This window comes from Hypomesus nipponensis, chromosome 15 (assembly GCF_054491055.1).
Source record: "Hypomesus nipponensis isolate SF chromosome 15, ASM5449105v1, whole genome shotgun sequence".
NCBI lineage: Eukaryota > Metazoa > Chordata > Actinopteri > Osmeriformes > Osmeridae > Hypomesus > Hypomesus nipponensis.
Window position 1 is genome coordinate 5,973,454 of NC_140375.1, and position 70,710 is coordinate 6,044,163.

General features: G+C 47.5%; 4 protein-coding genes across 5 annotated transcripts; 3 read left to right on the plus strand and 1 right to left on the minus strand.

Moving 5' to 3' along the window:
* Positions 1 to 34,842: 34,842 nt before the first annotated feature.
* On the minus strand, positions 34,843 to 36,277 carry bloc1s3 (biogenesis of lysosomal organelles complex-1, subunit 3). Its single transcript, XM_084674347.1, has 2 exons — positions 36,173 to 36,277; positions 34,843 to 35,794 (listed from the first exon to the last, which is right to left on the minus strand). Exons 1-2 carry the CDS (start codon positions 36,244 to 36,246, stop codon positions 35,188 to 35,190), a joined length of 681 nt encoding a protein of 226 aa, XP_084530473.1. The 5' UTR covers positions 36,247 to 36,277; the 3' UTR covers positions 34,843 to 35,187.
* LOC146257176 (uncharacterized) lies at positions 35,541 to 39,198 on the plus strand. The gene is made up of 4 exons (XM_084674346.1): positions 35,541 to 36,377; positions 36,867 to 37,494; positions 37,577 to 37,909; positions 38,148 to 39,198. Exons 2-4 carry the CDS (start codon positions 37,068 to 37,070, stop codon positions 38,771 to 38,773), a joined length of 1,386 nt encoding a protein of 461 aa, XP_084530472.1. The 5' UTR covers positions 35,541 to 36,377; positions 36,867 to 37,067; the 3' UTR covers positions 38,774 to 39,198.
* Positions 39,199 to 39,263: 65 nt separating this feature from the next.
* On the plus strand, positions 39,264 to 41,723 carry trappc6bl (trafficking protein particle complex subunit 6B, like). Its single transcript, XM_084674348.1, has 7 exons — positions 39,264 to 39,351; positions 39,607 to 39,689; positions 39,786 to 39,856; positions 40,145 to 40,262; positions 40,363 to 40,446; positions 40,733 to 40,826; positions 41,261 to 41,723. The coding sequence occupies exons 2-7, from the start codon at positions 39,609 to 39,611 to the stop codon at positions 41,290 to 41,292; spliced, it is 480 nt and encodes a 159-aa protein (XP_084530474.1). The 5' UTR covers positions 39,264 to 39,351; positions 39,607 to 39,608; the 3' UTR covers positions 41,293 to 41,723.
* An 11,726-nt stretch (positions 41,724 to 53,449) lies between these two features.
* LOC146257178 (mRNA decay activator protein ZFP36L1) lies at positions 53,450 to 57,236 on the plus strand. Of its 2 annotated transcripts, none has more exons than XM_084673399.1 (2): positions 53,450 to 53,679; positions 54,976 to 57,236. In XM_084673399.1, the coding sequence occupies exons 1-2, from the start codon at positions 53,626 to 53,628 to the stop codon at positions 56,083 to 56,085; spliced, it is 1,164 nt and encodes a 387-aa protein (XP_084529525.1). In that variant the 5' UTR covers positions 53,450 to 53,625; the 3' UTR covers positions 56,086 to 57,236. The 2 variants fall into 2 exon arrangements, with proteins under 2 accessions (XP_084529525.1, XP_084529526.1); XM_084673400.1 differs by having other exon boundaries at positions 54,979 to 57,236.
* The last annotated feature ends 13,474 nt before the right edge of the window (positions 57,237 to 70,710 follow it).

Sequence of the window (70,710 nt, forward strand, 5' to 3'; positions counted from 1 at the left end):
AGGGAGAGAGACAAAAATAGAGGGGGAAAGAGAGAGAGAGAGAGGGAGAGTCTTGACAGTGGTAAATAAAGGTAGAAAGATAAAGGTCACTTTAATTATTACCACTCTTGGGCTGCCCTAAGTAGTGTGCGTGGGTGTGTGTGTTTGTGTGTGTGTGTGTGTGTATGAAATGAGAGAGGAGAGGAAGAGAGGAGGAAGGATAGAGAGGAAGGGCCGGGGACAAGATGAAGGAGTAGGGGGTCTGATGAAAGTATTATACTTGACAGGGCTTCCTGCTGTGGCAGGGAGAAGCAAAAGCAGGTCAGACGACTGGAGACCTAAACCTCTGCCCACCCTGGTCCTTCATCTACTATCCTTTCATCAATCTCTCTCCCTCCCCTTTTACCTGAATCGTCCCACTCGTAACCCGAGGTCTACCCCCCATAGAGTGGTAAAATGGTTACCGGACTGACATAAGCAGCATCAGCACAAAATGTTGGGACTAGCTCGATTAACATCACAGAGGAAGCTGTGCAAGCTTGATGAACATTTTACAGGTCGCAGTGCTAGGTTGATTAGCATTATAGAGTTAGCTGTGCTAAAATTATTAGCATCACAGAGTTAGCCATGGTAGCTTGGTTAGCATAATATATTTAGCAGTGCTAGCTGGGTTAGCATACTCGAGGGAGCAGTGTTGGCTACTTGGGCTTGCAGGAAACACAGGTCAGATGCACTGAAGTTAGCAGCAGTTATGCCCGCTAATATGCTAGCTGTGGACTGTGATTTAGAAGGAACAGCTACATTGTGTGCTATGCGATTACTAATTAAGCTGTGAGGTTTTGTAGGAAGCCGAGTTACTAAATGAGGGGTGACAGTTAAAGTAGCTCTTGGGGGGTAGCCGCCTCAAGCAAAAAAAAAAAAAAAAACATAATATCCATTGTTCCCTCCACCCCGCCTCCACCAGCACCTAAGGGAAAATTATCTTGCATTTTAGGTCTTTGTGTCCCTTAAGTCAGACATATCCTGTTTTATCCCTTCATAATGAATTAATTTTGTTTAAATGGTATTTCTGCAGAACGGGGTGTTTGTGTGTACCCTGACCAGTGCAGGGCTGGGGGTGAACATCTCAAACAGTGGTCCACAGAAACCCACTTTCTAAGATGGGTCACAGCCCATCAGGTGTGTCTGCATAGCAACCTCTCAGAGGTCCGTCCACACTTCAATCCCACAACAACATTACTCGAAACTTGGATAAGCTGCCTCCTGGGCTGGTTTATATTCATATGAAAAGGAGATGGGTTTTCTTCCCCATGACCAAATTTGTTGTTTACCTTCAACGGCAGAGGTTCCAAGAGTCTGTGTTTCCCCCTGAGGTTATGGTGATTTATTCTAGTCTCTGTGTGAGTGTCTCTTCGTGTCTGTCTTTTCGTCTCTCTCTATCTCTCCCTCTCCCCCCCTCTCTCTCTCTCTCTCTCTCTCTCTCTCTCTCTCTCTCTTTCTCTGCTTGGTCTGTCTCATCCCGGCAGATGGCTCTTCAGTGGGTCTCCATCTTAGATCCAGCTGCTATGATTAGCAGCACCCAGTCTTCCCCAGCGGTCTGTCAGTTTTATCACGGACTAACAAGTCTCTTCTTCTCACTTTTCCATCTCCCTCTTTTTTCATGTTCCCCTTCCCTCATTATCCTCATCCCTTTCTCCCTCTCCTCCTCCTCTTTCTTCTTCTCCCTGGGGTAGTTATTCAGCCACGTCATGATACCAGGAGTAATCCCTCTCTTTCTTTTTCTCTCCCCTGACCTCTCTCTCTCTCTCTCTCTCTCTCTCTCTCTCTCTCTCTCTCTCTCTCTCTCTCTCTCTCTCTCTCCAACTCTCTCTCTCTCTCTCTCTCTCTCTCTCTCTCTCTCTCTCTCTCTCTCTCTCTCTCTCTCTCTCTCTCTCTCTCTCTCTCTCTCTCTGTGTTCCCTCCATGGTGGTCAAAGGACCACAGAACACATCACATGTGGTGATGACAACCAAAACTAGTCTGGCAGAAGATAATAATTTCCCTTTCTTATCTGCAACACTGGATCAACAGCGAAATTGACACCACAGCTGGCAAAACTAAGATGTCTAAACATTGTGATTTACCATTGTAGTTTGTAACTTGACAAGTGACACCTAAACCGTAGATCAACTGGTCAGGATGTAAAACCTGGAATAATTACGTAACTAGGAGTCATTATGAACAATATTAAGTGTTTTACCTTGTGCACATAGCCTTTAACATTTAACATTAGGACAGAGTACTCTGTTAGGCTATTACGTAATATTAAAGCGTCTAATGTGATCAATTCAGGTGCCCAAGAAAATGGAGATTGATTTCTAAGCTTCCTGTTTTTCATAGCAGTGAATTGAGTTTAGCCTGAAACAAAAAATGTCGCATCTAGGTATTGAAGTTTGATTAAAGTTCTTGTTCTGCAACTATCTGGAGTCAATGTCATTTTAAAGCCCAATATTGAAAACCAGTAGCCAAATAAATTAACTTCAGTCTGACTTCTGGAAGAGTTGCTCCTAAAACCTGTCTTGAAATCAAGAGAGAGAAAGTGGGGGTTAGGAGGAAGAGAGAGTGGAGAAGAGAGAGAAGGGAATGAAAGGGAGAGGGAGAGAAACAAGCATAAAGAAAAGGGAAAGAGAGGATGGAGAACAGAGAGAAAGGGTTGAAGCGAGACAGAGGATGTGTGTGTGTGTGTTTGTATAAAGAGAGAGTCTTGACAGTGATTACACCCAGCCAGGAGATAATTGATTCCTCAGGTCTGGGTGAATGTAGGATCCATAAGGAAGGCACATCACCAGTATCATGTCAGCTAGATCACTTAATTAATTCTTAAGGCTAGGATATGGCACACATAGTAACACACTCCCTTGCACACACATACTCCACACTAACATACAAACATGAACACACATGTTGTGATGGCCTGTTGGAAATATATGATGTAACATCAACACTTAATGCCTTGAAGTGTTTTTGACATGCACTGATGTAATTATGCTTATAGTTGATTAAATATGACAAACTATAATTATCAATTTTTAACATGCAACATTTGTTTGCAGGGTAACAAAGATCCCCCTAGTATCAATCGTTGCAGGGGTGGATGCATGAGCTAGACATAGCTGTAAAGCCATGTCTAGCTCAAGCCAACCAATGTTCACTGATGGACTACAGCTTTCACATGGTTATAAAAAAGACCTGACTAGATAAATACAAGGCCTCTCTCTTTTCTCTCGCTTCTCTTTTTATTCTGTCTCTTGTCTATTGCCTTTCCTCTCTATCGCCTCCCTACCTCTCCCTCCTTTCTCTCCCACCTCTCTGCTATATACATCTCTTTTCATTCTTTTCTATCTCAATTCATAGTTTTCAATTCAGTATTTCTCTCTCTCCTTTCCCTCCTCATTCTTGACTCTCTCTAGTTTACTTTTCTCTCACTCTCATCTTTCTCCTTCTCTCTCTTTCGCTTCCCTCTCATTTTGTCGCTGTCTCATTTCTCTCTCTCCTCTTTGTTCTGCTTGTGTTCCTTTCAAGGTCCCAATCCTGGGTTGACCTTAATAAGCATCTGAACCAGTCCCACACTGCGCTCCAAAGAAACACAACCTGGGAGAAAAACAGAAAAAATGAGAGAGAGAGAGAGAGAGAGAGAGAGAGAGAGAGAGAGAGAGAGAGAGAGAGAGAGAGAGAGAGAGAGAGAGAGAGAGAGAGAGAGAGAGAGAGAGAGAGGAGAGTGAGAAAGAAGCGTGAAGAGAAAGGGCGCAAGAAAGAGAGAGTGCGAAACAAAGATTGAATAGAAAGAATAACTTTGTCTGGAGTTATTTGTCGAGGGTCACACCATGACTAGTATGGCTTATACATATAAAAATATAGATAACACAGTATAACAGCTTTATATGACCTCCGTTGCCTGAGGAAAGCACTTCTTGTTCGTAGGTGGTATAAAACGCTGGGGGCTATTCAGCTGTCTGGGTCGCCATAAGTATAGGAGAGGAAGAACATGCTGTGTCACTGCTTAGTCCCTTCAAAGCTTCCCCTCCTTCTCTTTTCCTCTGTTCATCCCTCTCTTTCCTGATGCTCATCCCCCTTTTCCCTGACCTGTCATGTACTGTGGTGGAAATATAGCAGAAATGTAGAACACAACAGTCAAAAGGGGAGGGGGGGGTGGAAGGTTATATGGAAAACATCTGGTGACCTCAAAGCCACAGGTATCCCCCCCCCCACCACCACAAACACACACGTACACACACACCCTTAGCCCCCTTTCACACTCACTTAAATATGAGCACTCCTGTCCACATACAGTACCTCTGCACTGAGCAATGACTATGCCAAGACTTTAATGAATGATGGATGAGTTCCAGGCTGGATGGGGCCGGGAGGCTCTCTGCAGTGTGGGTGCCCAGACAGGGGCTCCTGGGAGAGGGGCTGGGCTTGTCAGAGTCCTGCTTCAGCAAGCTTGCTTTGTTTCGCCTGTCTGGACTCTGCCTGGTAACTATCACTCAAAGTTTACTCACAACAGACGTTTACTGTAATAAGTTCTATGTCTGGTTAGTCTCATTGTTATTTATACAATTATCTAGGTGAATATTCGATTCTGATTGGCTGCAGGGTGTCCATTATTTTCTGATAATGAACACCTAGTAAGTAGTTCCAGAGAAACTGTCTGTTCACCATTCTAAATGAATGCGCCTGCTACTATCAGCCTGTATCTAAAATGAGTAACCATAGCAACTGGGATGCAGCAAAGCCTCCATTAAAGTTATTGCAACACGTTAACAAGTTAACATCTAATTACAAAAATAAGTGACTTCAACGTTTATTTTAACCTATTTGGAGAATATTCATTTTCTGAACTTACTATGTCAGTGTCACATAAGCAATCATCTCACATCCCTTTCGCTATTTAACTCGCTCCAGAAGGGCCGACTGCAGGATGCTAGAGAAGGACCTACTGCAGGATGCTAGAGAAGGACCTACTGCAGGATGCTAGAGAAGGACCTACTGCAGGATGCTAGAGAAGGACCTACTGCAGGCTGCTAGAGAAGGACCTACTGCAGGATGCTAGAGAAGGACCTACTGCAGGATGCTAGAGAAGGACCTACTGCAGGATGCTAGAGAAGGACCTACTGCAGGCTGCTAGAGAAGGACCTACTGCAGGATGCTAGAGAAGGACCTACTGCAGGATGCTAGAGAAGGACCTACTGCAGGATGCTAGAGAAGGACCTACTGCAGGCTGCTAGAGAAGGACCTACTGCAGGATGCTAGAGAAGGACCTACTGCAGGATGCTAGAGAAGGACCTACTGCAGGCTGCTTTAGACAGTAGCTACACATGGCCGATAATTTGTTGGTGAAACTCTGAATGTTGATTTGGGTACAATGACATGGCTGAATAGATAGTGAGTACAAAAACTGTCAAATGTTATTACTGTTTGTCAACCATATTCAATGTTATTGCCTAATAATTTTGCTAGCATAATGTTAGCTTTCTGGCTCATAGCTGAGCCAAAGGAAAGGGGTAGCAAAAATAGAGTTGACTAAAGTTGACCCAGACTGAAAGATGACATGATGATGTTGTGTGTTTTGTGTGGTGTGTGTTGTGTGTAATGTTTGCTGTGTGTGGTCCGTTGGGTGTTGTGTGTGTTGCCGCCATGGTGAGTTACTAACATAAGCCTGACCTTGTTTGTCGGCAACTCTGACTTTGAACTGATCTCCACTGACAGTTGGGTTGTGCTGGAGACTATAAAGATGAAAACCTGACTAAAAGAACAACCGCTTCCTCTATTGGGCATTTTCTCATCATCAGTCCCAGCCTCAGACCAAACCCCAGCCTAAACCCCAGCTCCAGCCCAGCCTCTACCCCTGCCCCAAACCCAACCCCAGCCCCAGCCCCAACCCCAGCAGCATCCCCAACATCAACCCCCAAAACTGCAAACTTCAGCCTGAGTGACCCTCAAATCAATCTGTCCTCCTCTATCCAACCCAGACTGAGTTAGAAGTGTAGAAACACACCTACTGTACCCGCACACATACTCTCACACACACATTTCTCCAGCCCTCCAGCGCTTCCCACGATTTCGCTTCCAGCCTCTCAGCCAGTTCCATTCCCTCAGCCAAACTAGCCCCATTAATGCAAACGCTACGCAGCGTGTCCCAATAGGCTGTCTGGTCGCTCCTGACACAGTCGTCTCAGACAGACAACCAACACAAAGATACACAGAGTTTGTGCTGTCTCTGATGCCCATGGAGAAGACAAAAAACCAACCACTTGCCGTCTCCCTTAGGATTTAAGAGTGGCAGAGAGGAAGGAATATTTTGAAAATTGCTGGCTTTAATATTCCAAGGAGTTCATTTATGTATTCGGGGGACCGCACAGTTCAGTGCGATGCTCCCCCAACTTTTAACTGCTGAATCTACACTTGTATGACGTGACCAGACTGCCAGACTCTCTGCTGTCGCTGTGAATCTTAATGATCCACGCTGCTGGTCAGCCTTTACTGCAGCCCCGCATCTATAAAAGGGCCCTCTCCAGGGATTAGACCCATCCCATTCTGATACCCCAACCATAGGTAATAGCCTTCCTCAGGGATTAGACCTAGCCCGTACTGAAAGCCTCTCATTCACAGTACATTCCACTCTCTGGGTTTACACCAAGCCTGGCCGGAGAGCATGTCCTGCATGTGTAACATACCTGTCCAGGGTTTGGGCCGGATGTTTAACTCTCCTCCCTGACAGGAGACAACTCAATAAACACGGAGACCTGACTCTTCCTCTCTGACTTCCCTCACATTCCAGGTGAATCTTTGGGTATGTTTGGTTCATTTACACTCCCCTCCCCCCTGTTATAGCCCCTCTGCAATGTTGACAGGGGTGCTGGATGGTATGGATGGTTCATGGAGGTTACAGGGCTGTGTGTTGGCGTCTGGGAGTCCTGTGATGCTGGCCCTGGGACTGTGACCTTGCTGTGGCAGTAACATGGAAACTGATTGATTGGAAACTAAGTAAAGAGGACTGCAGAGCTGAACCGACTCCTGTTCTCTGCAGGAGAGAGAGACATACACACACTTAAAAACACACACACACATGCACTGGCACATGGACATACACGCACACACAGACACACAGATTACTCAAGGCACATGTGTGCAAACTCACACACACACGCATGGTCACACAGACACACACACACACACACACTCAAACAGATTAAGGCATGCACGTGCAAACAGCAAAGCCACGCAGGCACATACACGTGAGCCCCTAGACATCACACACTCAAAGACACACACACACACACACACATGCAAAGGTTGGCAGACCCTCAGATACACTCCACAGACAGTCTGTCTGATGGTGCTAAGCTTGTCTGGGGGATGTTTGATGTATGTGACATGGAGTGTGAAGGTAATATCAGCATTGATCTCCAGACACACTGAAACAACTGCAAGCTCGCCACGGGTCCAGCCCCCTGATTGGTCCGCCATCTTCAGCAGAGCCACACGACTCGTGAAGTGACCGAAAGTGACAGGTGACAAAGGCGAAGAAGCCTTCTGTCGCTAACTGTTATTACAGTGTGTTTAAAGTGTGTGAGTGTGTTTGGCACAGACACCCTGCAGACTGTAACTTCTTTCCTCTCCTATTGAGATGTCATCATAAGTCATCAGAATCTCAATTTCATCATCAGACCATGGGTGTCTCACCCACACACATACACACACACATACACACACACTCTGACACTCACATATACACACACCCTGACATATGCACACACAAACACACACAACCCAGCCATTCTGATTGCCCGTTGGCGACTTGGTAATGCAGTAGAGGCCATTATTCTGGGCCTTCACTGCGAGTGAACAGAAATGGAGTTACTGTTGTTCTATATCAGCTACATATTCATGTGTTTGGGCTCTGGAGGATTCCAGAAAGGAACACATTTAAATATTTATCAGATTGTATCAGGGTCATCTGCTTTCCACATACATTTGTCCTGTGGAATGTATCATTGTGTGAGCGAATTCATGATTGTGTCCGCACATATGACAAAGCACTTCTCCGCTGGGCTGAGACAACTGCATTACTCCCAGTGGAAGTACAGAACAGAAGAAGAAGTGAAGAGAGGAAGGGGAAAGGGAGTGTTTGGGTGTTGTTCCAGGAGAGGCAGCGTTGCGCAGGCTTCATAAAGTTCACATGAGTTCACTTAAAACCTTAAGAGGCAGCAGGACTGAACTGGTGAGATCAAACACAGGGCTTACCGTAAGGCAGACAGCAAGCTAGGGGGTTACACCCCCACCCTCCATCCATCTTTACTCTCTCAACCCTACCCCTACCCCCCTCTCATACTGACAGAAACCCCCCCCCCCCACACACACACACACACACACACAAACACAAACACACACATTCTTCTTCAGCTCCACCCTGCTCCAGCCTCTCCACCTCCACAGTGCTCTGGTGGTTTTCTCTGCCAGAAAGTAATCAAGCTCTGACACATTTAACACCTTGACTAAGCTCAGCTAGCATGATTATTTCATTGAGAGGGAGAGGGAGAGAGAAACGGAGAGAGAGAGAGAGAGAGAGAGGAGCGCATTTAGTCGACAGCGAGAGAGAAAGAGGAGAGAGAGAAAACGGGGGAAGGAGGAGAGAGAGAAATCTTCATTCTGCTTCAACACCCGCAGGTTAGTCAGTCAAAAATAGCAGCAGGCATAGCATGCAGACACTCCAGACCGAGTGTGAATGGCGGTTTGTTACATCACAGCTCTGCTTGTTTCACTCACACGGGGGTTAGGTAATCAGTTTTTCAAGGGCAGGCACAGGAAGGAGTATTTAGGCACATCGGTGAGACAAAGTGTGTTTTACTTAACGCATTAATTTCTATTTTGATGCAACGTTATCTTTCACAACAGGAAACATACACTCCTGAGAGAAGGGAGGAGAGAAAGAAGAAAGGGTGTTGCTAAAACTAGAAAGTACTAATTGACTGTTAAAATGTAACTCGTCAGTCCTTTTCTCTGTACATACAAACCCCCCTCCCCAAAACTCACACGCATACACATACACGCACACAGACACAGACCTCCAATGATTGAGTAAAACAAAGCATGGCCTTCAGTTTTAGTCATCTTCGGGTTTTCTTCACAACCTGGAGGGGTGTGTCCATCCTACAGCTGGGCTGTTGTCCAGATAAAGAACATCAATATTTCATGAACCCAAAGTCAGCCCTGCACTGGACAGATTTCTTGCTGAAAAACTTGTTCAATAATGGATTGTGTTCAGTCGTTGTTTTCGATCTCTGGCAGGCTGTGCTGTGGTGTGCAGCGCTTGCCCTCATTGTTGTGATGTCCTGTTTTGTATTCTTTTTTAAACAGTTTTCCCCTGCTGGGCCAGGATTTTGTTGTACTGTGTTTTAATGTGTGGTGATGTTTCATTGTGCTGTGCTGTGTTGTGTTGTTGCTTTGCTGCTGTGGGTTCTGAGGGGTCTAAAATCATTAAACACACTCTTCATTAAATGCTTCATTAACACCATCCTTAGTGAAGCACAGCTGTGTCCCTGTACCCAGTCCAGTTGGGGGAGCATAGGGGAGAGAGAGAGAGAGAGAGAGAGAGAGAGAGAGAGAGAGAGAGAGAGAGAGAGAGAGAGAGAGAGAGAGAGAGAGAGAGAGAAAGACAGAGAAAAAGAGAGAAAAGAGAAAAAGAGAGAGAGAGAAAGAGAGAGAGAGAAAGAGAGAGAGAAAGAGAGAGAGAGAAACAGACATACAGACATACAGTGAGTAAGAAATAAAGAGATTTATGGATCAGAAAGAGGGTGAGAGGAGAGAAGGCAATAGGGAGAGACAGACAGATATAAATATATAGGGATCAGGGAGAGAAAGAGAGAGAAAGAGAGAGAGTGAACGATAAAGCAAGAGGGAGTGAGAGAATGATGGTCCACAGACGACCACATCCATCAGTGCAGGGTCATATTTCAAGGTTTCGGTTGGTTTCCAATGTTTTGACAGCAGCTTATCCCAGGCAGGACTCCTGTCCTGAGTGGAGCAGAGGGCCTGAGGTCCCTGGAGAGGCCCCTTAGAGGGGCAACGCCCCTGGTAACCATGCCTCAATAAAACATCTGAGGTATCAGAGAGGGCTTCAATAATGCAAGTCAGGATGAGAGTCAGGTACTCTTTCTAGCGGGGCCCTGTATTTACACTGCAGTAGCTTCCCTGCACACAAACACACACACACCCTCCTGGTCGGCCTCCTCCCTCCCTCTTCCCTCCCTCGCTCTGGCCCTCCCTCACCCCACATCCCCCTCCCTCCTTCCCCACACCAAACCTCCTCCTTCCTCCCTGTCAGCCTCTCCCCTCTCCCTTCTTCCTTCCCCCTTTATCCCACACCTGCTTCCTCCCTTATTTCCCCTCCCACCCATGACAAACCAACACACCTCTATCTGAGGACAAGCAACATAAATCATTAACCTGGGAGGGAGAGAGAGGGCGACAGAGAGAGAGACAGAGAGAGAGAGAGAGAGAGAGATACAGAGAGAGAGGAGAGAGAGAATGGAAGAACACTAGAGAAAGGGAGACACACACAGGAACAGGCCCGGTAGTGTTTGTCAGCAGAGAGAAAGTTCTGGAATTAATTCTTCTCCAGGGCTTCCAGTCTTCCGCAACAATCCTCAGGGTGTCCTCTTCCCTCCTTCCCTCCTTCCTCCCAACTCTCTACCTTTCACAGCAGGGAAGGATTCACCGAGAACACAAACTCACCCAGACATGCACTGCCTGATCGGTAAACAAGGGGAAATAAAAACAGAAACTGTGGTCTCCATTACAGAAGTGATGAAGGTCATCCTCTTGACCTGAGGTAGAAAAAGACAAATGAATCCCAGATGAAAGAGCAACGAGAGACATAAATAACGTATTTATTTGTGGATTGTATACACATCTCTATATGCACTTGAGAATTATATATTGTACATATCTCTTCATGATATATTCCTTTAGCAAGATGCTTCTATCCAAACCGACACCGAAGGGGAGATTTAAATATAGAATATCTGGATCTGAAGTCAAATCATCCACCACTGACTGTAACTCCATCTATATACACGTTTGGAATACAAACACAATTGCTTACTTATTTGTGTCATAAACAGTACTCCATACACACTTGCAGATTACATGAATGAACGCTTAGAGGGATTGGAGGGTCGTTGACAGCTAAGGTAATAGCTGTCAACGACGTAGGTAATAGTAGCTGCAACTTGCCTTCTGATTTGCTGGTTGGAACGGAGCACATCTTGTCTCCAGTCCTGTCTTTAGACTTAAGAGTACCGGGGATCTTGGGTAAAATACTGAGGATTCTGGGTAAATGTCAGGAGGGTATGGGGTTTGGTTGAGAGTTTCTGGAGTCTTGGCTCTGCAGAGAAGAGAGCTCTCAGGTTGTTGTCACGGTGTGAAAAGCTTTTTGTTGTTATTGAGAACTCAAACAGAGACTTTGTGTGCTGGAGCAGCTGAGATGTGCCCTCTGAGTGGCTGGTTTGGGTATGTTTGTTTTGCAATAAAAGCTGCAACAGTGGCTCAGGGTACTCAGCGTATCTGGGGCTCTTTTCAGTCGTTTTTTTCCAGGCCCTTATGTGCCACCGAGGGCTGAAACCGAACCTAACCACTCACTGCAAGCGAGGATTATAGCAATCAGGTTCCGAAAAAGTGAAATATTTTGTTTCCTTTTTATTGCCTCCTGCGGGTAACCTAAAGTGCAGGGTGCATAAGTGTCTGTGTGGATGTGCGTGTGAGTGGGAATGAATGTATTTGCGTGTACAGGGGAGTGTGTGTGCATATGTGTATGTGCCTGTGTGAGTCTGTGCCTGTGTGTGTGTGGCAGGCCTGGGCTCAGGGCGGAGCAGTGTCAGAGGGGAGGAGAGCAGCAGTGACAGCTGAGCCTGGGAGCTCGCGGGCTGATGAATGTGTGGCCTTGCTTTCTGGCACTCTGTGACTTTGGCTGAGGGTGGAGACTTGACGCGCCTGAGGACACACGCCTGCCCGTCCTCCCTCCCCTCTGCTCTCCTCTGCTCATCTCTCCCACTCATCTTCACCCTCCTCTCCCCACCTCTACTCACCTCTCTTCTCCTCTCGTCATCCACCTCCCGACTTTTCCCTCCTCCTCCACCTCCTCCTTCCTCTTCCTCCTGTTATTCCTCCTCCACCTCCTTCCTCCTCCTCTGTGATATGTTAGTCTCCTAGTTAGATTATCTGGTTAGTCTCTCCATTCTCCAACCAGCCAGCCCACATATGTTCTCCTTGGTCCAGAAACCCTCTGAGACCATGTGGTGTTTAACCACAGATTTACACCCAAAGGCCTCTGATGGAGACCATCTACCACGTGTGGATTTACTAGGGAGAGTGTTTGAAGGCAGCTTCAAATGCCTACCCTCTTCCTGCCTCTTCTGGATAACCCGGCATCGTGTTTGAGGATGACAAGCAATCATTCCTTTGCGGCACAGACTAGACAAACAACACAACGTCCGGGGATAAGAGGCTGCTATAGAGTTGTTATTGCAACTTATGACAAACATCACACATTGTCTCAATGAAAGGGCCGTGTGTTTTTGATGATGGGATAGACCTTGTGTTTCAGGTGAGTTTGAAGCGGGATTTGAACCCAACACCTTTGTGGTAGAAAACTCATATATCCTGATATGTAAATCGTTGACATATAGCGAGGTTGCAGGTTTCGAGGTGCCCTCTCTCCTGTACTCCAAGTAAGGATTCTGGGAGAGGCAGGAGGTGGTCCTAGCAGGACGATCCCCTCTTAGCTTCCCTAATTTCCCGCGAGAATAGGCCAAACCCAAGCAAACAGTGGAGACTTCATTAAAGTCGGTGTCCCTGCTGGTTGTGGTACCGTAATATACAGCTCCACCTGAGTCCATAAGATGGAGCTTCCTGCTTGGTGTCTTTACTTGTGTGTGTGTGTGTGTGTGTGTGTGTGTGTGTGTGTGCGTGCGTGAGTGAGTGTGTGCATGCGTGTATGTGTAATGCGAAATGATGGTGCTGAGTCTTCCTGAGGTTCACACATGCACGCACAGACACACGTACCCACGCACACACAGACAGATGGAGAAGAAGCTCATGTGAGTTAGAGAAGGTGATTATGTGCCTCATCAGCCGCAGAGTATTCATGACATGCAGGGAGGATAGGGAAGGGAGAGAGGGATGATTGTGGGGATGGAGGAGGGAGGGAGGGAGGGAGGGAGGGAGGGAGGGAGGGAGGGAGGGAGGGAGGGAGGGAGGGAGGGAGGGAGGGAGGGAGGGAGGGAGGGAGGGAGGGAGGGAGGGAGGGAGGGAGGGAGGGAGAGAGAGAGAGAGAGAGAGAGAGAGAGAGAGAGAGAGAGAGAGAGAGAGAGAGAGAGAGAGAGAGAGAGAGAGAGAGAGAGACGAAAAGACAGACACGAGAGAGGGAGAGGGAGAGGGAGAGGGAGAGTAGTGGGGATGAAGGAGAGGGAGAAAGAGGGTGAAGGAGACAAGCTGATAGTAAATACTGTGGAGATGGAAGATGGGGAAGGAGAGAGGGATGGTTGTGAAGATTGGAGGTAGAAAGGGAGGATACTGGGGATTGAGGAGAGGGTTTGGAGAAGTGGAAGAAGGGAGGAAAGATTGTGAGGATAGGAGAGAGTGAGGGAGAGACTCAGATATGTGAAGAGATGATTGTGGGAGTACAAGACAGAGGGGTGGAGAGTTGGAGGTAAGCCGCGGAGAAGAAGAGAGAAAGTCTTGGTGCCATTGTGCCAGCCTATATACCGAGGCTCTGGAAGCTCGTGTCACTGAGAGAACGGGTGGCAGGCTCCCAGCTGACAGCGCCCAGCACACCTCCTCGTAGAGTCACACACCAGCACCGCGCATGCTAATTCTCATCCTCCAGAGACGGTTTGTCAAACAGGCCGAATAAGAACCATCTATTCACATGTACAACAGTTTTATTGGGTATCGGTATGCAAACTGACTTGCATATTTATCTGATAAGGATTAGGAGGAAGTCGATTGTTTTTGTAGGCTTTCCTTATTATGATTTTCCTCCAAAAACCTTAATAACTCCTTCACACACTTGTAACTTTTTTTTGTCAATGTGGCACACTGAAACTATAGACCATTTATAACCTTTCCAGAGCCCCTGGGCAATTTTGCCCCTTGGTGGCGCTATAGGCACCATCCCACATTTTCTCTCCGCCCCACAAATCCAAAATGCTAGAAAATGGACATACATGCCTCATTTCTCATGGTGAACAATGAAATCCTTGGACCCATAACATCAGTCTTATGCATTTTCCTGTTTAATGAAAATGTGGAAAACCCTACAAAACTCTTCTCCTCCTGAACTGTAGATCCAATTGACATGAATCCGGGTGCTACGTGTGTAGGTGTCTATGTATCTAGGATACTGGTGCTCTCTCTAACTGGTGCGATGAATCTCCCCCCAGCTCCCTCTACCCCCCTGACCAGGCATCTCTCACAAACACCCTCCACCCCTCCACCTCCCTCCACCCCTCCACCTCCCTCCACCCCTCCACCTCCCTCTTATTCCCTCTACCCAATAACTGGGCACCTTTCCCCATCACGCCTACCTACAGGTCTAGCTGTGGAGCCAACTGTCTCACTTTCATTGTCCATTGCTTTTAACTCTTTTTAATGTGTCTTTATTCATCTGTGTGTAGCTCTATGTGGAACTGAATGAGCTCACCTATAAAAGGGGCCTCACGTTTCCCCGGTCCTCTCAGTCTCCCAAGTCCTTCAGCTGAATTGTTTTGAGGGTCGATCTCAGTACGCCGGGCTCTGCATGTTAATTCTTGTTCTCAGAAAGTCATTACAGTCAACCTACGGTCCAGTAATTAAGACCCACCGTGTAATCTGTAGCGTGACTGGGACCCACACACACACACGCGCAGTCTTGCACACACATACACACACAGTCTCACGCACACACACACACACACACACACATGCACACAAACACACACATATACAGCCACAAATGCATGCACACACACACACACACCTGCATGCGCAAACGTACACACAAACACACACACAAACACACACACACACACTCCCTTGAGCAGCTGCACAATGTTTCCATTGGTAATGTGTTTATTGCCACGGAGACAGACAGGGATGTGTGGGAGGCCATAGAGGTCAGCTGTAATTATCATTCTTGGAGAGAAATTGGAATTGATTAGTGGTGAAATTACAATCAAATGCACAGGGCACCTGAGCATGTCCTCTTCTTCTGCTCCCTGGACACTGCAGAGGGCAGGTACACTTGACAGACAGCAGTGAGTAAGTGCTGCATATTTGATTGTATTGAGTACAAAATCATTGTTCAGCATCATGAAACGATCCATATACATCCACGACTTGATCAACCTGTTAACTGATTAATTGACAGATTAAATCATTAATCAATAACATCACCAAACAAAGGTATGCTTGCGATAGAAAACAGCATGATGGCAATAAATGAGTTCCTCAACTTGGCAAGTTAATCCAGACCGTTTGTTGACTCTGACGTCCAAGACACTGTTTAAACTACGCACTTCTGATCTCTGATCTTCCGCTGTGCATATACATTTGTAAAGTGTCTGCTAAATGAACCAAACTGTCAAATGTCATTAAATGACTTTGAGCCTCATGGAGTGTCACCTGTGTGGGTTCCAGTCTGTGACCGGTGGATGAAGTAGAACGTTCTGGGGAGATGACGCAGTGACGAGGAGGGGACACCTTCAGCAGCATGACAGGAACAGATGCCAGGCTCCCTCTCCTGTTGACTCAGTGCTAAATGTGCAGCGTCATGCCAGCCGGACGGGCAGCGGGGCCGAGTCAGGGAGCGAGACGGGCTTCTGGAACGAGGGTTGTGGAGAGGCAGTGTTGACAGTTAACTTTGTTGCTGAGTACCACACGTTATCACAAAGCAGACATCTTGTTAGGTTAGCGGGCCAAGATCACTCCTCTTCATCTTAAAGTGTGTGAGGAACTTGTCACCGACTATGGTCAGCGCCATCTATCTTTGTCACTGTCCGTCTCTGAAGGAGGGGATCTCTCACTGGGTTTGCTCCTTCCAAGGATTCCTCCATTTCCTTCTCTCAGTTTCCCCGGGAGGATTTCTTTGTCTTCTTTGAGGGCTTAGGTTGGTGTAGGTGCAGGTCTGTGGGCATATGTGAAGCTCTCTGTGACATTCCTTGTAAATATATACAAATATAGAAATCAAATGTTATTTGATATAATTTGACAAACAATGATATGCTTTTGGTGAGCTTGCAGGTTAGCATAGACTGCTGATTCCAATCACAATACAGTCATTTATCACACTCAGCCTGCTATTTCCGTTGAACCATAGAATACATTTCAAAGGGAGTTCAGCCTCAAGTTTTCTTTCTATTGGCAGAGACAGCGAGACTCTCTGGTGTGGCCGGCTCCTCCAGAGTTGAGAAACTGGCTAACATTCCTGCAGGCTTCCCTCTGGCTATGCAGAGACTGACAATCTCTCTCTCTCTTCCTCATCTTTGTCCTCCTCCTTTTTTCCTTCCTCCCTCCCATACTCCCCCTTTTCTCCCCTTCTTTCTCCCACTCCCTCCGCTCTGTCCTCCACTCTCCCCTCCTTTTTCTCTTCTCTCCTCCACTGCCTTGTTTGTTGCCTGCCGAGGAGCACATTCTAATGTTGGTCACGTGTCGGCCTCTCTCGTACTTCTTGATTGGTGGAGACATCCTGCTTTGATGTAGGAGGTGAAAGCAGCATGAACTGCAGGCTTGGCCTTCACACTAACAGCCGGGCTAATTTCCTCGTCCTGCCTGCATCTGCCTAACTCTGCCCACTCCGTCAAAAGTCGTTTACTCACTTTCCCCTGCCCTGCCTGGGAGGGATGGAGGGAGGGAGGGAGGGAGGGAGGGAGGGAGGGAGGGAGGGAGGGAGGGAGGGAGGGGGGGAGGGAGGGAGGGAGGGAGGGAGGGAGGGAGGGAGGGAGGGAGGGAGGGAGGGAGGGAGGGAGGGAGGGAGGGAGGGAGGGAGGGAGGGAGGGGGGGGGAGGGAGGGAGGGAGGGAGGGAGATAGAGAGAGGGAGGGAGAGAGAGGGATGGAGATAGAGAGAGGGAGAGAGAGGGATGGAGATAGAGGGATGGAGATAGACAGAGGGAGAGAGAGGGGGGGTGATAGAGGGGAACATCGAGGTGAGAAAAGGAGAGGCGGATAGTGAGAAGAGGAAGGGTTGGAAAGATAGATTCCAGTTGAGAGAGAGAGAAAGGGGGAAATACAGGCAACAAAAAAGAGCGCAAAAAAAATGATAAGGAGAGAGGGAGAGAAACAGAGAGTTTTGCAGGGGCCGTCTCCACAGCTTACTCTAATGGGGTTGATCGCCCAGCGCCAGCCTCCACACTCCAATCAGTATTCATTGGATGAGGACCCCCATCACTGCGACCATCGCGCAGAGCAGATGGGGTCACCAGGTCCCCGTGTTTTAACGGCTTGGTGACGGAGCGTAGATTGGGGACGGAGCGTGTGCCGGCCTGCGGTGATTGTTTGGAATCGCCGGGGACATTTTCAACAGTGCTTTGATACCGTCTGAGGATGACCCTTGCTTATTCACCGACTGCGGGCGACTGCCGCCGTCACCATGAACGGCTCATGCCCAGCTGAGATGAACCCCTCACTTGTCCTGGCCATGCCTCAGTTAGCAGTGCAGCAAGTGGGAAACGGTAACCTGGAGGTGACCTCTTATGGAAGGTTACGACAGGTTAAAGCAAACTGGTGGTTAACGGATCATGGAGAACGCTCACCAGCGGTCGGGACGCCGATGTGTCTGACTAGAGCCCCCATCACATGTCTGCTCAGGTCTCTAACCCCTGACGCCCCCCCCCCCCCCCCCCAGCACACACACACCTCCTGTCGCCTCATTACCTGTTAGACCTATTACATCCCCTGGATGGAGGGGAGAAGTGGAGGAGGAGAGAAAGAGAAAGAGAGAGAGAGAGAGAGAGAGAGAGAGAGAGAGAGAGAGAGAGAGAGAGAGAGAGAGAGGGCCGGGAGCATCATGGGCTAAATGAGAGAGAATCTTCCTACAGGAGCGCGTATAATCCCCGGACCTCTGTCCTATATCTGACACTCCATTAAACTCTGATGCAGCAACACCGTCCCTGCGCCCAGCCCAAGCCCTCTGTCCAGGGTCGACGTGATCCAGCCAGCCAGCACTAAGTACTGTCCTGATTGCCAGGTAGGGAACTTTAATAGATTTTCTTAGAGAACGAGGCATGATCCTCTCCCTCACAGGTCCTCAAATGATCATTGCTATCATCACAAGTGGAGAGCTGGGTTATTAGGCCAGACTTGTCTGTTAGGCTGGTCTTAATGACCTTTTTCTGGCAGATCTGTCCTTTTGTTCTAGACTTGTTCTGTTACTCACGGCCCTCTCTGTTATTCAAAAGCTTCTGCTTTTCTTTCTTTGCAGGATTTGTAAGGATCAAAAAGAATAAAATGTTACATAAATGAATTGACAAGCTGTGTCAAGCCTGTCTGGTCATTCTACCCTTCTGTCAGATGAGTCTTTTATGACCTGTTCTGTTAGTCTGGTTCCTTTAGTCTGGTTCTGTCAGACACATTCTGTCAGTCTCGTTCTGTAAACCCACCAGATGATGTCAGATGCAGATGACAATCAAAAGATTTTGTCTTTCTGTCGTGAGTGTGACCTGTGTGAGTCACCCCGCAACCAGCGATGAATTATGCAGGCGACGTTGCCAAACATCCTTCTCAGCTTTCCCCGGATTGTTCTCGAAATGCTTTTGCTTGTGAAACGGAATCGACAGCATTGCGTCAGAATCTCTCTTAAACGATCAGCGCACGACGAGCGGAAGAAAGCCCTGTTGACAAGATGACATCATGTGACCCTCTGATGTGGAACCGAGGCAGAGGAAGTCACATGGGGTGGTTCCTGCTCATGAATTATTCACAGGCGTTGTTCTACCACTCTAACCCTGGGGGAGCTGGGGGAATACTCAACTGCCAATCACAATACTGCTCCAGGTGATGTAAAGTACCAGCTGTAAAGTATGTTTATGAGCACTTAGACTGCTCCCTGTCTGCCGTCCTCTGAAACAGCCGTGGCACACACACTCGCACACACACTCGCACACACACTCGCACATACATACTCGTACACAATCAAAGGCTCACACACACATACATACACACACTTACACAAACAATCATAAGTACACATGCATCTCCATAAATCCCTATTCCAGATGAGGAGAGAGGGCAGGCCCAGTCTCACCAGACAGGTACAGACACTGCCTGGGGCAATGTTACCTGTAGCAACTCATGAGGACCAGTGGAACAATTTGTACAGCTACAAACTAAAAGAAAAACATCCTGACAGTTTCACTGCACCGCCCTGACCTCTACTGTACATGCTGATGTTATCCTTCTGGATTCCCTGTCAGTAAAGGATAAAGTTTGAGTTTATTGTCATGTGCACATTAACAGTTATTGGCTTGATTGCCCGTGTTTCCCCAACTGTGGAGATAAAGACGGATGATTTAGAAATCCCAGTGAACGATCTTTCAATGATTTGTCATTCTTATTTCCCTGTTACAACATCGCTATATTGTTGAAGCTTTTGCTTGGACAGGAATTTTTTATCTACAATACAAGTGATAATCGTTCTCAACATTTTTATAGATACAAGGAAAATACTATATTATATCAAGTTGTGGTTTTCAATGTTTTTCTGTTCGTTTTCTGACAGGTGACACCGTCTTGTTTCAGGTGTTTCCGAATAATGTCCTTGTTACCCTTAATACAGGACTCTGTCCCCTGGCTAATCAAATAGGGCTTCACTGAACAATGTGACTGGGTTTGTTCAGTCACCGTTGGGTGTTTTCTGCTGAGGCAGCAGTTGAATGTTGGGCTTAAGGAGACTTCCAGTTGTACAGGCGTATAATGAGACGATCTGAAGTCTCTGCAGGTATCCCGAACTTGATTAGCATTTTGTGAAGCAAGGCATTCTTAAACCCGTCCCCGAGAGACTGTTCGGTATTTATGGGGCAAACCTCATCTAACCAAGTCAAGTTTTTATTTAGGCTATTTATTTATTTTTTACGATTCTTGATGAGCAAGCGCACCGTTATCTTCGGGGGGTGCATCCGTCATCCAATTCCCCTCCCAGCCCTGACAGACCAGTGTGTCAATCACCTTGGTTCTTATTCAGAGTTATTGATCCCCGGCCTGACCCATAGACCCTGAGGGGATTCATGGACGAATATATGGGCCCTGGGGGGGTCACGAGTAACCAAGCAAATCTGATGTCGTAGATCAATGGACAACGTCGGATTTCAATGTTTAGATTTTTTCTGATCGTAAGTGGTTTTCTCGGTTACGGTTGTAGGTCTAAGGTACATAATGTAAATCAGCGATCCTGAAAAAAAGCCCTCACTGAATGTTAACTTCCAAACTTGATTTGCGTAAGCCTACTCGCGTGATTTATCTCAGCAAGAACAATTATGAATGCTTGACTGTGTTTTTGCTTCCGGTGTCTAGAATGCTTCTCATTTAAATGTCACGTAAAGTTTTTCCTTGACAAACATCCCAGTGTGACGGTGGTTTATTTATAGATTCCAAAGTTAAAGAGTTCGATAGGGTATGTTTTTTGTGTCTCCCATCTATCTCCAGAACATAAGTCCCAGCGCCAATGAAAAATATTGTTTATGACTTGTGATAAATGAACAGAGCATCTGGTTGGGCCATCTGCTAGTGAATTTAGGAAGCATAAAAACAAAATGTTACAACTATGTGAAAGGTACTCCAAACTCATACTTTTCAATTGGTTTCTCTGGGTGTGACTGTAATGTGGTTTCACAGCAAGCAGGGTCAATTTCAAAGGATCCATTTTTCATGAAAGCGTTCGAAGATAATTGAGGTGTATTTGATTTGTTTGAAAGATGCCACTTCAAGTGTTGGGTAACGTTACTTTTTAAAGTAACTAATTACAGTTACTAGTTACATTCCTTGTAAAGTAGCTAGTTACGTTACTTAGGTACCTGCTGTAGAGAGTAAGGCGTTAAGTTACTTTTGCGTTACATAAAAAAAAAGTATTTTATTTCTAAGACAATTCACCTTGGTCACTCTTATGCCCAGAAGGCACATTTAATGGGTTGACCTCAGCAATAGCACATATTGTACTGAATATTCTGTGTCACTCGCATATAACATGATCAATCCTCACTATACAGCAGGACGGATCAAGGTAATAATCCACTATAATGAAAAGCAATATTTGCATGACGTTCTTCAATCAAGAAACTCTTTAATCAATAAATAATGTTGTAAAATGTCAGGCAGGAGTCTAGTAGTTAGCTAGCTCTACAAGGGCTAGGTTTGAATCCAGGAGCAAAACGAAGCTAAGCTATAGCTAGGTATATGGTAGCAAAATGGTTGCACTTATGTACAGAACCAGACTATTTTACTTACTGTAATATAATCCTAAACCGAAACCATTGCACGATACAGCAACACATCAAACAAGCTTGAGTTCAATACATTATTTAATGTGACATTACGTAGGCCTGTACATGCAAGTCTTAAATAATTATTTAGCTGGTCGGCTCCATGACGCCGGGTAAATTGGGCTCATGAGACTGCTCACCAAAAGAACGAATGGGAGCCCACCTGTCTAGCAGATTAAGATGTTTTCGTACGTACCTAGCAAAAAATATCCTCAACTTTCCTAGAATTTTAGCTACATGCTGAGTGCTCTCAACCAAAAGACTCAATTAAGTAACGCGTTACTTGTTTAAACAAGGAACTAGTAACGGATTCATTCAATGAAATAAGTAAAGTGTAAGTTACTCATTACCTAACAAAAGTAGTCTGACTACTGTAACGTTACATTGTAACGCGTTACACCCATCACTGGCCACTTGTGAAACTGACCTATTTCAAGTAGCCTAGTCAGTGAGAGTCAAGTGTGTGTGAAGGCTATGCAATAAACACTTGACCCGAGTGTTTGGATGCGACCATGTTTACATGTTTACAAACCCAGGTTGTGACACTAGGTCTGATAACTGTCATCCTTCACTCAGATGTTGACAGTGGAAGCTTCTGATCACACTCTCAATTGGTAAACCATTGATTGCATTACAGCTTTCAACAGTCTGGTCATTTGTATCGAAATTGATTAAACCGTAATGGCCTCTTTACTCACTCTGAGTGTTTAATGTTTGTTCATTCCTTTATGACCGTACGCTCAGCGATACTTTATTAAATAATCCTGGCCAATTGGGCTTTCTGTTTGGCGTGGATAAACATTTTTTATTACAGCTATAACATTCCGAGCTTTGGTAACTGCTGAATCGATGGTTATTAGCATCATTCTGCCATAATATTTATAAAGAGAACAGATTTAACAGCATCCATAACTACAGGTTGTATTTCACAACACGAAACCTCGTGTGACCAGATTATTTTCTAAAACTAATCTGAGCTGGAATCAATCTGACAGACGTCAACAGCACAACTACCTCTAAACAAACTGATATGTTGTTAGCTTTGAGAAGACAGCTATGACTGAGAGGAGGTGCATTATGTGTGTGTGTGTGTAATTGTTGGGGTACTAACTGTATTTGATAGGGCTGACTGTCCATCATGCTGCTGGGACAGCTGATCCAGGACATGTGTGTTCGAGGGGTAACCTATATTCTGGAACATCACTTTCTACATCAAGCTGTCAGCCAGCAGGATAACACTGTACTCTGCAATCTCTCTCTCTCTCTCTCTCTCTCTCTCTCTCTCTCTCTCTCTCTCTCTCTCTCTCTCTCTCTCTCTCTCTCTCTTGCACAAACAGTCACACACACACCACACACACACACACACAGAGCCGGATATGGGTGGCTCTGGTCCAGAGCTCGTCATTTGGTTCATGTGCCCCAGTCTGACTACACTACTGGAGCTAGTGCCTCCAGCACAATGTCTTCATCAGAGTGGAACATCTCCCCTCTGGCCCTGTTGACCCAATGGAACCCCCCCCCAACAACCCTACAATCCCCATCACCCGCCCCCCTCTCCCCCTCAGCCCTCCCCTCCAGGAAAGTGAGGGATGATTAATACCGGAGAGATCTGGGTCCGCCATGGGAGGGAATGAGGGAACAAGGGAGGAAGTGAGAAAGAGAGGAGGGAGGTCTGTAGGGAGCCATGGAGGAAGCCTGAGGAAGACCTGGGATGATGGAGGGAGAAACTCAGAGAAGCGAAGGTCTGAGGGGGGAGATACCGAGGAAGGAGAGAGGGATGGGAAAGATGGAGGTTGAGTCTGGAGGGCGTGTGAGTGGGCCCTCCCAGTTAAAGTGCTGATTAGAGATCTGTTCAAAACTCGTCCTAATTCTCTTCTTCTTAGAGTTACCTACCCTGGCTCTCCTCTCGCTCGTCTCTACGGCGACCCTCTGTTGCCTGGCAGCACCGTTCTCTTCAAAGGGTTGCCGCCGCACGCCAGGCGCCGGCTGATGATAAGAATGGCTCACACACACACAAAGTAGTCTCAACCAGACAGCTCACAGTATCTCTTCAGTGGATGACAGGTAGCTGACCTAATTAAGACAGACCCCTGCTACTTAGCTTTCATCACCAGCCTCCTTTCCCTCCTCCTCTGCATCCCTCCATCCCTCTCTGGCTGTCATTCCCACAAGGGTGCTCCACTCAGCTCAAACAATACAAGTTCAGGAGCGTCTCCCTCAGCTCCAGAACACCAGAGCACCCTTCTGAAGCAGTGTCTGCACCAGGGTGTCAATAAAGTTTAGTTGGAGCAGGAAGTAGATGACAGACGGTGTGGGGATTTGGCAGCTGACACCCACCCCACCCCCCCCCCCCACTGGGTGCCCCCCCCCCACACACACACAATCACATACACACACAATCACACACACACACACACACACCCTAGAGGACTCACTGCTGCACTCTCCTGCAGAGCTGATAGGAAACACGCTGGGTGTTGAAACACACACACACACAGTCGCAGACGCACACACACTGTCACACACACACATACATACACACAGTCTCAGACACACACACCCTGTCACACACACATGCATACACACAGTCGCAGACACACACACACATTGTCACACACACACACACGTTCAAAGTTGCAGTCACACGCACACAGTCATAGTCACAAAGACACACTCTCCCCTGGTGGGCTGGTAGACATTATACAGATCTGAAACACAGGCAACTGAATATTTGAATGTAGGCAGCTCCATCAGAGATGAATACTGCGCCTTCTACAGGCTCCTGTGACAATACATCATTTGTCCATTGTGACAATTACAGTCAATTCACTTCACTGTAAAACCAAAGGACGTTCACTGTCTCAGCGTTGTTGCAATTTAATTTATATTTACTTTCACTAGCCACTTTCCAACATTTACCAATCTGTGTGAGTACATTTGTGTGTGTGTGTGTGTGTGTGTTTATATGCATGTCTGTACGCATGCATCTCTGTGTGTACATGCTTGTCCATGTGGGTGCTTTATGTGTGTTTTCAAAGCCTCTGCATTGCTCAAGGCAACTGCTGTACATGTGTGGTAGGTCAAACATGCCCTCTGTCTGCCATGAGCCTCTGTTTTCCTGGAGCATCGTCGCTGTTGTTCATGAATGATGGCCGCAAACGTGACCTTTAACATTCCACAGACACAAGCATATTTCTGAGGCGATGTTGTGAATGTTGTGAAGTTTATCCCCGTTGACACGACATAGACCTCACCTCTATGCAGGTTTGGTACGGTTCATTCTTCTTCGCTTGAAGTTTCCATCCAAGACTGTCGTAAAAGGCTGGACTATGTCATTCAGTTCTTTCCAAGTTCTGCATCACAATACAAGCGGATGCTGTCCCTCCCTCTATATGTAGTCAACACCCCCCCTTCCCCCTCACACACACACACATGGACGCTCTCTCAAACACACTCACACATCTGACACTCAGAAAACACACATACACTTGCTCTCACATACACACACGCTTACTCACACACAAACACACTATCTAACACACACACGCACACATCGACCCACACACGATGTGCCGCAGTTAATTAAAACAGCCCCAGCTTAGCATATGCAGCCGCACTGCAGCTTGAAGTGGAAGCAAATGACCAAATACAAGCATGGTAGGCACCCTCACTGTTTAGTCATGGCTAGACTCATTACCACAGATGTCTGGTCTGGTAGAAGAGAACGCACAGTGAAGGCCAACAAAAGTAATTAGAACAAGCAAACAAATCTGCAGACTCCAACACATGTTCTCTGTGACAGCACATCAGGCAACGGCACCTACAAAACAAAGACACTTACAATAAATGCATATGCCAGGAAGCCGTCAACGTGGAAACCCTGGTAATGAGTCATGTTATTCTGACAGGAGAACAGGAAAGGATGGCTGGCTGGGACAGGAAGTTGTGAAGGATTCACGTATCATATCCTGCCAGTCATCAAGGGATGAACAGGCTGGCTGGCTGGCACAGGAAGTTGTGATGCCTTCCCGTGTCAAATCCTGTCAGTCACAAAACATGCTATGCTGGAGGATCATGGGAGAGCACTTTTAGTTATCTTTGCCCAGCAGACATGTATCATGTTATCCTTAGAGCAACTGTCTGGTGTCACAACAACTAAAAACATACAATTTGACCACATTGACTTGAACACATTACTTCAAATGTTAAAACCACCAAAGGCCTATCTCCTAAACCAGTCCTTAACATACATCTGTGCCCCCCTTTTCCAATCTCAATCCCTTGTCCAACCTCCACCAGCCATCCTCCAATCCACCCAACCCTCCTTCCTGGCCTGCTAAGACAGCAGACACGGGTCAGGGTGTGGGAGGATGGACTGTGGATGGACCCAGGGCACCAGGTCAGCCACTTGAGACAGCACAGGCAGTCAGACACATCCAATAGCAGCCAGTCCCCCTGCCGCCTCTCTCCAAGCAGAGAGACCTTGACTGGGGTGCTCTTGGAAGGTCTGTGTGAAGGTGAGAGCAGCATTTCATCTGGAGTGTGGATTGTGTCTGTGTGTGTGTGTGTGTGTGTGTGCGTTGTATGTGTGTGAGCCTTTTTCTGTTTATGTGTGTGTCTGTGTGTATCTGCAAGCAAACATGTGTGTGAAGGTGACATCTCACCCCGGCAACGTCCTGTGTGTTCCAAGGTGTTATTGAGTACTTCAGGGTGAGGTTGACCCCTGCAGAGGCTTGTTAGAGAGGCCGGCCACAGGGTTAACTAGCTCATGCTCTCAGTAAAACAGTCCGGACAACCCATGTTCCAGCTTCCCATCCTGGTCTATTGATTTGACCTGGGGTTCATGTGGCGTGCTAAACAGTGATGAATGGTTGTTGTCTGTCCTCGTGAGACTTAGGATTTTGTATGTATGTCACCTCTTTCCTATGCAAATCTCACCATTTGAAACTTCTTCTGTAAAATGGTCGGTTTGGAAAAAAAGTTTTTTAAGGATATTGAAAATGGACCACGGTCGTAAATGCAGTGTTCCACGCTGTACAGGGAATGCTGACACTTTGCAAACAAGAGTAAACATCCCAGGGGGCATGGCTGATATCTATATAAGTTTAGTAGTCCAGTCGGCTAGTAGTCTATGAGAAGATCCCTGTGAAGTTCGACACTCAATTATTCATTTGCTCGAACCATTTCACCAAAGACAGTTTCGAAAACCTTGGACAATATAAAGCATGATTTGCTAAGCCCCTGTTGCTGAAAAGAGGTGCTGTTCCGACTGTATGCTCATCACAACCACAAGCTGTAAGTAGCCTATGATGTTGTTGCTAAGAGTTATTAGCAATGCTAACGCATAGGTAGAATGTGTGATGCCATTCTATAGGTGCGACACAGACCCTCCAGGTCATTGACAGCCTCCCGTGTGAGAGCAACCCTGGCAGGATGACAGAGAGTTCTCATCCAATCTTACAGCCCATCCACAGAGATGTCACATTGTGAAGAACAATGGGTGTTCTGAACTAGTTCCACAGGCTGTATGTCCACAATGACCCTGGGTTCTGTGGAACACTAGAATGTTCGGATCCACATCCACAGCCAATCCACAGAGACGACAGATTCAGTACTGTGCAGAACACTAGGATGTTCTGATCCAGTGTCACATCCAATCTACAGAGACGACAGATTCAGAACTGCAGAACATTGGAATGTTCCGATCCATTTCATTTTCACAGTGACATAAGACCTTGTAGAACAATACAAAGTTCTGGTCCAGTCTGTCAGGTCCAGATGGGAGCAGAAAAATGACCTCCTCGTTATGTCAAACTTCCTTGATCTGGGCTTTTTGCCCCCTGTCAAAATGTAAGGATGAAAGGATTTAGCATCAATAGTAATCTGCAGTTATTCTGTGTGACTGTGTTAGCAGCAAGCTCATTGACAGTGAAGGCCATGTTATACAGGCTCCAGGCCTCTTACTGTAGGAATATAACAGAGAGAGAGAGAGAGAGAGAGAGAGAGAGAGAGAGAGAGATGAACAAAAACTGGAAAAAATAACTTATATTTCTGCTTTTAGCAGTACTCCAGTGAGTGCTGAGGCTTGACATTTGCTAGGCCATTCGATACAAACCAACAAAACACCAGCAAACTATCTGTTTACAGCTGAGACGAACATGACTCATTTTAATGTGTTCTAATGTGTGTTAAATGTCAGAGTTATAATGGCAAAATCTAATCTGTATAGATGCCAGAGGCAGCCTCTCACCGTCCCCCAGCCCCCATCCCAGCCCCAGCCCCAGCCCCAGCCCCAGCCCCAGCCCCAGCCCCAGCCCCAGCCCCAGCCCCAGCCCCAGCCCCAGCCCCAGCCCCAGCCCCAGCCCCAGCCCCAGCCCCAGCCCCAGCCCCAGCCCCAGCCTCAGCCCCAGCCCCAGCCCCAGCCCCAGCCCCAGCCCCAGTCCCAGTCCCAGCCCTAGCCCCAATGTAATACAGATTTCTTCTCCCAGATTCTCCACGCTAACATCAGAAGGTCTGGGGCACAGGGATGCGCCTGGCTGTGTTTAATATTATCCTCCAAGTGGATCTCATCAAACCAACATTGGGGTGATCAATATCGAATGCGTTAGCTGGAGTGCAATGCTGTAGTGTACCAACAAATCAGTCACAGTTATCGGCTGAGCTTTCATTTTCCTCTGTGGTGGCCATGTTTTGTATCTAATACTAATAGGATCACAAATAAACTGAGGCTGCCCTTGCCCAGTGTTGACACACTCTATAACACAACACACACTCTACCAGAGGTACGTACGTTCCCGTTACCACGAGCACACACACCCTTTACCACACACATAAGCTCACCCTCACACACACACAAACATACATCCTTTCATTCTCTGCATAAAAGGGATATTTCCTAGGAGACCAATCTGTCTCTGATTCAGCATCCGAGCTTATTTAGAAGAGAACACAGCCGTGTGATTCCTGCATCAAGTGCCTGTGAACATGGAGCTGAGGGAGGCCTTACAGAGCATGTCAGGCCAGGGACAATAGAGAGACCAAGGACAATAGAGAGACCAAGGACAGTAGAGAGACAAAGAACAGTAGAGAGACCAGGGGCAGTAGAGAGACCAGGGGCAGTAAAGAGACCAGGGGTAGTAGAGAGACCAGGGGCAGTAAAGAGACCAGGGGAAGTAGAGAGACCAGGGGCAGGTGAGAGACCAAGGTCAATAGAGAGACCAGGGGCAGTAGAGAGACCAGGGCAGTAGAGACCAGGGGCAGTAGATCAGAGAGAGAGCAGGGGCGGTAGAGAGAGCAGGGGCAGTAGAGAGACCAGGGCAGTAGAGACCAGGGGCAGTAGATCAGAGAGAGAGCAGGGGTGGTAGAGAGAGCAGGGGCAGTAGAGAGAGCAGGGGCAGTAGATCAGAGAGAGAGCAGGGGCGGTAGAGAGAGCAGGGGCAGTAGAGAGACCAGGGGCATTAGAGAGACCAGGGACAGTAGAGAGAGCAGGGGCAGTAGAGAGAGCAGGGGCAGTAGAGAGAGCAGGGACAGTAGAGAGAGCAGGGACAGTAGAGAGAGCAGGGGCAGTAGAGAGACCAGGGGCAGTAGAGAAGCAAGGTCACGTTAACCCTGTTTTTCTGCAGTCACTCCAAGTTGCTCAGGTGATTTTTCCATCATCTCCCTGGATATCGGAGTTCTCTTTCACTTAACCTCTCTCCCTCCCTTCCCTCACCCCTCCCTCACCCCTCCCTCACCCCAAAAACAACCAACCCGCCGTGTTTGGATGAGACCACACGGAGATGAACATCCAGCACGAGAACTACAGCCGCGCTGACCCTCTGGACTACATTTCGCCAATGAGACAGGACTTTATCGGCCTCTCTGATAAGACGGTTTGGCTGCAAGCCAGGACAGTGCTGGGGGCACAGTTTTCAGATGGTACAGAGTCTTGCCGGGAGAGAGGGGCCAGAGAGATGGGCACAGACACAGCTGTACACACACAAAGACACTGCAATGGCATTGTGTGTGTGTGTGTGTGGGGGGGGGGGCGGGGGGGTTTGCTTGTAAGATAGTGTTTGGGTGCAGGAGTTTGTGTGGGAGGGTTTGGTGTTTGTAGGCCTACTTGGGGGGAGGGGAAAGCGTGTCTGTGTGTGTCTGGGTAGGTGGGGGGGGGGGGCTGTTTGTTGGGGTGGGGGTTAATAGTGTAAGAAAGGGTGTTTGGGGGTGTGTGGGGGTAGTTAGTGTTTGATTGTGTGGGTGTCATTATTGGGAGGGGGGTGCGTGTGTGTGGGTGTTGTGTGCTTGTGTGTGCATGAGAGAGAGCGGGATAGGGGGACAGGAAGATACTCTGAAGGACAGCGAACGTAGCGATTGGAGAGAGCAAAATAGACAAGTTAGAAGGGTGGAGATGGCGGGGTCACAGAGGTTGTGGCAAACCTCTTTGATGTCTGCAGTTAATTGGTTTTCTCCTCAGCCAGAGAGCGAGAGAGGAGGTCTTGTATCGAGAAGTGGAGAGTTTGTCTGAAGCGTTCTCATCCTGCAGTTTACTCCTCGTTACCTGACCTGTGCATCGGGGAAAAGTCCATTAACAAACCAGACTCATCTCCTTCAAACACTCCATAAGTAAATGTAAATACTGTGTCATCTGTTCACTTGATAGACTGTTACTCACTCAGGCAGTTATGTGGCATTTGTGGAAAAAAACAACTGGATATAAACTGGATAGAATGGGAATACTAGATAACTGATACGTTTGTTTGACACATTTTTACCACAATCTTTGGTATGACTTACAGTACATGCTGAGATCATTCTATTTAACACAAGTTTACCTTCACCAAAAATGCAAATGTCAAAGTCACTATAATAGTAAAGTTAGCCAGGGTGTTTTATTTTGATTGTGTTTTCCCTTTTCGCTATAAACAATGCAAACTAATGCGCCCGTACTTTGCGAGGGCAAATTCTAATGGGAGGTATAAAATATGGGACAGGGGCTGGGGGAAAACTCTGAAAGATACCCTTCTATGGAGGAAAACAAAAGTACATTTCTTCTTGATTTACTACTGTTGTTGCTCTAGGTGACACTAGTCTAATTGTATTGGTGTCGATTACCATAGCTAGGTTAAGTTGACCGCAGATGCCAAGGTGATTAAACCACTGCCTGTAGCTGCCTGGGTCGGTCTACCGCAGAACTCAAACTGCCATCATATGATCGGTCGCCAGGATTATGTTAACAAGGTTTTGCATCACACACATGCTCACCGAGTATGCTTCATCGCCAAGGTAACCCCCAGGCTGCTGTTGCTGCAGTCAGATCATCCATGTAGTCATGTCAAGATCACGTATGATCCAGCCGTGATCAGCGATCAACCGGGACAGCCCCCTCCTCCACAGCTACCTCCACCCCTCACCCCCAGGCTGGACTGATAGACATACACCCCATGCTGTCACTGCGGTGACGAGACACAGCCCAGGCTGGGGATGGAAACACGGCTCGAGTTACTGGAGGAGGGAGAGGAACATTTGTGTTGTGTCCTGAGTTGTGAGAGGGCTTTTCTGCAGCCATTTCTGGATGTGAAGCTTGTTTACCTTCATCAGTCTGCCATAGGACCACATTACAGAGGAGGGTAGACTACCTACAGATCTGGAATGTCCTATTACAAAAGACTGTGCATCTTTCACTCTGAAGGCCCCCCGTGGGTGGGTGAGTGTGTGTATGTGTTTGTGTGTGTTTGTGTGTGTGTGTGTGTGTGTGCGTGTGTGTGTTCAGATTGATTGTTTTTTGGTCTCCTCAGGGTCCCTGCATGCTAATTGTCCTGTCGGCACGGTAACAGGACCTGACCATTTCACCTAGTCATGGTTCAGTGCAGCATTTGCTGCCATAGCAACAGCTCAGTTGCAGAGCAAGAGAGACCCCTATCGGCCAGAAGATATAACAAACATGACTTTAAAAGAGTCTGGCTCAGTGAACACCTGAATACTTAATTAGGATTCCGCCAGTAGCATCTTGACAAACTTCTGTACTGTGTGTGTGTGTGCCATGTCCTTTTGTTTTGTAATGTTTATGTGTGTTGGTTAGCAACTAAATAAATGCTAATATGAAATGCATTCCAAGTTATTGGAAGACATCAGCAGTAATGAGAGAAAACTCGCACCATGCAAAGACTAATAACCACTCCTCTTGTGAGAAAAACTATACTACTGTATATGACATTAAATCTCCATGTCTCTGCATATGATGCCTTGGTTTACTGATTGTCCGGCATGCCTTGACAGTTGGTGGTACTAGTGATGTGAGGTTTCTCTCTGAGGCGTGTTGCTGGAGGCCTAAAGGCTCATTAGCAAGCCCGCTATTTGATTCTTCTGCTGGTCTCCCTCCCTGCAAAATGGTGCCTGTAATGGAATTTAAATGAGTTTTCCGGCTGAATTAATTTACCGGCTATGAATACACACTTGCGAAAGCAGGCTATGGCACAAGCAGGCGGAAGACACATTTGAGGAGATGGCATCATTGAGCATTGAGGGATGCTGTGTGTGTGTGTGTGTGTGTGTGTGTGTGGGGGGGGGGGGGGGGTGGCAGGGGGGTAAGTGAAAGTAATGAGACACAGGCACAAGGTAATACTCTCTCACTCTCTCTTATTATTTCAATGACAACAACTAATCTCCTAACATGTTTAAAGGACAGAAGCCTGAAAACAAATGTTTTACTTTAAAGTGGCTGTGTTATTCTGTGTGAACAAGTGGCCAAATTATATTCCCTATCCTTTTGCAATCCCTGAACCGCAATGATAGCATACTTGGTGTGTATTGATCTTTAACTTGTACCTCTGCTAAAGTTCATGAGGCAAAACTTTGAGACAGGAATATCCTCTCCTGGTACAAAGCAACAGATCTGTCCTTATAAAAGTGGGAGTAAAAATCAATGATGAGCAGTCAACACACTTTATGGCAGCAATTACCGCTGTGCAAACTACTTACTTTGAAGTTTCAATACAAACATCTCTGAGTAGCAAGGCCTTATTCTCATTCCTTCTGGATAGGCCTATTTATAGACGGTCAAGACAGCAATATTAACCAGTAAGTTAAGTAGGCCTATCCATGAGAGTCACCTAGTTCTTCAAATAATAACTGAGATCCTTGGCTCAGTTTTTTTGCCTGTCTTTTGCTATAGTAGCAGTAGTGACTTGCGTTGACTTTACATTGTACATTACATTTACATTAACCCTCCTGTTGTGTTTGTTTCTTGTTCACTACTTTTTCTTCCTCATCACTAGATTGTTCAACATCGGTTGTCTCTTCGTCTGGATCCTATTGTGTGTGTGTATGTATGTGTGTGCATATGTGTACTCAAACACACGTGCATATTGGGTCTGGGAGGTTAAGTGTGTCCATTTGTTGTTTGGGTGTGTGCCTGAACAAAATGTTATTTAAAAAATCTTCGTCTTACGCATTTTTTGAATGACCGCTCATTTTTGACACGGAACACCACAGGTGTACAAAAGTTAAATAAAACACCCACATTTTTATGAAATTCTGAAATATTTTTGGGGGCTGTTTACCTGCGTGGACAAAGTCATGGAACCTTATGGCAATCAGAATAAATTAACTACATTTTTTCAGGGAGAAAACTAGTATATCGATCACTTTTGACCGGAACACAACAGGAGGGTTAAGCACCCCCGAAGCACGTACTGTGAGCTCCCCTCCAGCAGGGGGCAGACCTAACTCCACCTCCAGCCAGCCCAGATGAAACATTTTTACATGTCATATTCAATTCCATTCATTTAGCAGACACTTTTATCAAATACTAAATACTTTACGTAAAGTACAGCAGAAAAATCAAGGATCAGCATAGTGCTTATGGTGTTTCAGTGGTTATTCAATGAATGATTTGTATTTGATGGCTATACTCCAGAACGCCATAGAACTACAGACTGACCGGGGCAGAGCTGCAGGAAGGTTCCAAAACAGGACAGAGGTCCTGCAGGGTTCTGAGAGTGGATGCTGGACTTCCAGTGGACATTGGTGTGATAAGAGGGGCTCGGGCCATACCGTATGTTGGGTCAACATGGACTCTCAAGCCTGCAGACAAGAGGCGAGGAAGACACGGACGAACTCCGACCCGTTGCCGAGGAAACGGATACATCCCCGAGTGTATGTGCGCGCCAATGAGCCAGTTCACTCAAGAGGGCTTCTCCTGAGTGCTTTATTTGTCTAAACTGTGATTAACCTTCACAGAACAGAAGTCTTTCCACCGAGGATGACGACCACCGTAACCATAGCAATCACATTCACCGCGGTCTCATGGTTGCAGGGCTTATGTCGACACATGAATGCGGCCCTCGATGTAATCGTAGGGTAACCATAAGTTAGTTTTAATGATCCATGTGCGAGTCATCCCCATATGTATGGGTCATATCATCATGTTCTGTACGTAAATGTGACATTTAGAAACCCATACGGAGTCCATTAGTTGTTTGCAAAATAATGACAGTGAAGTGTTCCATTTTATTTGGCATTAAGCCGACCCTGGTGACCCATCAACCAATCGGCTGGCAGCGCTGTCTTCTGCTAATAACTCAAAGAGAATGTTAGCAGAAGTAAGGATGAGTGGGCCTCGGGAGAGAAGTATGTTTTTACAGCTCCACTCTTCAGACTATAGGTTCCCAGAGACAGCGCTGCGTGTGTGTCCTCTGACCTGCCGTATATCTGGAGAAACCACCCACACACCCTAACCTTCCCCATGAACCCTTCTGTCCGCCAGCTGGAAGCTGCTGTTAAAGCCTTGTCTAATGACATCATTTAGAACTGATGTCTTGACATGTCAAAGACATCCGTCTTCACTCGGGCCTACATGCCAATAGTTGTATGTGCATTGAGCATTTCACCTCCCATCCTTTCTGACAGTTTGGGGCGCATCCAGGAAAACTGTGGTTTTAGGGAACCATGACACATAAATGGTACTGAACTGACCATGATACAACATGTACTGTTGTGATTCTGCTTCAGATGGGGAGGCTGCCTGGGAAGAGTCTCTGTGGTGTACAGGAGCTAAGGTGACCTCCAGTATGACCTTTGGATGACCCCTGAGGAACGCTGACCTTTACACATCGTTTTCTGAAAGTCCAGCAGAACAAACTTATATTCTTGTCTGAATTATACTAAAACCCTTTATATGTATATCTTTATATTATATATTGAAAGCATGATAGTTACTGTCAAATCATTTATGTATCTTGCAGAGAGAAATTAATCAGATTTCTTTGTTGTCATTCCCCTTCACATCTCTGGTAATTGCAACAATCTGGAAATATTCACAAACTGCTCAAATCCATCTTAATAGAATATTATTTTATTAAATGCTATTTAGACTATTTTCATAAGCTCAATGTTGTTAACACATGGCAAACCATTTCAATCATGACAATTGTGTCCATTATGTACCTTCACTAATCCTCAGGCCTATGCTACTGCAACAGGCATCATATCACATGCATTACTTCATTAGGCCACTAGGAGGGGCTGTTAGCTACAGGAATGCATTCTGAAGGTGAAGCGACATCAATCTCCTACCATCCTGTCTTCACTTGTTGAACTGTGAACGCAGTATTACAGTTAAGATTGTCGTACTTATGCAAAAGTACCATCATTGTCATTGGGTAGAAAATCCTATCCCTCACCTCACTGACCAGGCAGACTCTCGGTGCTGGGTATAATAATATCTGGCAACAAGTGACAGCTGGTGATTATGTCAATTTTCTCTGAGACGGATTTGAGGTCCTCGAGGATTAGCCGGATGCTGTGAGAAGCGTTGATGATGCCGCTCTGCGAGTTGTTCAGGTGACCGGTGGCCACGCGGATCTCTTTCGTGGCATTACCGTACACCTGTCGGAGGGTCTGGGTTACGTCGGCGCACAGCCGCCCGTTACTTTCTAGTAGTTTATGTTGCAGAAGGGTATTGAACTGTTCGGTAGGCTCGGGCCTAGAAACCGGGCGGTCCTCCAACACCGATGGAATGTCTGGGTTGTCTCTGATCACAATGAGCGGAGGCAGCTCCTTATGGAGTGTCCGCACGTTCTCCGAACTGGAGGCAATCACACATTTCCGTGCTTTCTCAACCTCTTCTTCGCTGTCGGTCTCTGAGGCCTCGCCGGGAACCTTAACCCCAGCTGCGGCCGCGGAGGGAGCGGAGAGGGAGGTGATGTACACCTCGTCGTCCGAGTCCGTCTCTGAAGCCTCTCCTTGCACCACTAGCTGGTATTTGTTGCTCGCCATTTTACTTAGAACTCTACACACAACGAGAGAACACAATTATAACTATTGTAATGTCTGAAATGATTTGACAACGATTACAAAGAAGATACGGACATTTGATCAGAAACTGACATGCCTTCACATTTAACAAGAGTCACGAGCAGGAAGTAACGCCGAATGTAAAGAAAGACCAATCGAATGTGGAATCGGAGGACATGTGACGTTGGGAATGTCAACAAGCCCCAATCACATGACAGGAACACGCACGCCGGGGTGCTTCTTTGACGCAGCCCCGTGCGCTGCGTAGAACACTAAAATATCCAACTGAATGTTGAGGGGATGGGGTTGTATCTGTTGCAGACAGTATGCACGCTTGTTGTTACAGTGTTGAAAATGATGAAGCAAACTCTACCGTATGCTGTTAGACATGGTCGCAGACTGCCATACACCACGGAAAGGCGTACGTTTGCTACCTCGTCTCGACATTAGGCACCCGTGATGGCTACCGCAGTCACCGTGCATCGACCACTGGACCTTTCCTAGCTAGCGTCACCGGTCATTCAGGCTGTCAGCTTGGTCCGCTTCTGTGTGGTACAGCACACATTTTTCATCCACTGGTGTGTATTGTAAGGATGTATGTTTACTGTAGAAAGACAAACCTGTGATTAGGATGTTTGCAAATTAAACGTTTTAAGGCAATGTGTTTCAGTGCAGGCAGCTATTTCGTGTATCATGTTACTGGAATTGACATGGAAGATTCACTGATTTGTTTTTTTGTTACTTGAAAGAGCTTGCTGACACTTTTAGTTGTTTTCTTAGGAGAGCGTTCCGTCAAATTATCCGAATATTATGAAAATGAGTTTTCCGCTTGTCGCTTGCTGTCATTCTCGTTTTTCTTTCCAGATGTTATTGCACATATTTTATCTTATAGAAAGATTCAAAAGCTTAAGTACTCGCATAATTTTAAAATAACACGTTTAGTTTTGAAATGCCCTACAATACCTATTCTACTAAGTCCATAACATGCAAAATAAAAATATATTTTATATAATTTTTTTACCCCCCTCACATTTTAAATGTACATGTTTTAACTCTAAACCCCGAAGCCTTAGAGCCATAGGAGCCCAGGTGGGCCCAGTCCACCAGGGCAGAAAACAGGAGGTCAGGTGCGGAGAGACCAGGGGTGGAGAGACCAGGGGTGGAGAGACCAGGGGTGGAGAGACCAGGAGTGGAGAGACCAGGGGTGGAGAGACCTGGAGTGGAAAGACCAGGAGTGGAAAGACCAGGAGTAAATCCGGCAGACAACCATGGAGCTGAGAGATAAGAAGCCCAACAAATGGTGGACGGAGTCAGACACGTTCGCCATGCTGAACTTGATCCAACAGCTGGACCTTGTTCACGAGCTGGACAAGAAACGCCAGCGCAACTACTCTCACTTCCGGCGCCTCCGTAGCAACCTGGCCAGGCGGGACATCATGTTCACCGTCAACCAGATACGCAACCGCTGGAAGAGCCTCAAGCACAAGTACCGCAAGATCAAGATGGCGGGCTATCGATCACCAGCAGCGAGGCTGGCTGCCATAGAGTCCTTTCGCTACTTCCGGCTGTTGGACCGCATGCTTGCCCGGAAGCCTCGCACATCAGGCCCTGACCTTGAAACAGGCTCAACAGAAGGGCACACTGGGGTGGAGAGGACCCCCTCAGACCTGGAGGACCCTACTGATGATGGAACAGGTAGGTTCGATCTCACTTTGTTCCCTTCTCTCTTTTCCTCTTTTCCCTCAGTCCCCTCACAACTCCTCTCCTCCTTTCCTAGGTGACTACATGCCTTCCTGGCAGAGCTCCATGGCTCCTCCACTAGAGGGCGACAGCGACAACCCCAGGGCCAGTCCTGATGAGCGCCAGGCCAGCCCCGGGGCACCAGCCTGGGGGCTACACCCTCCAGAAGAGGCCTGGGGGGGCCCTGGCCAGCAGAGCCCCAGACTCAGAGTCCCTCGTTGGGCAGAGCATGGCTCTGACGAGGTGATGACCCTGGGGGAGTCCGGGGAGTATCTGTATCCAGTGAAGACAGAGCCACAGACTCCCCCCTGCTTGGCTGGAGGGGAGCTGGGCAGTGAGCATGCTAGCTTCAGCCCAGGCATGCCTGCTGGTAAGTGGGTTTTGATGACAGATGCTGTTTTTAAAAGCACAATTTTCAATGGGACTATACCGATTTTGAAATCCCCAACGCTGATCTATCAATTGAACATGCAACGTAAAATATTGTTTAGTAGACACTTTCATCCAAAGCAGCGTACTTGGTAGGGATTTAAACCAGCAACCTGTTGATCTCCTGTCAAATGTTCTACCACTGAGCTATGGCCGTTCACCAACTCATTTCTTCTCAGGCACTTGTGAGGACAGCCCAAGCCTGGTGCTGCAGCAGCTGAGCATGTTGAACCAGCAGGTGGCGCTACAGCGAGCAGAGCAGCGGGCCTTCCACTGCAGCCTGCTGGGTCTACTGGACCGCCAGACACACCTTCTGGAACAGCTGTCTAACAACACGACACGGGCCTCCAAACGCTGCCCTGACAGCTACACCCACCAGTCACCCAGCCACCCCACCCAGCAGTCACCTAGCAGCCCTATCAAACCAGACCCTGACAGAAATGACTCCTCCAGCAAACAGGCCTTTCCATCCCGGCAGGCCATAACAACCTCGTTCCTGCAGAATGACCCCCCAAATAGACAGATGGACCTTTTGGGGCAGGCTGAGCCCGTGTTACAGTCAGACCCATCCACCATGGTGCTGCAGGTCCACAGCGCCTTGGTCCAGATCCTAAGAGGGGTGGAGCAGGTCCAAACCCAGAGACAGCAGCCCTGCTCATGCAAGACCTCTCCGTCACAGCCCCCCTCCCTGGTTCCTTCCCCCTCCCAGCCTTCTTCACCACCCACATCCCCTTCCAAGACTCCCTCAGAAACCCCTGCCCCACCTCCCCCCTGCAAGACCTCACCCTCCCAGCCTCCCTCCTGACAGACTTCCCCTTCCCAGAGACTCGATAGACCAGCTGTCTGTTTGGTGTTTAAGGAACCAGTTACAGATACAACTGAGCCCTCCTGCCCTCTGGTGGTGGGAGGACTGAACTGACACTAGAGACCCATCCCAGGACTGTGTAAGAGCTGGGGAGACCTCAACACCCCTTCCAGCTGTTGTAATAATGTCATTAGTCAATAGACCTTTGTTTTGTTGGCTATTTGCTGGTCTGCTGATGGACAGGTTGTGTGGCGCTGGTCAGTGAGTGTAACGCTGTTATGTCATGGACTAATAAAGCACATGAAATATGTAGGCTTTAGAATGAGCCACTGGCTTGATTGTGATTGTACTACAGAATAACCTTATATATGGTCTGACGTGAAAATATTTATTTGCATTTTGGAATTAAAAATGATGAAAACGTGTTTTTGGAACTGAAGTGTCATCATGTTTGCATGTCAGTGAAATACGACTACGACATTCGACAACGCTCAGACGACGGTCCTAGAGGCTTCCGTAGTCCGGAAGCGCCTAGTTTACATTGACGATTTGTGTCCCCAAAAAATCTTTACAGACAGGTAACTACTTACATATAATTTTTCAAACCATTTGTGTATTCACATTTATGAAATAATTTCGTTCAGAAAGAAACATTGCGATAAGAGCTAAGCCGTAGCTAACCTGGATGCATGCATATGAACTGACGTCAGCTAACTACATCGTTAACTTGATAGCCTTTACTGACTTTTTCCATGTTGTTCGACCCGTATCAGAAGGTTTGTCAGAGAAACGATTACGTTTATAACGGTTAGAAACGTATTTTATATCTGCAGATATGGCGGATGACGCCCTGTTTGAGTTTCTCCATATGGAGATGGTGTCCCTTGTTTACAAAGACCACGCTTCCATGAACAAGGTAGCTAGCAAGCTTGGCAGTTTGATACCGAATCACAGTCAATATCGTCTCATCATGACACATGCGCATGCTGACCGTTTTTCTTTCTCTTCATAGCAGGACCGGGCGACGTGTGTCTCTACCCTAGAAGGAATGGGATTTAGAGTCGGACAGGGCCTGATAGAGAGGTGGGCATCATGTTAAATATTATACCGTACGAGCCTGACCATATACTACAAGTTGACCGTAGACTACAAGTTATAAGGTTATGTTAAACCCATAACTATACATAACTTGTAAACTAACTAATCAGAATCTTCCGTTGAAACTCGGACCAACAGAGCCATCAAATTGTAAGCTAACTATTTGTAGTTGATTTAGGTCAAGGAAAGTGTTCATGTGTATATAAAAGTTTGGATCTACAGACACAGCTTACAACCTGTGGATCTTAAACACAGTTTTTTTACTCACGTCAGGTTCACCAAAGATTCCCCTAGCTTCAAGGATGACCTGGACGTGATGAAGTTCATCTGTAAAGACTTCTGGATCAATGTCTTCAGAAAGCAGGTGGACAACCTCAGGACCAACCACCAGGTGGGCTTGGCACACAGAAGTAGCACCCACCATCTCAGAAACATCACATGTTCCATGATGCATATTCTGTTCTTTATGACTGTTGTTATTTCCCCTCCAGGGAACATATGTTCTCCAGGACAACAAGTTTTCTCTGCTGACTCAGTTCTCCAGTGGAAAACAGTATCTTGAGGATGCTCCTAAGGTAGCACTGCAGTATACAGGTTCTCCTACACAGGTTCTCTTTAAGTTCTCTATAACAGGTGCCCAAACATTAATCATGAAGGTCCCTTGTGAACACACACAAACCAACATAAAAAACTCAAACATGTTGGGCTGTGAGATCAGATTTTGGTCACATCTCGGTTGCTACAGTTACATGGCTGGAGGGGAATGAGGTGATCGGTAGGTTGACTTGTTGTTTATTGTGGTATTGTTGTGTGTTATGTGATCCACCAGTGTGTGTGTGTGTGTGTGTGTGTGTTCCCCAGTACCTGGCGTACTCGTGTGGTCTGGTGAGAGGAGCACTGTCTAACCTGGGCATGGACAGTGTGGTCACTGCAGAGGTCTCTCTCATGCCCTCATGTGAGTCCAACACTGCTGGGAATGCAGAGCTCTGTCTGTCTGTCTGTCTGTCTATCTGTTTAGTTGTGTCTGTCTATCTGTCTGGTTGTGTCTGTCTATCTGTCTGGTTGTGTCTGTCTATCTGTTTAGTTGTGTCTGTCTATCTGTCTGGTTGTGTCTGTCTATCTGTCTGGTTGTGTCTGTCTATCTGTCTGGTTGTGTCTGTATCTGTTTGGCGGTACCCACGTTTTCCTGTCTCTGTTTTACTGCCTGTCTGCATGTCTGTCTCTATTTCTGTTTGTATGTATGTCTGTCTACATGTATGTCTGCATGTCTGTCTGTTTGCATGTATGTCTGTCTGCATGTCTGTCTGTGCAATGTTTGACAGGCCTGTCTGTACCTTCCTGAATCCATCCTCTTATTTTAAACACCACTCCATACTTTGTCTCTCATAGGTAAATTCCAGGTGGTAATCCAGAAAATCTGACCCTGTCTGGACCTGGGATAACCTATTCTGGACCTGGTCAGGCCTTCTCCCAAAACTTGACAAAGAAGAACAACTTCATAATGTGAATGTTAACCTGTTGAGGGTTACGCACACTTAGAAAGATAAACACACACACACACATACAGAAGGGTTTACTACATGTTATTTTTGTACACAGATGTTTATTTATTGTCCTGAATTTGTCAACAATTGATTATAAAGAGATATTTACGGTTAACTTTTCTTAAATAGAATTCCTAAAGCAGCCAGTAGGTAGTCTTTATAGTTTTTCATCCACAAATCACTGCCATCTCTTGTCTTAATTTCCAATTGGTAATTATTATTTGTGTTAAAAGGCTTTTCATTGTCTCTCTCCATCCATTAAGTTATGAGTTTACAATTTCCCTTCTTAAAATGTTTACTTTTAATAATGTGTGTCTTTGTTTTCGTTGTGCTCCCCTCTATATGTAATTCCCTTTCTTACCACTAGAGGTCAGCCTCTGCTAGATTTACTCTGCAGTCTGCCTTGAGAGTGAGTGGTAGGAAACAATAATATATTCATGCAAGAATATATTTTACATGAACACAGCAATCAATCTGCGTCAATATGCATCAAAAGCAATAGGCCGGCATCATATACCAGATTTACTATATAGTACAGATGTTTAGCAGTGGTTAACTCAAGGTCTGGAAAGTCTGGATGATATTGCTGGATAAACCACAATCCTCAGTCAGAATTTGGATGACCAGCGACCGTGAAAATCTAGTTCTCCCTTGGGAACGGTTTAAAATTGAACCAGATGTCACTTCTAGATGGTTCTATACATCACAGTGCAAGAGTCGAGGGACATGACTGATAGAGTATCTGGAGTTTATTTTGGTATGCTGATGGAGTCGAGCACAGATTCATGACCGTGTCTGTAAACCTGTCAGTTTGAGCCTCTGCTTGCTTCTATCACACGTTCCCTCGTGTTCTCTAGACCTCGCTTCTCACAGATGTGTGCAGAGGGAGTGTGTGTGTCTGACAGTCGTAGAGGGAACGTGTGTGTCTGATGGTGTAGTGAGTGAGATTGTGTAGAGGGAGAGGGTGTGTATGTTTGCAAGTAAGAGGGAAAAGAAAGCTGTCCTAGATGTCTTGCCTTGAAATATAGGCCTCTTGCGGAACTGACGTGACTTGGAACCCTCTACAAAAGTTTGATGGTTTTCTGTTCTGCAGCTTTTCCATGGATCTTTGCGCTTAAATTCAGAGCAGGTTAGTTTAAAACGACCTCCCCTTTCGCCTTTCAAGCGAAGGCATTCAGAGGAAGGATGTCAATTCTGTTCCTCTAACATCTCCTGAGAGTTTCATGCGAGTCTGAATCTCTCAACTCTTACCTACTTATAAAAAAAGGATCTTCCAAGCATTGCCAGCACGGTCCTCAACTCAGCTGGGTGGTTTCTACCTTCCACAGAGGAAAACCCGGCGCTGGTGTCCTGCAGCAGGGCTGGAGACAATGGAGACCAGAGTGCAGCCCAGGGACCTGGGGGGGGCTTTCACCAGCTCTCTTTGTGGAGAACTTTCAAACACTCCTTCTCTCAATCTGGGGCCAGGGTACGTTATTGTAAACATCCTCCACTGCTCGCTCGCTCTTTCGTTCTTTCTTTTCCCCCCTCTCATTCATGTCTCTCTGTTGAGAAGCAGGACTGTGAGGTGCTTTTATGGAGGCTCTCCCAAACACCACCATCTGTGCTGTGGAGATTTCCTTCCTCAATGTGGTTTGCTCGCCCGCCCGCCCTCTTTCTTTCACTCTTTCCCTCCCTCCGTTGCTAATCTCCTTTCTATGTCTGTTACGTTTCCATCATTATAGTCATGCTGTAAGTTCCCTTTTCTGTAAAACACGTAAAAACTACTATGCAAGTTTTGTAACCAAATAAGTCCTAATTTTGTAATCAAATCACATGTACAGCATCGGTGTCACCGCAAATATAAAAGGAATGCTTTTCTGAATCACATTTTCTTTACCTTTTATTTGAGACTTCATGATATTGGTTCCATTCGATGGATCTTTGACAAGTTGTACAGCATTACAAATAAAGCAGTGTGTATTTATGATTGTGTCTAATAGGTCATTTGAAACTGGTGCAAGGACTCCTGGGAGAAATCTGAGAGAGAGAAAGAGAGAGAGTGAATGAATGAACAACCCATGAACGGGGTTGATGCCCTCACATTTACACAACAAAGTCTGCTACACACAGACAAAATTATCTGCGAGATGACCCCTCCACCTACAAAGTGTCTCTCCTGGTAGGTCTGGGTGTGGGGAGAGAGGGGCCGGATGGAAGACAGGCAGAGAAGAAGCTGTAGATGGGGACCCGTGAATGGCAGAGGAAGAGGGAACAGGGGGATGGGGGGAGGAGAGAGTGCAGCAGTGGATGGATGGGGGTCTGTCGGAGGTATGGGTGAAGAGGGAGGGAGGGAGGGAGGGAGGGAGGGAGGGAGGGAGGGAGGGAGGGAGGGAGGGAGGGAGGGAGGGAGGGAGGGAGGGAGGGAGGGAGGGAGGGAGGGAGGGAGGGAGGGAGGGAGGGAGGGAGGGAGGGAGGGACAGCTGCTGGCCTGCATAGAGCAGCGTGGTCTTGAGTTTTCGGCGCTGCCTGCATCACAATTTCACCCATAAACTTAAAAGAGGAGAGAGAGGACTTATTACAAAACAACACACCCGTTAACCCCCCCCCACTCACACACACACACACACACACACCACCCAGCAGCAGACCCAGTGGGTGGAATGAACCCACTTCCCTCCACTTATTCTCTTCATCCTTCTCTTTTTTTCTTTGCAGTGCACCACTCACACACACACACATCTCAGGAGTTTGGAGATTTCATCTTGGGATGGGAGTGAGAGCCTCAGATCCACTCTGCAGCTGGGGAGTGAATGAGGGAGCACAGAGCTGCTCACACATAAAGCTGACCCTACACACACACATGCACACGTTTACACACACACACACACAGTGCTCGCATGGTGCTGGGCTTTACTGATTTGTGTTGCTGTCACTGGTTCCCTCCAGAACTCTATCTTGCTGATGGAAAGAAGGAGAGGAGGAGAGAATACTTTATTTTCTGGCTCATACACCTTGTAATTACTCTCATTCCCTTGTCTCTCACACCATGTGTTTTTGTGTGTGTGTGTGGGGGGGGGGGGGGGGGGTTTATTGGCCTGTCACTGTCTCTGCTTTACCTCCTGCTCTGTGACATTTGACATATGGCCTCTCCAGACCAGGTTGAGTTTTCTAACTAGACAAACATACACACACAAACACATCCTAATACACACACACTCATCCCCACATCCCTGTTTCCACTTGTCCCTGCTATAACTCTTCCCTCATTTTGAAGCAAGGGACTGAAAGAGGAGGAGTAGGAGGGAGGTGAGGGAGGGAAGGGGATGAAGTGAGGGTTAGGGAGGGTGAGGGGCTCCTGCAGGAGTAAAAAGTGGGTGATTGAGAATGAGGGAGAATAAGGGAGAGGGACGAAGGAGGGGTGAAGGGGGGGTGGAGAAAGGGAGGGTTAGGGGCTCCTGCCGATTGCTTCTTTGCGGCTCAGTCAGAGGAAATCTGGCTACAATACCAGAACGCCTGAACGACGCTTTCCTCTCTTTCTCTGCCGCTTCTGAAAGGATTAACTTTTTTTTCTCTTCTCTCTCTCTCTTTTTTAGGGGGGGCCTGTTGCTAATCACTTCCCTCAGAGGGAGACCCAGCCTGATTAAAAGAGAGAGGGGGGGTGGGGGGGTATCAAGGGGAAGTTGGGTCTTTGAGGGGGGCGACAGAGGCCTACCTGAGCCCCCCGCCTGGAGAGGAGGAGCCAGTGTAACACTTGACTAATCAAAGGCTTCTAAGGACACAGTCTCTCTCTCTCTGCCAGGTCACTACTGTTAGAGACCTGGCCTTCTGGTTGGAGCTTCGGCTCGCACTGTCAGACGAGGATCAGGAAAAGATCCACGCCGATGATGAAGTGACCCGCTGGAAACATCTGCTTCTCGTTGCGTTCGTAAAACATCGTAAACCTCGAAGCGTCAGACTTTGTTGTGGGAGTTAAGGCCCAGTCTTGTAAAAACAGATGGTTTGAAAGCTGTACTTTCTTCCGTTTTGGCATTAGCCGACTAATCTGAGCCCTCACAACAAATCTGGATAATCACACACACATTCAAAGTGTGGTCTCACACACACAGTCTTGTCACATACACAAACACACTGTGGTCACATGTGCTGAGCTTGGGATTGTTTAGGTTTTACCACGAGCTGAAATGCTAACATTAGATATTAGCTCTAGCTCGGCTTTAGTTTAGCATCACAAAGCAGTTTCAACTCCAGGATCATAAACCCCCAGATAACAGTACTCAGTTCAGTATTTGTTTTTGTTTGGTATGTTTATGGTCTGTTAAACTCTATCTCTTTTATTTTTATGGTCTGTTTGGGGTTAGGGGAGAGTCTGGGGTGAACGTGAGGGGACTGGAGTTGAGACAGGAGGGAAAGAACACTGTTCTCTCAAATCACTATAAGTGCTTCTTCCTTAAAATCACTAAAGTTCACACACACACACACACACCTGACAATGGAGCTAGAGTTATACAGGTATGGACGTTTAGGGTTTCACTAAGCTCAAGGCTAAGTTAATGGATTGTTCTGGTGAACCAAACAGAGTAGCACCCTTATTTTCCCCGAGCCAGGGACAAAGCCCAGGGAGCCACAGGCTGTATAGGTGTGTCCTTCTACCTGGAAACGGGCCAGGGTCCACCTGTGGAAAGGTGTGTCCGTTTGACAGATATAAGATTAGAATGGCCATTTGGAAAGCAGAAGGACACTAGCCTACAGCAGAGTGCTTTGTTCTCAAGGCGAGACACAGACATCTCAAAATGGTGGTTGGTTACACCGACAGAGAAAGAGAGAGGTTTGGTTTCTTTACCTAAACACAACTTTGTGGGTTTGTGACTTTCTGTATTCCAGAGAGGTTTTGATGACTCTCTTCCCAATCAAACTACCTCACCACAATTCAAACTTTGATTATTTATATGAATAAAGATACCTCAAGATACCTTTAGTTGGACTTCACGTTACAAAACCTGTCAGAATCTACAACGACAAACTGTAGCAGTGCATTCAACTAGTATCATCTTCAACAGTTCTCAAGCGGCTGCTCGCTTCGCCAGCAGACTTAGACAACAACAGACTTTCTCTCCGCTATCCTCCCCTCCTCCTCCCAAGGTGGAGCTGGTGTCATACGGAGGGTCTTGTCCTCTCTGGCTCTGGGCAGGCCTGCAGTCGATCCTGTCTCCCATCCTCCATGTTTACCAAATGACATGTCCCAGCAAGGCTAATCTGGCTATTGGTGCTCAGTCAACCTCACACAAGCTTTCACAGCTGACTCACCCTATGTCACTGCTGCCAAGGAACCAATGGGCTCCCTGCTGAAGAATCACCCCCTTTGTCCTGCTCCTCACTCCTCACCCCTCTCTAACCCCCCCCCCCTCTCTCTCTCTCTCTCTCTCCCTCTCCACTATCTATCTCCCTGGTTGACTCTCCCTCTGACTCGTCCTGTGTCTCCCTTGTCCCCTTTTCACTGGTCTGCCTGACCCAGTCATCCCTCCTTCTCATCCCCCCAACCCCCCCCCCCACCCCTCTCTCCACTTCTCCAATGTGTGGACGTTTAATTGAATCCACACAGGTCCGCTGTTCTGAAGAGAGGAATTGCTGGGGGGAGGGGGGTTAGTGGGAGGGTCATGTCGGGAGGTCAGAGGGCAGGTGGTGAACCCTGACCTCTGTGTGGTACCTGCTGGGCTGGCCCTGTGGGGGGGTCAGGAGAGGGCTGGATGAAGCCAGTTTAGCTAGTCCAAATGAGACCCAGCTGGAAAGGAGAGGACTGGGACTGTGCAGAAGAGATGGATGAAAGTAGAGGGAAAGAGAGAGGTAAAAAGAGTGGGGGAGGGAGCGCGTCCCCCCCCCCGCCCGCTCCTCCTCCTCTTCTACCTCTCAACTTCTGTCCTTCACTGCCCCTCCAAGCCCTCGTGATCCAGTCACCAGTTTATTGTTTGAGAGTCCTTCAAGAAGACAGCAGGCGAGGAGAGAAAGGGGGAAAAGGAGATGGTAGAACGTTCTAGGAAGGAGGGAAGAGAAAAGAGAGATGTTTCAATCTTAAGTCAGTTTCAATCAACTTAAGTCATGAGTTTAAAGAGCCATTAGGCCCATTACCATGGTGAGCCAAAGTCAGGAGTGACATTGACGACTTATATGAATTAGCATACCCATACAATCATAACATTCCATTGGCAGATGCGGGTTATGAATTTGCATTTCTATACATTGAACATTCCATTCCAATGGTAGAACATCATGCATTCCGTTAAACTGACTGACATCGCAATAGGGTTGCAGTAAAGCCTAATTCACACATTGAATTGTGAACATTAAGGGTAACAATCAATAGTAGTGATGCTGTCTAAACCTTTGTGGGCTAAACCTTTGTTATTGTGTATGTGGCTATTTTGCTCCAGAAGGTTGCTAGAAGCTTCACTTTTAGCAAATATATGTGTTGTAGATCTAATCTGAAATTGATCAAATTTTAATTTGTGTCCATTACTCTATAACCAATTGCCCATAATGGCAAAGTGAAAAATGTAATGTTTCATGAATACGTTTGAAATCTCTCATTTACAGAAGATGCATGCTATATGCACTCATACAGTATGTGTGTGTACATATATATATATATATATATATATATATATATATATATATATATATATATATATATATACATATATATATAATATATATATATATGATCAGTATGCACACACTGTATATGAGTATATATACACTGTACTACTGAATAGATGTATCTGAATATGCTATTAAACCCTAACCATTTGACTAAGGTTTGTGATCACAACATAAGATCACAGGACATTCAGCCAAGCGGGATGGGCAGCCTCCAGCTCTGTATCCACAGACCTCTTCCACTTCATCCACTCCTAGTTCCTACTGTTTCTCTACCAGGCCAGGCCAGGCCAGGCCAGGCCAGCTTGACCCCCCCCCCCACCACCAGGGAGACAGGGGGTGATGAGGGGGTTGTCCTGCCTTGTTCACTAGGAGCAGATGTTCAGCAGCCTCCAAATAACTCCAGGCCCTCTGAAATAAACCCCCCCCCCCTTCAGCCATTTCAATAGGGTTTTATACTGAGGGCCTTGTTTTCAATACCCCCACCCTGCTCCCCACCCCGCCCCCCCCCTCCCACCCGCCCCCCTTCACCCTGGGTAAGCAGAGCAGCACAGGGCCTGAGGGCCCGCATGTGTGTCTAACTTTACTGAATGTCTGCTTATGATGCGGGTGTCTGTATGTGAGAGAAAGAAAGACAGAGAGACAGACAGAGACAGAGAGAGACAGAGAGAGACAGAGAGACAGACAGAGACAGACAGAGACAGACAGAGACAGACAGAGACAGAGAGAGACAGAGAGAGACAGACAGAGACAGACAGAGAAAGAGAGAGCCAGAGAGACAGACAGAGACAGACAGAGAGACAGACAGAGACAGAGATAGAGAGACAGACAGAGACAGACAGAGAAAGAGAGAGACAGAGAGACAGACAGAGACAGACAGAGACAGACAGAGACAGACAGAGACAGAGAGAGACAGAGATAGACAGACAGAGAAAGAGAGAGCCAGAGAGACAGACAGAGAGAGCCAGAGAGACCGAGAGAGAAAGAGAGAAAGAGAGAGTGAGAGAGACAGAGAGACAGAGAGAGACAGAGAGACAGACAGAGAAAGAGAGAGCCAGAGGGACAGGGAGAAACAGAGAGAGACAGTGAGACAGACAGAGAAAGAGAGAGACAGAGAGACAGAGAGACAGAGAGAGACAGAGAGAGCCAGAGAGAGCCAGAGAGAGGGAGATAAGGTTAGTTAGAGGGCCCGTTAGTTTAGCCACTGTCCTGAAGCATAGAGGGGTCTTGTTACCTGAAGTGTAAACATACTGCTTGACCATCAGATCAGGTATCTATACACACACACACACACACACACATAGCTTGAGGCGTGAGGGTGTGTTTACCTGTCGTTGTGCCTTGATAGAGTGATTCCACCCCCCTTAAGAAAATAGATTGTTTTGGCTTGTTTGAGTATGTGTCTTTGTGAGTGCATGTGTCTGAGTGTGTGTGTGTCTGAGTCTGTGTGTGTGCCTTAGCATGTGTGTGTGAGCGGATGTGTGTGAGCATGTGTGTCTGAGCGTGTGTGAGCGTGTGTGTGGCTGATCCCCCTGAGGTGAATCCTGCTGGTGGGGTGTCCTCCTCCTCACCTGTTCAAGACATGTCAACAGATAAACTGCGTGAAGAGCAAACACAAACATAGACACACACACACACACACACACATTCACACACACACACACACACACACACACACAGACACACACACACAGACATGCACAAACACAAGACTCAAACACATACTCTCACACACAAGCACACACATGTCCATGATGATTAAACAAACCAGACTCCCTACTGGTTCACTACTGTCCCTGCGCCAACGTAATCATAGCAACCATGCACGACACACACCCATCTGGAGAGTCATCCCTAGAGCCTAGAGAGGCATGCTTCACAACAAAACAAACGGAACTAAGATTTTCATTAGACACCCCATACCATCAACAGGGGGTGTAAGCAAAAGGTTTGGTTTAAATCTCTGGGTGAAGAACTGGGTTACTTTTGACATGCTTTGCACCTGTACATATAGCATTAGCATGACAAAGCTAACGGAGGCTACAATGACTGGCCTGAAAGAGAGGTTTGAGACAGGCTAAGGAGCTACTTTTCATCTGCTCTGACTGACTGGCGACCACGTCAATGCAGTACCGTTCCTATTGTGGAAGAAATTTAGATTTCCTGTGTGCTTACATTATTCACTAATCAAGAGAACTAGTCATTGGATACTAGTTAGTATGTTATCATGTAAGCTTGCTATTAATAAGAGTAGATTGTGTCTATGTGTCAGGGTTAATAGATGTTTGAGATAAGGAGAAAGTACTGGCTAAATGGTCCTTGTCATGACTACAAGGAGAGCTCCAACTATGTGTTGGGAGCTGTGAATCTCTTTCTCTGAGACTGTTGTAACGTCATTACTGCCTGACTGTCACTATCTATGTTTACATTCTTGTGCCCTATAAAAGATGGTCCTCTGTCCTTCAGAGTAGAGAGAGACTTGATTGAGACCTAAGCCTGGTGTTGTGTTGTCATTTATTGTCAGAGGTCTGGTTTTCTCTCCCAATCTGCAGATTGATAAATACTTATTAAAATCCAGAACTCAACTGAACTTAGTCACTCCGTTTATGAAGAGACGGACACAACCCTTTCTTCATCACTATAATACAGCTTTTGTTGAAACAGTCTTTTGTTTCAGGTCCTGGAGTGTATGTGTTATGTGTGTGTGCTTGCGAATGTGTGTGTGTGCATGCGTGCATGTGGATGTTTAGGTGCATGTGTACGTTTTAGCGACACACGACAAATTTATTTTTGGAGGCCTGTTTTGAGGTCTGTTTCGAGGCCTGGTTTGGCAGGAAACCATGCATTGTAGGCAGGATAGGAGCTTCTTCATACATTCCCACACAGAGGAACATGCGTGCGCACACACACACCCTGTGTGTTGGCATGAGTGATGAAGGGAGGTGGAGAGGTCTGGAGAGGTCTGGGGTGTGTGGACGGGGGTGGGAGGGCAGCAGGGGGGGGGGGGGTCAGAGGAGTGCCTCCTGACACTGTTGTGATTAAGGATTAGAAAGGGGGGGGAGCACGGATAGCCCTCTCTCTTTCTCCTGCCTAAACAATCACCCTCCCTCCCCCCTTTTCCTCCTCCCTCCTCCCCAAAGCCCTTCCCCCAGCCTCTCGGTGTCTCCGCTCCCCCCCCCCCCACTCCTCAACGGGGGAGGGGGAGGCATTGTTAGTCAGCCTTAAAACTCCATACTGATTATGCTCTAAAGCCCCCATTACCCCAGCTGAGAACTCCTCTGCTCCACCCCCCCCACCCTCCGCCAACCCCCCTCCTCATCACCCCTTCCCCTCCACCTCCACTCCTCCTCCACCCCTCTTTCTCTCCGCCCCCCTCCCTCCTACCCACACAAACCCCCTCTCCCTGGCTCCCCCCAGTTTGCAGCCTCTGTGACGTTAAACACTGACAAGCCTAATGCTCCCCTCAACAGTACTCTAAACAAACCCTAAACAAACTCCCAGGTGCCTGTTTACCCCACTAATGGCTTGTACTGAGGACCAACAGGTTTGGGAGTGTGTGTGTGTGTGTGGGGGGGGGGGGGGGGTGGTCCGTGTTTAACGAAACTGAACCAGAGTTCTAACCATACCACTAACCATATGTAATTTACGCTAAATGCTGTCCTTCCTATAACCAATGGGGAGAAAAACCTCTGGGTTGTTCCACTGAGTAATATTTTGACGTTATGTTGTAGAAATGATTATCCTATGTTTTAAACGGATTCACTTTACTCAGCTAATCCAGTAGTTTTTTTTCTGTATCCCCTTTTAACGAGACCGACGAACAGCTTAATTAAACATTGTCTTTATGTAAACATGCTCTCAAGAACCCTTCTGGTGACCTCTGCCCTGTCCACAGGACAGTTCATGACATCATCTTGTTCTGAGAGGCCGTGCAGACCGCAGACGGGGCCCAACCCAAACAGTTACCGTCTCTGGGCCTTTGTCCCTGTCTGAAGTTATGTTTCTGAAGGAGTTGCCTGAAGGATGAGGCTGGAAGAGCTAAAGAGTTTGGTCATAAGACCCTCCAGTCAGCCTGCTCTCGGGCTCCAGAGGGCCCTGGACTCCGCCTCCCTGCCCATCAGGAGGACTGATGGCCTGGCATGGGGAGCCCTCCCCCACCCTGGCTCTCAGCTCCCCCTTCCAACAAAGGAGAGAGGCTTGTTAGAGTGGGGCTTCATAGTGAAGGACCGCCTCTCTATAGAGCTGGTCACAGCTGGGGTTCTATCAAGATTAGGAAACCAGACATAACCAAATGTTTCTTCATCCTTGTTTTACAGTTGTTATAAAACCAGTGGTTGGCATGAGGAAACCGACTGCCTAGTGTCTCCTTCCCCTCACCGTTAACCCACCAACAGCCTCTGTTCGCACAATGCCAGGCCTGGTGGTGGCTCCAACCAGTCCTCTGCCCTGTATTTAAATCTGCAGCACAATTATCTTCAACTCAATTCACTGTGTTAATCCCAACGGAAATTCAACCCCGGCCATAGCCATGTTGTTACAGGCTAATCTTGGCCCTGGGTTTCCAAAATGTCTGATTGGTGAGAGTATATCGCCGTGTTATTGCGAGCATGCTGTCCTGACTCTCGTCTCACCTCACACACCCCTGTTCTGTTTTGTCTTGTCACCTCTTCACTTCTGGCCTTTCATGTTTCATGTCTTCACAGGGGAAGTTTCAACACCTCTCATATCAAAGGCCTTTCCCGAAGCTAACTGTCTCCTGTCTGCAGTGTAGCAGTGACAGGGGAGCTGGCTATCCTAGGGCTGTCACTCATTTGCGAAAGGCCTAATGTTTTTATGTGATTAATTTAACTTGTAACTTAACTACTCTTGGTAAATGTAGCCTTTGAGTTGGCTACTCTCATGCAACCATGAATGGGTCTATATCAGCTTTCACGCACATTCACGTTTTGCCTCATCTCTCTGGGTCGTAGTTAAGTTCTGACTTTCGCCGGGTGCGATACTTTCGAATGAACACATCGATGTTGTATGTGATTTTTTTGTCTTTGCAATTTCATTTGGCAACATTTGCTTTTTTCAAATTAGGCCTACCACTATACAATTTCGCCACCATCCTTAGAAATGCTGTGACAGAAAGCGTAATTTATGCTCGTGGCAGACTCGTTGGGGTGGATGCAACTGTAGCAATTAGTCACGGGGCAGTTTTATGGGCTAACAAGTTAGGCTATCTAAAACGTTTCTTGGTCTCTATTATTCAACACGATAGAACCAACAGGTTGTTTTGGCATTCGAAACTTTGGTGTGCGATTAACTTACTAAGAAACACAAGAGCACAAAACAAGTAACATAACATCACACTTTCTGCATTAGGCATGTTTGTGGGCGGGATAAATAGAAAGGAGAGTTGCGGAGGCGTGGTCATCTCGTACAGTGGTGGCATTAAAACCACGTGTACCCACACACAGGGAAAAATTCGCATCAGACAACTTTGGAAACTTATACTATACGAAGCAAGCTTTCTAGACAGTCTACCAACTTAAACCGTCACTTCAGAGGGGATCTAAGATTCTGTTAGCGGACATGCCGTTGTATGCACTCAATCAGTTTCTTGATTTGGAAGAGGTTATGTGCAAGGTAATTTGTTTATCACTACTTAAGCTAGTAACGTCAGCGCGTGCTTGGGAATGTGGATGCAGTTAGATAGCCGTAGCTAGCGAACGCCAGCTTCTTCACACGTTGCATGCATGCACAGAAAATAGCTATATATTATCTAGCATTGGCTTTAACTTGACTTCATATTTAGGATTATGCAGATTCAATCCGTGTGTACGTACATTAAACATAGCTTCACTGTGGGCATGCTTTTATAAATTAAGCTTCCCCAGTCCTCAGATGGAAAGGCAACCATCGTTAGTGCCTCTCTTGTGCACGAGTAAAGTTAGCTTTTAGTAACGTCCGTTCGCTAAACTGTGAGATTGGCAAATATCAGCTTGCTGCTCGTGTGTGAACCAGTAACACAGAACAAAAAAACTGCTTAACACAACTTCCGTGATCATACATCCATACTTTTCACGCTGCACAGAACACTTGTTGCATTGGCAAGGTCATGCAGTGTCTACCAACGCAATAGGAAGCTACATATCTTTGACAAGTAACTCTGCTACACCCATCGTGTTCATTGTATAAAACAAATGGTCATTCTTTTTACGTCTACAGCTTTGGAACTTTTTTGTGCACTTTTTGAATGGTCACCCTGATACGGATTCAAAACATATCTCTTAACCAGCTATCTAGGGCAAGTATAATACCCGATTAACCGCTGCCATTGTAGTTGCTTTTTTTTTTGTTATTCGTGCACTGTAGAGGCACATCTAGCCAGTTAATTTGCAAAACGGTAGCTAAAATGAGCTGAGCAAACATCTTTTGATCAAGCACGCTTCGAAAGTCAACAGGTAGTTTGGCAATATACACAAGCTAGCGACCGAGAAAAAATAGCGCTATAAGTGTGTAGTGACAATTTAGACTTTTTTTTAAACCACTAAAATGCAACGCTTTTTACATCTTGGAAATCTTTACGTTGGAATAAACTAACATTAAACTATTACTCAGTGGTAAGATTAACTAGGAATTGCATTGGTACGCTGTTTAACCAACCACGTCAAACATTGACTGCGTTGTTTAGATAAGATCAGATGTTGACCATCACGAGTGCAATGCACCTTACGTTACTCCACAGTACGATCGCCTTGCATAGTCTTTACGTTGAGGTTCCCTGATACGTCCTAGTTAGTATCTAGGTAGTGAAGGATGTATGTAGTATTCTGTCATGCCATGTTTGGTTAGTTATTTGCTGTAGGTGGATGAATGTTATGTTGGGAAGAGATGAAAAGCCCATTGCTGTGAGCAAATACTGATGTTTCTCTCTTATAGCAGCTGCTCAGTCTGGATCTGAGAGAAACCACCGGACCCCCAGGCCTTCCCCAGAGGCCCATAGGCTACAAGAAACCCAGTGCTCCGTGCTCCCTGTCCTCCCTCTCCTCCTCCAGCTCTCCTCTGTGCCCTGACCCGCCTCAGCCTGCAGCCCTGGCCTCCAGCCACTGGGGGCAGCCCCTGGAGCGCTGGAACAGAATGTCTTTCTGGGCGGAGCGCTCTGTCAGCATGGTGGAGACCGGTTCCAGCAGTCTGGGCTGGGCTTCCTCTCCCGGTGAGCCCAAACAGCCGGCATCTCTCAGCCCTTCTCTCTCCTCCTCCACCCTCCTCACCTCCCCCACATCCTCCTCTTCCTCCTCCATCTCCTCGCGCTACAAGACCGAACTGTGCCGCACCTTTGCCGAGAGCGGAATCTGCAAGTATGGGCCCAAGTGCCAATTTGCCCATGGGCAAGACGAGCTGCGGGATTTGAACCGGCACCCCAAGTACAAGACGGAGCCGTGCCGCACCTTCCACACCATCGGCTTCTGCCCCTACGGCATCCGCTGTCACTTCGTCCACAACAACGAGGACGACCTGGGGCCCCCTGGCCGCCCGGGGCCTTCCCGCACTCACAGACCCCCCGTCTTCAGGCACAGCTTCAGCTTCGCCGGCTTTCCCTCGGCCCCCGCCCTGGAGCCATCCTCCCTGCCCTCCCCATTCCTCCGCACCCCCTCCTCCTCCCCCCCGGCTGCCGACATCACAGACCTGCTGTCACATGCCTTCCAAGAGGAGGACTGCGTGTTCGAGCCCGCCCCAGCCTACCCCAACGCCCAGGCCCGAGATCCCCAGTCTCAGTTTCTCCCCTCGCCCGACTCCGCGTGCAGCCTGTCCCCTGGGACCTGTCTCCTGGAGCAGAGCCCCCCCGTGGGGCCCACCCTGGGGGTCCGCAGCCTGTCCTACACCTCCCTGTCTGACCAGGAGGGGGCGTGTAGCTCGGCCAGCAGCATGACCGGCTCGGATTCTTCCGGAACAGACTCCAGCGGCCGCCGCCTGCCCATCTTCAGCCAGCTCTCTGTCCCTGACGACGGCTTCGTTAGCGACGCCTGCAGCGCCAGTTTCTTCCTGTAGGGGGTGGGGCGTATTGCCACCCATCCCCTTCTGGCCAACACAACCACCCACCACCCAGTCTGCTGGTGAAATAGTTTTAAAGAGACAGTGACTGTATACCTACTGTGTAGTATTGTATTGTACAGGCAGATGCTTGGGACAAAAAAAGTCTCCTCAGTTTCACCACAACAAATGACGCTGCTGAGGGTGCTACTCGTCAATTGAAACGGTGACGGAACCTTCCAGAATGTCTCGTAATGTAGATGCCAAAGACTTGTGTCTGCCTGGTGGTCAGCTTTTCCACAAGACGGTGGGGAGACATTAATATGGTATTTTTTTCCTAATATATATTTCTTTTTTTCTTTTTTTTTTTTTTACATTAGCTGGGGGAAAGTTCTGTTTTCCACTCCAGTAATGAATACCTTCCTGACTTCAGAAAGGTATACTTTTTTTTTCTTCTTCAAACTCACGTGTTTTAAATGAACTACTGTGCCCGTGAGCTGTTAGGCAGGTTCATTGTTCCGAGTTCGTCAACCCGCAGTCGGTTCTATTTTAGATCAAAAGCTTGAATCGGTTTCCTGACTTGGTGAGTGCAGCTGGTGAGAATGGATCAGAGTTTTCACCCATGTTGTTGTTTTCCTGGTCTTTGCCAAATCAGTTAGACTTTTGCTAAATGCAGAAGCTCTGAAGACGGGGTCGGGGGGTTTGGATGGACCTCTCAGGCTTGTGCGCGCTCTCTAACCTTTTCAGTTGTGATGAGCAGACCTGGGTGTGTTCTGTAGAACTGTTGTAGGATCAGCCGAGCTCTGTATCTCTCCTGTCTGCTTCATCAGACAACATGACCAGACTGAAGGGTTCTGGATGTTGTAGACCTCCCTGAGTTTCCTCAGGAGCCTAGTGGATAGTGTCTGACATTTTGGTAGCTGGTTCTCGCGAGGGTCTTTCACATCCTATTTAAATGCCTTTTCGACCAACTTGTTTCCAGCATGTTTAAAGTTAAAGCAGAATCTTTAGTAAATTAATTTGTTTAATTTATTTTTAATGTATTTATAGAGATACTTTTTTTGAGTTTTCTGTATTAAGTTTAATATATTGTTGGGGTTTTTTGTACTTGAAATAAAATGTTCTTTTTTTAAAAAGATGGTGGTTGTTCGTAATAAAAAGATGCGCTTCAGACGTTCTTAGTGGTGTAATCTGTTCCTAAAATAAACAAGCTAATTATAGGCACATCATACACATGTATAACTAGTCATATAGAACTCTCAGTAATCACCAGATAGATTAATCTTCTTAATCTCTGGTGTCCTTTGCTACCCCCAGAAGAGTGTTTGTGACTGTGTAAAGAGTTAGTGTGTGTGTGTGTGTGTGGGAGTAGCCTTGCAGATCAGATTTCATATGGAGATAAGATGGCTTTGTTTCTTCTCTAATCTGTCCTCCTGGGTCTCTGCTTCCTGCTGAGAGAGAGAGAGAGAGAGAGAGAGAGAGAGAAGGCCTTCACATACAAGCGGTATCTTCTCAAAACAAATTGTGGTTATACTGTCCTGTTTACAAGCAGAGCGTTTAACATATTGCCATAGAAGTGCACCCAAACCAACCTAAACACTTAAAACAGACAAGAAAAAACTAATGAATGGAAGAATCCTTGGGAGAAGCAATCCAGTGAGGCATCCCCTCCTCCAGAGATGGTTGTGGACAGAAAGGTGAAGACCATAGGCTGAATATATGCTCCTCATTCTGCTTCTCCATCCTCCTGTCCTCTTCTTCTTGGGTGCTTTTAGCCTCTTAGTTTCCATTGTCTTTTCTCCTCCGCCTCCATCTTGTGTGTCCACACGTGACCTTCTCTCCCCCTGGTCCTCACAGCAGCTGTCCAGATCTCACCAGAGACCAGATGAATATTAACTAAGATGTAAACCAGCAATGGCCTGATATAACCCCCCCCCCCCCCCCGCCTACACAGACACTGTCACACTAACACCCCCCCCCCCCCCCCACACACACACACAGAGTAACACACACACACATCATACACAGTCACCACCATACACACCACCATGCAAACACGCCCTACACACAGTCACAGAATCATACTCCCACAAACACAGTCACTGACTCTCCCATCTCCCTTTCTTGAACAAAAACACATAATCATCTTTACGAACAAAGTCTTGTGAATGCCATCCCATAATGGTTGCCCTTTTTAACGCGTTGATCTTCTGCTCCCCCGGTCAGAACCCCCAGTTCACCGCGGCAACCACAAAGAGTCCCTGGAGACAATGAGGAGGTTGGCGGGGATACTTTACGCTCGGCTGTTCAGGAATGGGACACAGATATAGTTCATCATTCCCTTGTCAACAGGACAATAAGATGGGCTGACTGCCATGGAGAAGGTAGGGGCTGGGAAAGGGTTAAAAATGTCTGCCTGTCCTTTATCATGTGGTTGTTGTGTGTGTGTGTGTGTGTGTGCGTGTGTGTGTGTGTGTGTGTGAAACAGAGAGAGAGGTGCTGGTGGGTTGTCCTTGCCTCTGTGTGAATGTGTGCGAGTGTGTGTGTGAAAGAGACTGGTGCTGGTGTGTGTGTATGTGCACTTGTTTGGCTCTGCCTGCGTACTTTGTGTGAGTGTGATCTGGTGTGAGACTGGTGGGTGTGTGTGTGTATGTGAGAGTTGATCTGAGACGTGTGTATGTGTGTGTGTGTGCGTGTGTATGTGTGTGTACAGGGCTCTGAGAAAGAATCCCCATCGCCCAGTGAGCTGGTACAAAAGCAGCAGCATTCCCTCACAGAGCAAGCCTGTCTGCAGGGCCAGCAGATGGCTCATTCAGAGCACGGGTCGACCATATGGTCCTCCCAAAGACGGGATCTCCTCCAGGGAGGGGGGGGGGGGGTCATGCCCCCCGCATGTATCCCTGAGAGGGAAAGGGGAGTGGAGCGGTGGGGGGTGGGAGGAAGAGGGGATGGAGGAGGGGTGGGGGTGAGGGGGCGGAGAAAAGGAGAGAGGAGGGATGTGGGGGAGGAGGCAGGGAGAAGGGAGAGGTGGTGCTGGGTGTCTAAACAGATGAATGCAAACAGACTTCCACCCCCAAAGTGTCTTTCCCAGAGGGTGAGTCAGTGGAACACCTCAGTTAGAGTGGCGATTCGCTGTGGAGGTGGAAGGAAGCTGCCTGTTTTCCTCTTTGTTAAGTGGAACCAGCGAACTGTTTGGTCACTGTGCCTCTCTTAACCCCCGCATGCACAATGAGCTCCAGATGACTTCTGTCATGATGTTGGAACTTTCTTCTGTCAAATTGGAAGATACTGACAGTAACATGTTCGGTTGTCCAATAAATATAGAGATAATCCACGTATTTTAGATTAATTTAATTTGAACTTAATTCAATTGTTAATATGTGAGCACAGATCAACAAGTAGGCAGATACACCATGGAAGCAACAAGTGTCCTGCCTTTTCCACATGCAGTATCAACGCCAGCCACTAGAGGTCAGCAAAAGGCTGTGGAATCTTCACATCCCTCCTGGCTTCCAGATGAGACATTATAGATAAACACAGACTTAACTTCCTACTATGAGAATTGTAGAGATAGATGTAACCTACAGTCATATATCTGATGGTTGTTAACACAAAGTGCTTTTGTCACTGTTTACCACTGATTGTAGGGTATTGATTGTAAGGGATTGATTATACATGTACTTGTAAGTCACTTTGGATAAAAGCGTCTGCTAAATGAACAAATGTTATATAATGTGTGTGTTTGGAACCGGATCCTAGGACTTCCTGTCAGGCAGAGGAGGTGAGAATGGTGTGACCTCTGACCCCTGACCCTGGCAGCCCCTCAAGGCTGCGTTCCTAGTCCCCTTCCTGTCTGGCCCCTTCTGACGTCATCCTCAGGTCCACACATGACACAACGACGATGACATTGTCTAAAGACAGGAGGTCAACGCCTTGGTCACATGGTGCCAGTACAACAACCTCTCTCTCAAGACTTCTCTCATCTGCAAGAGTCAGGGGACGATCGTGAACATATGGAGGTCGGTAATGTGGCGGGGAAGGAAGGGTTGTTATGTGTGTTAGTGTGTGTGTGTGTGTGTGTGTGTGTGTGTGTGTGTGGGTGTGGGTGTGTGGGGGGGGGGGGTTCGACGTCCTCCGTGTGTTCATCAGTGAGAATCTCCCCTGCTCCAGGCAGTCTGTTGTTTTTGTGGCAACAATCCCACCTCAAACCTACCAATCAGAATCTCTGCCTCCTGTCATCCAGGCCCGCCCTGACGGGTGCTGACCATCACCATGTCCATGGCTTCACTTCCTCTTCCTGCAGGGCTCACTTCCAGTCTCTGACAGACAGGGCAGCAAGAGGCAGGAAGTCCTGGCGGTCTTCTCAAGGGCCTTATTCTGCTTTCCCCCTCGCAGCCGTTCTGTCTTTTAATCTCCACCTCTCTTTCCGTCTGTCAGTCTCCCCCTCTTTTTCTGTCTTTCAGTCTCCACCCCCCTTTCTCTCTCTCTTTTTCTTTCTCACGTTCAGTCATTCCAGTTTTTTTCTTGGTAAATGATTGCCATGAAACACCTTCTTTGAAATTGAATAGATGTTCATCATCCTTCATCAGCTATGACACAGAATAACAGCCTCAAGGGTTTCTATAGATAATGGGGTCCGTCAAAGAGACTGATGCCGTGGGAGGATAGTTGCATCACTTCCTTCTTTGGTGTTTGGGTATTATTTTATGTTTAACACTTCAGATCACAAATGCAACTACCATACTGATTTGAAATGACAGTTTGACTTTGAGTCAACTTTGAATGCCAACTGTCACCTTCCAGTCTTACCTTCTCCTTCTATGTGTGTGTGTGTGTGCGTGAGTGTGTGTGTGTGTGTGTGTGTGAGAGAGAGAGAGATAGAGAGAAAGAGAGAGAGAGAGAGAGAGAGAGAGAGAGAGAGAGAGAGAGAGAGAGAGAGAGAGAGAGAGAGAGGGAGAGAGAGAGAGAGAGAGAGAGAGAAAAGAAGAAGAGAGCTTGCGACTGTGTTTGCTAGTTTTGAAATCAGTACAGTACATTCTCTGGTGAGCATAATATTGACTCATGGAGCTGCTTCGTAGCACAGTGTAGACTGCTACTGTGGGGTGAAGAGACCCAGCCCTGGACCTGGTGGAGGATGAGGGGGAGGAAGAGTGAAGGAGAAAGCTCCGATCACTGTTGCTGTCTATATAGTGTTTGATCTCTCTCCCCCCCTCTCTCCTTCTTTCTCTCTCCCTCTTTCTTTCTTTCTTTCTTTCTTTCTTTCTTTCTTTCTTTCTTTCTTTCTTTCTTTCTTTCTTTCTTTCCTTCCCTCCCTCCCTCCCTCCCTCCCTCCCTCCCTCCCTCCCTCCCTCCCTCCCTCCCTCCCTCCCTCCCTCCCTCCCTCCCTCCCTCCCTCCCTCCCTCCCTCCCTCCCTCCCTCCCTCCTCCATGCGTGTGTGAATCTGTTCCAGCCCTCCAGGCGTTCTATCCCCCAGCAGGACTTGCCCAACACTGTTCTCCCAGCGCTGAGAGAACATGTGTAGGTGTCGCAACGCAAGCTGCTGCGGGTACAATTCTGCCCGCAAACAATCCAGTTCCTTCTTCTCCTCAGATGTTTTGCAAGAAGCACCGTTTGGCCTCAGAATCCTGGGAATGTGAGGAGTTAGAAAACACACCCTCCCTTGCTGGGATGAATCCCAGTTTTGGTGGAGAAGAGGACAGTGTGTGCTGTTTAGTTTGTATATGAACCGGATGACCAGCTTTTTTCCCCTCAAGTGACCTTTGACCTTGAATGGTTGCCATGGCGTTGACCTCGTGGCGAGGGAGAGCTCAGGGAGGGTACGCCAGAACAAACGCCAAGCACAGCCTCGTGATCGGAACGTTGTTTGGTTTCAATGTGTGTGTTTATTCAATCCTGGGGCCCACACTGCTGATAAGGGAGGTGGAGTGTGTGTGTGCGTGTGGGCGGGTCTGTCTACTTGTGTGTGGTGTGTGTGTGCATGTGCGCAATACCACAGATGCATTTTGCAACTCCAAAATAATTTCCCTGGCTGTCAGAGGCGTTTTACCCTGTAGCTCGATAAAGTTGCTCCTTCTCAACCCCCCCCCACACTCTTCCCCTTCACTACATCTCTGTTTCCCCACCTCTTTTTCTTGTCTCTCTTTCTCTCTCTCTCTCTCTCTCTCTCTCTATTCTCTCACTCTGATCCTTCAGCGCTCACCTCTCTGGCTCAGAGACCATCAGGGGTGAGCACTGACAGCTGGAGACACAGTGATAGAGACAGGAAAAAGATCATCAATCCCAAAAGCTCTACTGTTATGTCAGAGTGGTTTCAGGGCTGTGACAGTGTGTGTGTGTTTGTGTGTGTGTGACAGTGTATGACAGTGTGTGTGTGTGTGTGTGTGTGTGAGTCAGAAGACTTGTAAGGCTGTTTGAAATCTGGGTCACAGACCAGCCCTGTAAATAGTTCCAGTCTTCAAGTATGAATGTGAACACCCTCAGTCCCTCTCCCTATGAGACCAGCTTCTCTGTAAGATATTGCCTGTTTCCCTATACTGCCAATTTCCCTGCCTGACTGCCTGTCTTGCTGACTGCCTCTGACTGCCTCTGACTGCCTCTGACTGCCTCTGACTGCTCTCTCTCTCTCTCTCTCTCTCTCTCTCTCTCTCTCTCTCTCTCTCTCTCTCTCTCTATCCCTCTCTCTCTCTCTCTCTCTCTCTCTCTCTCTCTCTCTCTCTCTCTCTCTCTCTCTCTCTCTCTCTCTCTCTCTCTCTCTCTCTCTCTCTCTCTCTCTCTCTCTCTCTCTCTCTCTCTCTCTCTTTCTCTTTCTGTCTCTCTCTCTATCTCTCTCCCTGCCTGTGTGTCTAATCATAGCCATAGTGCTTGACTGGGCAAATGAAGTGTTTGTACAAGACAGTGTCACTATATAAACTATCCCCTGTCAGAAAGAAAAAGAGAAGGGGGGGATGTGGAGAGAAAGACAGAGAGAGAAGAGGGAGAAACAGGAACAAAGAGAGAAATAAAGAGTGATACAGAGTGAGATAGAGAGGAACAGATAAATAAAGGGATAGAGAAAGAGAGAGACACATTAAGAGACCAATGGAGAGAGAGAGTGAGAGACAGAAAGAAAGAGAGCGAGATAGAGAGAATAGAGAGAGAGTTAGCAGGAGAATAGCAGTGTTTCTCCTGAAAGCCCAGCTGGGACTCAGCCTCCCAGGCCCCTGACTGGCAGGCCTGCATCAGGGGGCTGGACTCTGACGTAAGGTGGCTGGACTCCTCGCTGCGTTTTGGGGATGTTTGCCAGGCCAGCAGGATGAAACGCAGGGTCTGTGTACTCACCCCACCCCCTCAACCCCACCCCTGCCCAACACCGTTCCCAGGCAACCGGGCCTAAATATTGATCCGTGTTGTTTGATGAGCGGGATTGAAACACGCTGCCAGACAATCGTGTCTGATGACGTCTCCGTCATGTCTTTCGTCGTTTCCCACCAACGGCGTTCTCCCATTCAGCTCCTTATCAGCCCCCCCACCCCCCGAACCCCCCACCCCCGCCCCGGCCGGGTCCCATAATTCCCGGCGCTGATCTATGAGGTGGTTCTTGGACAACCATGTCTTCCCAAAGTCGCTATGGAAACAGATCGATTCCTTTATGTGACCCGTGTTTCCAGATCATTCCTTGTGTGTGTGGTTTTAAATGTGTGTGCACTCATGCTTCTGTGTGTGTGTGTGTGTGTGTGTGTGTGTGCATGTGTGTGCATGCGTGAAAGTGAGAGTATGCCCCCACGAGCATGTGTGTGCGAGAACTTATGTACACGTGTATGAGAGTGCATTTACTAAATGCTCAGCGAAGAGAACCTAAATGGACGGATGTGCGTCCATGTGTGTGTGTGTGTGTGTGTGTATGTGTTTGTGTGTATGTGTGTGCAGGCCTTCCACTCCAAGGAAAGAGAGGGAGGGCCCATTAGGTCGTTGAGTATGGAAGGGTTGATCCCTCATCATAAAGCAGAACGGTGACAGAGTGACAGAGTGACCCTGAGTTCACCCGCACTAAACACTGACCAATCACCTGCTGCTGCAAACACACAGCGCTGGTACACGAGTACGCTGGTACACCACAGTACGTTACAAGACAGTCTCACTGATGACATTGGATTGAAGTACTTCATGTTGTATTGATGTTGTTTGTGTATTTATGCTGCTGAACAGCCTTTCTGCTTGTTGTGGACATCGAGCTGTGCTGTACTCAAGTGGGAAGGTTCTTTATTGTTAATATTCTGTGTGTTATGAAAGAAGAGGATCTCTGTTTAAGTGTTTGTGTCCACTTTCTACGGATTGTGGGTTATTTGTAGGTGTGTCTCTGTGTGTGTGTCTGTGTCAGTGTGTGTGTGTGTGTGTGTGTGTGTGTGTGTGTGTGTGTCACTATGTGCCTCTGTGCCAGTGTGTGTTTGGACACAGGATGTTTTTGAACTGCACGTTTCCTGTGAGCATTTCTTCTAAACCTTGTCCTGCTGCCTGCCAGCACTGGCTTCAGTAGCTTCATGGCCTCTACTTCAGCCTCCACAACCCCTACCCCAGCCTCAGCCTCCATAGCCCCAGCCTCTACCCTGGCCTCACTCGATATGAAAGTTTCATGATGAGGTTCTGATTTGATTTGAGGCTGACTGCTGTGAAACGTGTGGGCTTGAACGAGGTGCAGGAGAGAGGGCACATGGGCTGGTTGAGGCAGGACACTCCGCTGAGTCAGTGTGTTACTGACGTTCATATTTGGTTGTTCCCTCCACCAGCCCAGCCTCCACCCTCGCTTCTTTTCTTCACCTGTCAGGAGGGATGATGGATGTCTAAGCTCTCTTCTGCTGATGTCGAGACAAAGTCTCAAGTCAGGTTTTCTGGGGCAGAGAGTCATGATGAATTAGGACCAGACCACCATAAACCACCTGTCTGTCCTGTCAATAACTGTCATGCCAGCCTCAGTATGGCTCAGGGGTGGAATGTTCGAACACAGGTCAAGAGGTTGCAGGTTCCAATCTCCCTCTGGATGGCTCTTTGAAACAAAATCGCTTAAAAAAAAAAAGCGACTACCTCCTGACTGAATCTGTGTTTTTGTCCCAGTATGGATGTTTTCCTGGCTTGCCCTCCTCCTCCCCTTCCTCCTCCCAGCTCTGACCACAGGCTTGAGGGGGGGGGGGCTCTGGAGGAGACTCCCCCATGTTGGCTGTCGTCTCTGTTTCCATGCAAACTGATGTCACGTCTCTGGAGAGGAAGATCTTATCTTGACTTCCTGCCAAGCCCTCTCAAGAGTCAGCATTCCTCAACGTGCTTCCCCAGCCTTGTTGTTCTAGGCTGCAGGTTGGAACACTTAAACACCCCCAGCGTCTGCTCCACCTCTCTCTCTCTCTCTCTCTCTCTCTCTCTCTCTCTCTCACTCTCTCTCTCTCTCTCTCTCTCTCTCTCTCTCTCTCTCTCTCTCTCTCTCTCTCTCTCTCTCTCTCTCTCTCTCTCTCTCTCTCTCTCTCTCTCCCTCTCCTCATCTCTGTATACCTCTCTCTGCCACTCTCTTTCTTTATCTAATTCTCTATCTACCTCTCTCCCCCTGTCTCTCAACCTCTCTTTATTTCTCTTTCTACCCCTCTTTCTCATATCAATCTCTTTCTTTACATCTCTCACTCCCTCTCTTGCTCTCTATGTCTCTTCCCCTCGCTCCATCTCTCTCAGTCTGACTGGGAGGCAGAGTGAAAGTCTGGGTCTTGTTCAAGGTTCTTCGACACCTCTGCATACCAGTTGCAGTGCTTCACCACACTGTGTGTATATGTGTGTGTGTGTGTTTATGCGTGTGTGTTTTATGTGTGTTTATGCGCAAAGAAATGTCACAGGAAACACTGACTCAAAGGGCCGGCACCTTTGGCAGTATTTGGTGGTCCGTACACTAGTGGGTCAAATTAATTCATTACTGCACAGCACGTCAGCACTCCTACAACTTCTGTATTTAGTGTCGTCACGACAACGCTACTTCCCATAACAGCTGCGTTCATCGCACACATACGCACACATAGACTAATGTGTGACGACACCGGTACTGGCACTGTCAACCAAACAAGCTCTGTCTGTCTCTGTCTCTCCTCTCTCTGACTCCATCTCTCTCTACCTCTACCTCCCTCTGTCTCTCTCTTTATCTGTCTACCATTACTTCTCTCTGACTCCATCTCTGTCTACCTCTACCTCTCTCTGTCTCCATCTCTACCTCTACCTTTACCTCTCTCTGTCTCTCCCCTCTCTCTCCTCCTTGTAGGAGAAACAGTGAGCAGATCCCCAGGGGCTGAGGCCAGTCTCGTGCAGAGGCCTACAGAACACCAGACCAGGCACTTTCCTCTGAGAAGAGTTCAGGACACAACGGATGATTACAAACACACCAAGGAGGCAATGCATGGCTCTCTATCCATCCATCATGTGTTTGGGGTGTCTGTGTGTGTGTGTGTGTGTGTGTGTGTGTGTGTGTGTGTGTGTGTAGAATGTGGTGGGGGAGGGGGCAGCCTCATTCCTAAGTCCACAGGGGTTGTGTGTGTGCAGGGTAGGGTGGAGGGGGGGGGAGAGTGTGCATGTGTGTTGCTGTGTAAGGGTGTGTGCCCGTCTACCTTTGAAACGTGGAGAAAAAAACAAACCACTCATCTGTCACCTCGGCTGTCTAACTGCTCCTGAACAACTTTGACAGGCTGATCAACCAGGCTGAGCAGTCACCTGATCTGGGCCCCCACTCTCCAGAACAGCCTGATCAGTCCCACATGTGCTTCAATGTTTTCTGAGGTTTAGAAACCTTGTGGCTGTTTCTTTCATAGACGGCTCTGCTCTCCTCCTCTCACACAATCGCCCCCCTCCTTTTTTCCGTGATGGACTATTTTCATAAGGAGGAATTCAGCTGACGGAGGGAGAACTGCAGCCATGGTATGTTCTCCTGGAGAGAGCAGCCAGCAGTAGACCAGACTACCCACACACAGACACACAGACACACACACACACACACACACACACGCTGACCTACACCCCACACACTCGTCCAGGCACAGTCTCACACTCACTCCCACTCCCGCACACAGACACAACCGCACACACTCAATTACACAAACACTCAGACACACTCACCTCCCTAACCACAACTACTCTTAATCATACACACACACACACACACTCACACTTATACATACATACCACCCTAGTAACACTCACACACCTGTTCAAATACCCAGCCAGGCCAGACCAGCACGACCACAAAGAGGAATTGTCCATGTATTTGCTATGTCATACATTGCATTTCCAAACCCTCGCTTATTTTAGCCAGAAAAAAGAAAGAAAAAACACCCAGTTGTAATGACCTGTTTGAAGTACGACCATCTGTGCTACACTAGAGGGTTCCTCAGGGGGGTTAACATACTGCTAACTCTGCCAAAAACACACACATACATTCACGTGCGCACACACACTTGGGCCTAGCTCTAGTGAAAGAATGGCTGTTAACAGGGCAGTGAAGGTTTCAGTGTTTTTATTTCTCTTTTCCCAAATAGGCTGTGAATGCCCAAGCTATGAGTAAGCAGCTAGCTCTTTGCAAACGTTCTCCAAACATGGCCTCCTGCTGTGGTCTGTGTTCACCTGCAGCTATGTCTCACCTGTTTTCACCTCTTAGCATAGCGATGCCAACCATCTTACTAAACCAGAACACTTGTTCTTTTTTTTAATAAGCAGTAAATAAAAAATCACTAAAAGGTTTAAAACAAACAAACCAAAAAACATCAACAACTGCTAACACAACAATGCATCTGAACGGGGTCGCTATGACAACCCTGTTGGAAACCCACGTCGGCATGTATCAGAGGAAGCAGAAAGAGGAAGTGATGTCGGAGCTTGGGTAGGTTTCAAACCGGGAGAGGTTGTGAAAGACGTTCTTTTATAGCAGAAGCAGATGTGAGACACTGAGGGGGTTTCTAGCACTGCACACAGGGGTGACGCAAATCGGACGGTTCTGCTTTTGCAAATGGACACAATCTGTCCTGTCGTATACGAGCCATCACTGTACCATCGTGAACAGTTCCCCAATTCGCCAAGCACGACTCTACGCACACTTCCTGTTACACCTGAAATAACTTGGTTGACTTCCAGTAGGTGGCCTTTGCTCTAAGTCAAGATGTGCTCCTTGAACTGAACCAAACCAAGAGGATCAATACGTTTAAAACGTCTTGTTTTTCACTCAGTGACGACAACAAACCACATGAGAGATAACCTTTGACCCCTGGGCCAAACTCCAGCTGCACCAGGGGCAGGGAAGAAAACGTGTGTTTCGTCTGAGCAACAAGGCGCCGTGAACTGGGAGCAAGGATAAGCCCTGAGCACAGGTGAGCAAAGAAGCTCATGAGAAAGATTTGAGGAGAGAGAGACATAGAGGAGATGGAGACAAAGTGACTAAGAGAGAGATAGGGACAAAGAAAGAGTGAGAGACAGTATAAGAAAGAGACAGCATAAGAGATGGTAAGAAAGAAAGAGTGAGAGAGCGGTCTGAAGAGAGAGAGCTAGACTTAAGCCCTTTGTAAACAGAGATCCCTCAGTACGACCGCAAAGTAGACCCCTCATTATGCCAGCTTTGTTGGTTTAGACAAACGTCAATTTGGATCTGTGTCTACCTCTGCTGCCGGCTTACTAATACCGACACAATAATGGCCCCCCATTGGGGGGTGCCTTTCAGACAGACCTGTGAGGTGGCAGAAAGGCCCAACATTTCTGCTTTCAACAGGCTGAGAAAGAGGGGGCTGTGGAAAGAGACTGTATGAGCGAGAAAGAGTGAAAGAGGTCGGAGAAGAAATGAATAGTGTAAATGAGAGAGAGAGAGTGAGAGAGAGAGAGAGAGAGAGAGAGAGAGAGGGAGAGAGAGAGAGAGAGAGAGAGAGAGAGAGAGAGAGAGAGAGAGAGAGAGGGGGGGGGGGGGGGAGCAGCCTGCAGGGTGCTGGAGGAGGACCAGAAGGAAATCTTGGAGGCAAGGAGGAGGCACATAGCTGGGATGTGACGCCGAGGCCTTGCGAGTGGAAGTGCTTTCCTTTTATAGCCCTGTTCTCTCTCTCTCTGTCTCTCTCTGCTCTGCATTCCTCGGCCTCGGCCCAGATCCTGGGGGGTGGGGGGTGGGGGTGGAGGGGTGAGGAGGTGGGGGGAGGGCGTGACGCACATGCAGAGGAGGGGTGGAGGAGGAGTGTTGGCACACGCCACGGCTACAGGCAGAAGGAAGAAAAATCCCCGCTCTCAAAAACTTTTACTTTCACTAGCTGGGCCTGGAATTAGGCTGGGGCCGGGGCTAAGGCTGGGGTGGGTTAGGGTGAGGGTTAACCCTGAGCTCTTTATCTGTAATGCAAAATATGATATAAAGTGGCAGGGACATGTGACCCTGACTGTGAACAAGCATAAAATCTCACCTCTCTCTGCTCAAACAGTCCACCGTGGCTGACAACCACAGCCAGAGAGGGAAAAACTGCATTCTGATTCCTTTCTTTCCAATCCTCCACTTCACGAGACCATTTTTGACCGTATTTTCAACCATTCTATCTCCTATCTCAACATGTTCCAAAATGTTGTTCACCTACCCTGGTCTGGTCTGGGCCTTAAAACCCACAACAACACAATCCAAAAGTCCCCTTTTGTTTTTCTCCTTCTTCTTCCCAATTTCCTTCCTCCCTCGCTCAGAGTTCATCAGATTACAGACGTAGAGAAACAGACTGCTTCTCAACTTCCCCTCCAGGAAACTGCTCTCTGGTATTTTTCCTCTGGTGTGTTCATCCAGACACAAGAGCCAAGGCTGCAGTTTCACAATCTCCCCCTGGCACAGCTATCACTGAGAGGGATGTAGAGAGGCAGGGAGACGGGCGAGAAGGCAGGGAGGGATGGGGGCTGTGAGGCAGGGAGGAAGGAAGGAAGGGGTGAGGCTGGGAGCAAGGGAGAGAGCAATGGAGAGAGAGAGGAAGGGAAGGAGGAAGGGGAGGGCGGCCGGGAGGAAGGGAGGAAGATGAAGAGAGGGGTGATGAGGCAGAGAGTAGGGGAGGGAAGGAGGGAGGTGGGGGGGCAGGGACGTGGTCACTCAACCTTGTGCTGTCAGAGCAGAAACACAAACAAGAGTCCTGGGTGTTGGCAGGGTGTCAGGGTAGAGGTAGTCTGGAGCAGTGAGGCTGGAGAGAGTTGGAAATGAGTGTGACTGTCAGACACAGCTCTGACTAACCCTAACCCTCACACAAACCCCTCACACACACCCTTCACACTGGCTCAGTGAAGAGCAAACTAGAAACCAAACCAACTTCCTTAACGTGTACACGTTTCTATATTTATGGGTGCGTGTGTATTGAGTAAGTCGTGTGTTTGTGTACTTGAGTGTGTAGTGTGTGTGTGTGTGTGTGCACACCTCTCTCTCTTTATCGCTGTCTTAGTCAGAGGCTAAATACCTCTTAGGATCAGGTGAGAGGAGCAGGGAGCAGTTTCTTTAGCCTGGTTCTACAGTTAATCATTACCATGAGGAGGCCTGGTAGCTCTGGCCCCAGCGAGGCTAACTGGAGCAGTGGATGAATACAAACCCCTCTAGACCCAGAGCACAGCCAGGCCTGGCCTCACGCCGAGGCCAGATAAGCAGGCTGCAGGGGGATTTTGGA

Bases quoted from the DNA above. Each gene is read 5' to 3' on its own strand.
- bloc1s3 (XM_084674347.1), bottom strand. From the start codon at position 36,246: ATGTCGAGACGAGGTAGCAAACGTACGCCTTTCCGTGGTGTATGGCAG. The intron at 35,795-36,172 runs GTAGAGTTTGCT...CGTTGTGTGTAG, and splicing joins ACCATGTCTAACAGCATACG to AGTTCTAAGTAAAATGGCGA.
- LOC146257176 (XM_084674346.1), top strand. From the start codon at position 37,068: ATGGAGCTGAGAGATAAGAAGCCCAACAAATGGTGGACGGAGTCAGAC. The intron at 37,495-37,576 runs GTAGGTTCGATC...CTCCTTTCCTAG, and splicing joins CCCTACTGATGATGGAACAG to GTGACTACATGCCTTCCTGG. The intron at 37,910-38,147 runs GTAAGTGGGTTT...ATTTCTTCTCAG, and splicing joins CAGCCCAGGCATGCCTGCTG to GCACTTGTGAGGACAGCCCA.
- trappc6bl (XM_084674348.1), top strand. From the start codon at position 39,609: ATGGCGGATGACGCCCTGTTTGAGTTTCTCCATATGGAGATGGTGTCC. The intron at 39,857-40,144 runs GTGGGCATCATG...TACTCACGTCAG, and splicing joins GGACAGGGCCTGATAGAGAG to GTTCACCAAAGATTCCCCTA. The intron at 40,447-40,732 runs GTAGCACTGCAG...TGTGTTCCCCAG, and splicing joins ATCTTGAGGATGCTCCTAAG to TACCTGGCGTACTCGTGTGG.
- LOC146257178 (XM_084673399.1), top strand. From the start codon at position 53,626: ATGCCGTTGTATGCACTCAATCAGTTTCTTGATTTGGAAGAGGTTATG. The intron at 53,680-54,975 runs GTAATTTGTTTA...TCTCTCTTATAG, and splicing joins TGGAAGAGGTTATGTGCAAG to CAGCTGCTCAGTCTGGATCT.